At 34.0% G+C, this 72,089-nt stretch overlaps 2 protein-coding genes and 2 pseudogenes across 2 annotated transcripts; 1 reads left to right on the plus strand and 3 right to left on the minus strand.

Annotated features, from left to right (window-relative positions):
* Window positions 1-2,885: 2,885 nt before the first annotated feature.
* LOC141562181 (olfactory receptor 6T1-like) lies at window positions 2,886-3,848 on the minus strand (annotated as a pseudogene).
* Window positions 3,849-27,555: 23,707 nt separating this feature from the next.
* Window positions 27,556-28,536, minus strand: OR10S1 (olfactory receptor family 10 subfamily S member 1). The gene has a single exon (XM_074302191.1). It carries the CDS (start codon window positions 28,534-28,536, stop codon window positions 27,556-27,558), a length of 981 nt encoding a protein of 326 aa, XP_074158292.1.
* Window positions 28,537-36,396: 7,860 nt separating this feature from the next.
* On the minus strand, window positions 36,397-43,756 carry OR10G6 (olfactory receptor family 10 subfamily G member 6). The gene is made up of 2 exons (XM_074297394.1): window positions 43,741-43,756; window positions 36,397-37,352 (listed from the first exon to the last, which is right to left on the minus strand). Exon 2 carries the CDS (start codon window positions 37,330-37,332, stop codon window positions 36,397-36,399), a length of 936 nt encoding a protein of 311 aa, XP_074153495.1. The 5' UTR covers window positions 37,333-37,352; window positions 43,741-43,756.
* A 24,120-nt stretch (window positions 43,757-67,876) lies between these two features.
* On the plus strand, window positions 67,877-68,783 carry LOC141562183 (olfactory receptor 10G9-like; annotated as a pseudogene).
* The last annotated feature ends 3,306 nt before the right edge of the window (window positions 68,784-72,089 follow it).

Genomic DNA, 72,089 nt, shown 5'->3' on the forward strand with positions numbered 1-72,089 from the left:
TGTTTTATTTTGACAGACAACATAAATTAGTCCAAAATGACATGTATTTGGACAGAGCAGTAAGCAGATCTTTTTCTGACATTTGGCTCTCATAGTTGTTATGATTCATGTGTAGATAGCACTTTTTAGTTATCTCATTTGACACTTGCCACCACTGAGTGAAGCAAACATGTAATTATTATCCTTATTTCAAAAATAAAGAGACAAGGTCAGAGATTAAATGAATTTTTCAGGTGTGCTTAGTTAGTAAGGAAAAAGGAGTAGGATTTGAATCCAGGCATTCTGAAGCCCTGACTATAGCTATATGTGGATATAAAATAGTATCCTATATGCATAGTGGCAGAAGGAGGTCTGACAGTAACTGTGAGAATACAACTGTGAAATTGTTTGTGGCAGCCTTTTTTGTAGTGGCTAGAAACTGGAAAATGAATGGATGCCCATCAATTGGAGAATGGTTGGGTAAATTATGGTATATGAATGTTATGGAATATTATTGTTCTGTAAGAAATGGCCAACAAAATAAATACAGAAAGGCTTGCAGAGATTTACATCAACTGATGCTGAATGAAATGAGCAGAACCAGGAGATCATTATACACTTCAACAACGATACTGTATGAGGATGTATTCTGATGAAAGTGGATATCTTCAACAAAGAGAAGATCTAATTCAGTTCCAATTGATCAGTGATGGACAGAATCAGCTACACCCAGAGAAGGAACACTGGGAAATGAGTGCAAATTGCCTGCATTTTTGTCTTTCTTCCCAAATTATTTTTACCTACTGAATCCAATTCTTCCTGATCAACAAGAAATTCGGTTTTACACACATATATTGTATCTAGGATATACTATAACACATTTAACATGTATGGGACTGCCTGCCATCTAGGGGAAGAGGTGGAGGAAAGGAGGGGAAAATTCAGAACAGATGTGAGTGCAAGGGATAATGTAAAAAATTACCCACGCAAATGTACTGTCAAAAAATTATAATTATAAAAATTAATGAAAAAAAAGAGAATACAACTGTGAGTTTAGGATCAAAGCCATATGTATCACTCTGATGTGCTTTAAGAATAACAGAAATCAAAAGAGAGAGTGTAACAGTAGGGTCAAGCACTTCAAAATTGATAGTCAATTTTGTTTCTTCATACTTGCTTCTCTAAGAGTAAATAATTTGAGAGTATTATCAAGAAGAAGAATTTGTGAAATAGTAAAACTTTTTTTTGCCCATTTTTCCTATCAAAATCATGATAATGACTTGTAACTCTAGTGTCTGACAGTATCAAGCTGATTGTCATGTTCTCTATGGATACTAATAATTATTGATTCTGGAGGATACAGTAATTCAGAAAGTCTGCATGAAAAGCAGATCAATTCTCTATGTTACTTGTAATATAAAACCTCTGATTCTACTCTCTATTGGTGAAATTTCAAATTATCATAGATCCCCAAAACTACTTTGATTTAATTCAATTAAATATATATTAATTAATGGTAATAATAAGAATGAACAGCTATTAAATGTCCATTAAATTTCTCTTTGCAGCTATTATATAAGGGACAGTGTTAAACATTAGGTGTATAAAGACAAAGTAGTTCTTTCCTATACCACTCTGGGTAATAAACATAACTAGTATTCATATGGAGCTTTTAGTCTTTTTATACACTATTTTATTTGATCCCCATAATAATCTTGGAAAAGGATAGTGCAGACAATATTATCCACATTTGATGGATGAAAAAACTATGACTCAGAAAGATTAAGTGGCCATGGTCTCACAGGCCATAGTTTTCAAAGGTTCTTCATTCTAAATTCAGCAATATTTCTATCTTATGCTTCCCTGAGTCCAATTTGAAGATGGTCTTGTTCATCAGCAAGCCACTCTTTTCATCTCATAGGGAAGCTAGCTAGCTGAAACACACAAATTGATGGTTATTTCTTGTAGAATATTTAAAGCCTGCCAATTCTATTCTATTCTAGATATATGTACGTTAAAAAAACCACTTTGTATATTCTGAGAGCCATAACTACAGTGGAGCAAATAAAGTTTTGTCACATCATGTCAATTTCCAGCATGTATAATTTCTCTACAAAGAGAAGTTTCATCCCCATCCTTGTGAAAAAAATTTATCTGTATACCATGATATCACAGATCTAGTTTTTAAAGGTACTTCATTACCTTCATCAGTTTGTAACTCTCAGCAACTCAGAACCTCTCCATTAATTTAGAGAATCTCACTTCAAGGGTCCCATAATTGTAACACCATTTTTATGGATAATATTTTTATTACCATGAACTTTTAGGGGGGCACAAGAGGTTTCTCTAGAGGACAGGTTATCCCTTTTCTAAGTCTAATGTCATTTTGACTATATTCCATCCAAGTTCTGATAGCACTCTTCCTGTTATCTCCATGGAATCCCCTTTCATTTCCCCAATTTCTAGTCATGGCTCTATATGTAGTTTTTTTCTTAGAATTATAAAATCAGAATATTAGATCTGAAAGGCATAAGTATGTTTACTCCTTGCTTCTAGCTCATTTTATTAAAAAAACAAAGTAAGTTCACAAAGGAAACTCATCATCTTATGCTACATAGTTAATAACTGATAATTCTTCCATTCTGAGTTTTTTTGGACCTTAGTGCTCTTTGTATTAGACCACAATGCCATTCTTCCCCCTTAAAGTTGACTATGCAGAAATTTTGTTTTCCTTTTTTGTAGCTAAAAATATAAGCAAATCATCAGGATGCCTTTTCATTGTTAAGGAATGATGTCTCTTTTCTAATGTTTAAGAGTTAAGGCCTTCTTTGGTGGCAGAGAAAATGGTAGTCTGTTACTTGGGAAATTTTGTTTCACAAACTACAAAAAGAACCTCACTCCCTTTCTCAGGGTCCACATAACCTCCTGGCACCTATGCTTCTGTGCCACCTCAGAGCATCTCCTAGGGCCTGCTTTACCTTATCATTACGTAGACTAAAGATGAATGGATTCAGAAGTGGAGTGATGATGCATGCCAGGGCTGAGGCCCCTTTCTTAACAAGCATTGACTGGGTCTCTGATGTGCGAATATAGAGGAAGATGGAGCTTCCATAGGCAATGACAACCACAGCAAAATGTGAAGCACAGGTAGAAAATGCTTTCCTCTTTTCTTTGGCTGTTGGAGCTCAGAAGGCAGTAGCAAAGATGCGGACAAGGAGACAGAAGTCAGTACCAGGGAGCCCAGAAGAGCAGCTGTGGAAAGTATAAAGGCCACAAATTCCAGAAGGTGAGTATCACCACAGGAGAGTTTCATAAGTGGCCAACTGTCACAGAAGAAGTGGTCAATGACATTTAGGACCACAGAAAGGTAGGCTAGCCATGAGAATGGTAGGACAGAGCACCCAAAGGAAACCAGCAATCCAGGAAGCCATTACTAGTCGGATACAAAAAGGATGATCCATGAGAGTTTCATAGTGTAATAGCCAGCAGATAGCCAAATAGCGGTCCAGAGACATGACAGCCAAGAGAAAGAAGTCAGTGGTTCCCAGGAGGAAATAGAGGTAGGATTGCAAGATGCAGGCAGCAAAAGAGATAATAGAGTAGTCCTTGGTGATGATGCTGACCATCATCTTGGGGACCACAACAGAGACCCACCTCAGCTCCAGGAGAGAGAGATTTCTCAAGAAGAAATACATCTGGGTTTGCAGGCGATGATCAGTCCAGTTAAGCACAACAATAAGCACATTCCCTAGGATTGTAACAATATATGTCACCATAAGCCCCAAGAATAGTATGATCTGCAAGCTCCAGCTTATAGGGAAACCAATCAGCACATAATCTGTTACCTGAGTCCAGTTTTCTGAATACATTTTCCTTTTCCTGTGGGAGCAGAAGGACATATGAAGTCATTTGAGGTTTAGTGACAGATAGTCAATGAACTATTTGTTGATCACTAATTTATGTAGGACATTGGGATAGATTTTGAAGACTTGAAAACTATAAGACTCTCCAATTTCAAAGGATTTAATTTTTTGGTGGGGATCACCAACTGAAACTAGAAATACCTTTGGATTGGTGGAAGTCAAATAGGAAGCAAGTGCTGAAGGTCTGACTAGTTTAACGCATGACTGAATTTTGGATGGTTGTGTTTAATACTAGTAATAGGAAATCAGGATTATCATTCTTGTAATCAGCTCATTTTGTTGAAAGATAATAAGTCAGAATTAGAGTAGGTAGTGAGGAAACCAAATTATCACTCTTTGCAGATGATATGATGGTGTACTTAGGAGAACCCTAGAGTACCAACTGAAAAACTATTAGAAGCAATCCACCACTTCAACAAAGTTGCAGAATACAAAATAAATCCATATAAATCATCAGCATTCTTATACATCACTAACAAAATCCAACAGCAAGAGATTCAAAGAGAAATTCCATTTAAAATAGCTGTTGATAGTATAAAATATTTGGGAATCTATCTGACAAGGGAAAGTCAGGAACTATATGAGCAAAACTACAAAACACTTTCCCCACAAATAAAGTCAGATCTAAGCAATTGGAAAAACGTTAAGTGCTCATGGATAGGTCGAGTGAATATAATAAAGATAACAATACTCCCTAAACTAATCTATATATTTAGTGCTATACCAAACTCCCAAGAAACAATTTTACTGACCTAGAAAAAATAATAACAAAATTCATCTAGAAGAACAAAATGTCAAGAATTTCAAAGGAATTAATGAAGAGAAAAGCAAATGAAGGTAGCCTAGCTGTACCAGATCTAAAACTATATTATAAAGAAGCAGTCATCAAAACCATTTGGTACTGGCTAAGAAATAAAGAAATTAATCAGTGGAATAGGTTAGGTTCATAGAACAAAATAGTCAATGACTATAGCAATCTTTTATTTGACAAACCCAAAGGCCCCAACTTTTGGGATAAGAATACACTATTTGACAAAAACTGCTGGGAAAATTGGAAACTAATATAACAGAAAGTAGGTATAGATTCACGCTAGCACCATATACCAAGATAAGGTTGAACTGGGTTCATGATCATGATTTAGACATAAAGAATGATATTATAAACAAATTAGAAGAACATAGGATAATTTACCTAACAGATTTGCAGAGAAGGAATGAATTTGTGATCAAAGAAGAACTAGAGATCACAAAGTAGATAATTTTGATTATATTAAGTTAAAAAGTTTTTGTACAAATAAAATTAATGCAGACAAGATTAGAAGGGAAGCAATAGATTGTGAAAACATTTTTACATTCAAAGGATCAGATAAAGGCCTCATTTCTAAAATATATAGAGAATTGACTCAAATTTATAATAGTTCAAGCTATTCTCCAATTAATAAATGGTCAAAGGATATGAACAGACAATTTTCAGATGAATAAATTGTAACTATTTGTAGCCACATGAAAAGGTGCTCCAAATCACTATAGATCAGAGAAATGCAAATTAAGGCAACTCTGAGATATCACTACACACCTTTCAGATTGGCTAAGATGACAGGAAAAGATAATGATGAATTTTGGAGGGGATATGAAAAAACTGGGACACTGACACATTGTTGGTGAAGTTATGAACCGATCTAGCCACTCTGGAGAGCAGTTTGGAACTATGCTCAAAAAGTTATCAAACTGTGCATACCCTTTGACCCAGCAGTGTTACTACTAGGCTTATATCCCAAAGAGATCTTAGGGGAGAGAAAGGGATCCATATGTACAAAAATGTTTGTGGCAGCCCTCTTTGTAGTGGAAATAAACTGGAAACTGAATGGATGCCCAATAATTGAAGAATGGCTGAATAAATTATGTTATATGAATGCTATGCAATATTATCGTTCTGTAAGAAACAACCAGTGGGATGATTTCAGAGAGGCTTGGAGAGACCTACACAAACTGATGCTAAGTGAAATGAGCAGAACTAGGAGATCATTATACACTGCAACAACAAGACTTTACGACAATAAATTCTGATGAACATGGCTCTCTTCAATATTGAGATGATTCAAACCAGTGCCACTTGTGCAGTGATGAAGAGAGCCATCTACACTCAGAGAGAGAATCATGGGAACAGAGTGTGAAATAACTCTGTTATTTGCTTGCATTTTTCTTTCTCATTTTTTCTTTTTCCTTCTTTTTTGATCTGATTTTTGTGTGTGCACAAAATAACTGTATAGATATGTGTGTGTGTGTATATATATATATATATATATATATATATATATATATATATATATATATATATACAGGGAAATTTTTGAAGAGAAGGTTTTGCAAGAGTCAATGTTGGAAAAATTACCTATGCATATGCTTTGTAAATAAAAAGCTTTAATAAAAAAGTTGATTATCTTTATAAAAAAGAAAGATAACGAGTCATACATTAGGCATATAGATTTATAATTGTAGCTATTCATATGTGTTTATCATAACCTTTACTCAACAATCTGACCAATACCAGAGCTTCAGGGTAAATATGCACTTAAACAATCATTAAAAATATAAGTCAGAAAAAATTAAGTTCTAGGGGAGTGGCATATACAATGAATTATATAGGAATTCAGTACACGAAACAATCATTGAGAGTTGGAACAAGCAAGGAAGTCTAACCAAAGAAGCAACTCTTCAACTAGATATTGAAAGAAGGGCAATAAAAGTCTAAATCTAGTAAGATGAAATCTAGTAGAAATAGATGTAAAACCCAACATTTGAGTTCAAAATAGACTTCCCAAATTAGAAAAAGAATGACTAGAAAACAGGTAATATTTAAAAAGCATAAACATGTGTTTCAGTAGATTATGGTCACAGATGAGTCAATACTGTGATGTGGTAGTAAACAAAGTCAAAAGTATCTTAGTTGTTTTAACTAAAGTAATATTCACAGTGGGGTTAATATTTCTAAAATATTGTGCCCTGGTGAGATCCCATCATTTTAAATTCAAAACATAACTCATTATTTCTCTTCCTAAACCACTCCCTCTTCAACCTTTCCTATTTTGGTTATATGTATCATCTTTCTAGTCATCCTGTTTTTCAAATTGAGAGTCCTTCTTGATTGTTTCTCCATGCAGAAGACACATTTTCATCATCCTTCTACTGAAACTGAACTCCTACTCCTCTGGACCTTGGCAAGTTTTCACCCTATCTTATCCTGTCTTAGACCCACTTCGCTATATCAGTCAATCAATCAATAAACATTTATTAAATACCTACTCTGTACCATGTACTATGTTAAGAACTTCTTAACCATGTCCAAACCATTCTGTCTGTACTGTGGTCTCCTCTTTTTGCTCTTCTTTCTCTTTTTTCACCTGAACTTGGACTTCTATTCTTTGGACATAAGCTCTGATTGATGATGATTCACCTAATCTACCTGTGCCCAGAACTATACTTCCTTGACAGTTTCCAAGAAATGGCATACCAGGAATGCATCTGCCAACCTTTCCTACTCTTTTCAATTCTTCTTTCTCTATATGTGTCACCTTCCCATTAGAATGTAAGCTTCTCTAGGGCATGGAGTTTTAATTATATCTTCAGTGCTTAATATAAAGCTTGGCACATAACAAACATTTAATAAATATGTTTCATCCATTTTTTCATGAAATCATTCATTCATTCCTAGTCCTTAGAACCAAGCTTGACTGCAATTCTCTTAATCAACAAATTTTGGTAGCCTTTTGTTGCCTCCAGGATAAATACACAATTCTAAGAATATATTAATTTAGTTACTATATGTCATTCTAGATGTTCTAGATATTATTCTTCAACCCTTAATGCCCCAGACAAATTAATTAAGTTTTCTCTAAATTTTATGTTTCGTCTCTCATATTACTTCTTTGTATTGACTATTTTCCTTCCCTGGAATGTATTCTCTTCTTCCTCCTCTTAGAATTTTTAGTTTTTATCAAAGTTCAGGTAGATACCATCTCTTATCATGTTATTTTATTTGTTACAAGTTACATCTCCCTAGCAGAATTTAAGTTCCTGAAAGGCAAGGAATATTTTGTTTTCATCTTTGCATAACCAGAACGTATTGCAATATAGTAACATAGTAAATGTAGTGTAACACAATATGTCAATGAATATTGAATTTCAATCTCAGTGCTGTTTTAGGATCCATTTTTGGAAGGAAATTAACAAGCTAAAGTGTCCTGACACAAGGATGGTGAAGTAAATGATCAATCAAAAGAATTGTGGAAATAACCTGGAGAAGAGAAGCTGGGGTGGAGGGTAAGTCAAGTTACTACCTTCAAATTTCTAGATTGTCAAGGACATGAAGTTTAAACTTATTCTGTTTGGCCCCACAAGAGGGAACTAGGAACAAGTAGTAGTGGCAAAGAAGTAGATTTTTTGACAATGTAAGGAACTTATGAACTTTTGAATAATTATGAACATTATATTAATAAACTGCTTCTGGAGGGAAGGGTTTCTTCTTTATGGAAGATCTTTAACTCAGAGTCATTAGAGATATTGTCTAGGTCCCAGCTTTTTAAACGATGGGTCATGACCCCATAAGGAGTCTCTTAACTGAATGTGGGGGTTACAAAATTATGATTTATTGTAAGTAAATGTTTGATTTGTATACCTATTTTATATACTTCTATACTCAAGGCCATGTAAAAATTTCTTGGGTGAAAAGGGGTTAAGAGTGAAAAAGTTTAAGAAGCTTAATCTAGGTGATTACTGTTACACTTACAGTAACAAATCTCTGAATGTCTTTACCTCAACTTTGAATTGTAACTGAATTAGGAACAAAGCAAGGAGATGTGGGTTTCATAGTTGGCTCATCCATTCACTCATTGAGGGAGTGACCTTCATTTAGCCCCTTTATTTTTCTGGACCCCCCCATTTCTTCTTTTTAAACTGAGAAACCAGTCTTCAGAAATGCTATTTTCATTTAGATGTCTCCACATTCCAAACATCTAAATGTTTATGAAGTCCATATCAGTAATCAAGACAGCAAGACAAGATGGGTGGTTCCAACTATGAAATTCTGTGATTTCTATATAACATGTTCAATCAGTTGTTGCATTAATGAATTATGAGGGAATATTCATATATCATGTCAGAATAGGACTAGATTACTCCTTAAGCTTCTTCCAACTCTAAAATTCTATGAATTTGAAAAAATATTTACTTTTTCTGCCTCTAATAGGAATCTTCAAAAATGAAATAAAAGGAAATGTCATCATTTGCAGAGAAAAAATGGTAGGACTTAGCAATAGCTCTCTCAGCAGGCTCCATGGTCATATGCATGACACATATATAGCCCACTATGAATCTGATTTGTTTATATATTCATATATACTTATAAACCAGTTATAAGTAGAGTATGAAGTGCTCCTGATTCTTGTAGGCAGAAGATTCTTTAGTGACTTCTGAATTGTGTTGGCATAGTGGAAAGATAATTTTGGTTTTGCTTTATTGTATCTTGATTTCTCATAAAGTCATTAGCTTCTATTTGTTCAATTTTATTTTTTAAGGAATTATTTTCCTCAGTGAGCTTTTGTACCTTCTTTCCCAATTGGCCAATTTTGCTTTTTAGGGTATTCTTCCTTTATTAGTTTTTTGTATTTCTTTTTGCACTTCTCTGAATACTTTCCCTAATTTTTCCTCTATCTCTCTTACTTGATTTTCAAAATCCCTTTTGAGCTCTTTCATTGCCTAAGCCCAATTATCATTTTTCTTGCAAGCTTTGGATGTAGAAACTTTGATTTTGTTATCATCTTCTGAGTGTGTGTTTTGAGCCTCCTTGTCATCATAACTTTCAATGGTCAGAAACTTTTTTTGCTTTCTGCTCATTTTCTTAGCCTACTGCTTTGTTACAGTACAGATCTGTTTTCAGGGTGGAGGCGCATTGTCCCAAGCTTCAAGGTTTTTGTGCAGCTGTTTTTAGAAATCCTTCTAGAAATCTGACCAGAAGCATTCTTTTTGTCCTGGAGCTGTTAAGTGTGTCCCTGCCACACTGTAACTGTAAGATCTACAGTGCTGGCTGGAGTTGGGGCTCTGCTGATCAAGGCTGCACTGGGATTGTATACCAGACTTCCACCATGTTGCCACAGACCCTCTCCACTGTACTTCTGAGTCCTCCTTGGTGTCCCTGAGCTGAGAGGTTTAGAAACCTCCAATACTGCTACTGAATAGAGAGTGTACCTTGATGATGCTGAGATCTGGGCTTGAGCTAGGGTGGGTCTGTGATGGGATTGCAAACTGGAGTCCCATTCTGGTTCCACAGACCTTTTCTGCTGACTTTGGTGTCTTTGGGCTGAGAGATCTGGAAGCTACCAGTACTGCCGCAGATTCAGAAGTCAGACCAGGGCTGGGCTGGGACTGAGTTCAGGGCTGTTCTGGAATGTCCTGCACTGAGATTCCCATCCTTGGGTTACTGACCTTTTCTGCTGAGCTTCCAAGTTGCCTTTGGCTGTAAAATGTTCTACTAGGTCTTTTGGGTGTTCTGATGCTCTAACATTTGTTTAGAATCATTATTTAAAGGAATTTGGAGAAGTTTGGAGGACAAATTGGTCAAGTCCCTGCCTTTACTCTGCCATCTTGGCTCTAGCCCCAGAAAGATAATTTTGAATGAAAATAGTGATTCTCTGATGTATAGGAGAGAAAAAAATTCATTCCTAGCACCAGGTATGGCTAGTATAGAGACAGGGAGATGGAATGGGAGATGCAGTATTGTTTGTATGGTGAAGAGAAGACCAATAGGGGATGGATAGTAATGTACAACACTCATCACTTTCCACACAGGAAACATGAGGTAGTTGAACTAAATTATGGGTAAATTTTCTCTCAGCTCTAAATGCCATAAAGAAATATTAAAATACATTGAAATCAATTCAGGAAAAAGTTATTGAGTACCTAGTGTTGTTTAAGTGAAAAGAATACTAGAATTGAAAATGAAACACTCAGATTTGAGTCCTTACTCTGCTGTTTACTAGCTTGTGCCTATGAACAATTGTTCAATGTAAATAAGACTCAATTTATTTATCTGTCAAATGAGGACCATACTATTTGTATTTCCTATCTGATAGTATTACATTAAGAAAATCCCTTTGTTACTATAAATGCCTTAATAAATTAACTCTAACTACTTTTATTATCTTTTACTTTGTGAGAGCATATGTTTGGATAGCTTTCTATAAGAATGTTTAAAACATTAAACATGGCAGAAAAGAAAAAGCATTAGATTGTAAATAAGGATTCCTGACTTCTAATCCAATTCTGAAAATTACAAGCTAAGTGACCTTGAGAAAGTCATGCCTGAAAAGATGTATAGATGTTATGTGACTAGCAAAGGTACCGGGAAATTGACTCAGTGATAAATAATACCCCTCCAGAGAGAGGGGAATAATAAAAGAGAGAATTAGAGATTATGAAAGGAGCAAAACTGCACTCATATTAAGCTAGATGCACCAGAGAGAGCATCAGGATGTAAGGAAAGATGTAACAAACATCCTGAACCATCTGGAAGCTGTGAGAAAGAACTGAGAAAGCCAAGGACAACTTTCGCAAGCCTATAATACTTCCTCTCCCCACACCTTAAGTGTGGATGATCAGAGAACCAGATAAGTAAATTTCTTAAGTTCCTTAGATCCTTTTACATTTCTATAATATATCATTTTTGCGATTTGAAATATACAGTAGAGGAAGGCTTGGTTGATCAAGTTGGGACTGAGCAAATGATTTGCCTGCCAAATTTGGCAGACATCCAGAGACTCCACTTTCCACTCCAGCATTGTTCCCTTTTATAAGCCAGGAATGAGACCAATTGATCCATTTGTTGGCAAAGTATTATCTCTACACAATCTTCTGGCTACATTCACCATAATCTCAAGTGACTCCAACTTCTTATAAAACTTATGCTGAACATGCAGAATGTTGGGGAGGTATCTTAGATATGATTTAACTTAGTCCTTCATTTTAGAGAAGAGGAAATTAAAACTTCAAATGAAGTCCTTTGGGCCTCACAATGCTGGTTAGTCAGACTCAGGACTGGAAATCAAGTGTTCTGATTCTTGGTGCCATAAGTCACTGCATTCATACTAGACTGTTCCACAAAAAAAGTAGTGAAGTGTTTGATTAATCATCCATATTCTCCATTAAATACACAATCTATCCAACAATAGCAATCACATATAACTTCCAAATAAAAGAAAGCCTACATCAAAAGAGCCATCTTTTTCCAATATGAAATCAATAATCATCTTATTATGCAGAATTCTTGAAGCCCTGGACCAGATGGAGCCTACTAGTGATTAGCATATTTTTTATCTACAGTGGCCTACTAGACTAATCTCCCCAAGCTGCCAAACTGATATTCTTAAAGTACAGATATGACTAGATGAAAAAATTTCTCTGACTCTCTATTGCTTCTAAAATATTTTAATCTACCTGATGTGAAAACTAACAGATATTGGAAGATTCAGAGAGAGCAGACAGTGATATACCCTTTATTTTTCTTTCTTCAATCCCTGTTAATCATTTTTCAGTGAGTGCTAGACTCTTCCTCTAAGCTAGATGCTCATACCATTCCATCCCCATTCTTTTGTAAAGGAATCCAGAACTCATACTCTACTTTGACCCTCTTATCTAATCTCCGTTTCTCAAAAATCACAGGTATGTCTCTGAAAGTATATCTCCTTACCCAAATTGGAGAGAATGACTGCTCATATCACTAGATAGAGCAATGCATTACCAATCACTATTCTTCCAGTAAGGTGATAGACTACTGCTTTCTACCACCTGTTCTATATCAGTACCCTAAGTACCACCAGATCTTTTTACTGTTCTGGAATTTTCCTATATGAGCAATCAATTTATATAGTGGATAGAGTCACCAAGGAGAGACCTTTGTTTAAATTCTCCTTATTAGTTGTAGGGTAAAAGACTCTGGAATTCTGGGTAAATCACTTAAATTCTGTCTGCCTTAGTTTACTAACCTGTAAAATTAAATTAATTAAATCACCTACCTCACAGTGTTGTAGAGTTGAAAAAATAAATGAATATATATATATATATATATATAAAGTACTTTACATATTTTAAAATATTATACAACAACATAAAAAGGTTATCTTTCCCCCCAATTAGAAAACGGTCTCTCTAAAAGCTAGGAATCTCTAGCACTTAGCATAATTTTTGGCAAACAGTAAATATTCAACAAATTCTTATTCCTTCCTTTCACACAACTTTTCCTTTCTAGATAAAATGCAAATTCTTTTGTGTGATATGCAAAACCTTTCACAATTTTGTTTCAATCTATGGGCAAAGGCTGATTTCCTATTTTTTCTAATCCTCCAAGATATTATTTTCTTCTTGTTCCCATCCAAAAATCACATTGTATTTACTTTTATTATTTTATACTTACTTAACTATGTACATTTTCCCCAGGAGAATATAATCTTGTCAAAGAAAGAGACTTATGGATGTATTTTGTATAACCAGTACCTAAAACAATTCCTAGAACATAGAAAGGAAAAAATAGAGATTGGAATAGAGAATGAATATTATATTGCTGACCCCTATTACCTAGAATCTAAATGGAAAACTCAACATATCTTCACAGAATTAATGACTTAGATTTTTGGCATTTTAGAATTGTAGAGTCTCAGCATTGAAAATGTCCATAAGAATAATTTTATCTAACCTCTTCATTGTACAGATGATTACATGGAGTCTCAAAGAGTTGTGTAACTTAATTAATTTACTACATATGATTCCATGGTTCACAGTTTTCTGTCTTCCTGGTCCTTATATCTCAGTGGTCCATATAATTGAACAAAAATTAAAGTCTGAATCAAGATCAAATATAAAGGCTAAGTCTGAAAAGTCAACAGGGCCCACAATGTGAAGTAATCTGATTCACTTACCCATTCTAACACCTTACTCTTCTGGATTTCTTCCCTTGGTCCTTCAAAAATTTCAACTTCAGAGTCAACTGGCTCTAAAGACCAGCTGAATATTCCAGACAGAAGCTTGGATTGTAGCTAAGACTTCTCATTTCTTCTGACTTGAAACATCCTGTTCAGTAGTAGAAGGTGAAGTTCTCCAAACTTTACACAATTAATTCATTCCCAACTCTATTAATTAAAATTTGTTTTAGCTTTTTTGGAGCTATTGTCTCCAAAGAAAACTACCTTGACCCATGTTCATTAAACAAGAATGTTGTAATTAATATCTTGGGGGAAGAGGTTAAATGATGGCTGTAACTTTATTGTTGCTATAACTATTACCTTTTTTGACCTATAAAAAAAGGTTTTATTAGAACTAGCAATTTTGAGAAGTTGGGAAAAGGACATGGAATATATTGAAAATAAGCAGCTTAAAAGGTGCTCTCTAACTAAGCTTTTTAAAAGAAACTCAAACAAAATTGATGAGAACCTGATACACTAGGGCCCATGGTAGAGGAGATCATGAGATGCTAAAACTTCTGAGAAATCTGAAAAGAGACTTGGAGATAAGAGACCATTGTAGGGAAGCTGGGTATAGAGAAGCTCATCTACAGTGATATGGGTACTGAGAAACCACATATTTTTAGTTTTATATTTTGATTATTTTGCTTCTTTATGATTCTATGCCTCTGAAGGAGTTCAAAAATTGTCAACATCTTCCAAATTTCAGTCCTTTGTGACATAGCTCCAAATGCCAATTCTAAACATAGCTTGAGACTCCTAGGATTCTGTAAATACATCCTGGTCTCTGTGAATAGATTCAAACCTTCTCACTTATCACAAATTGATAAGGCAGATTCAGATTTAGGAGAGAATTTGGCTTTTTTTAACAAGTTCAAAAAGGCTTTAGGACTTATATATCCAAGGTCCATATTCAATCAAATTATCACCAAAATAAAGCAGATGAGTGTATCATTCTGCACTTTCTCTCCTTCATGATGCTTTTTTGCAAAACTATTTTTTTTTTGCTTGATCTCAGTTATTTCCTATCCCTCCACTGAAACCTCATTTATTACAAAGGGGGGAAAAAGTAAAGCCAATTGACAAAGAAACCATATCTGAGGATATTTTTTCCCCTCCATCCTGGTACACACTCTCTCAGAAACATATATAGTACCTATAAGAAATATAGTCTCAAATCTAGATTACTTTGTTAGTGAGGCAAACCTGTAACATATATGAGCTCACAACACTAGAATTTCAGGCTCAGGAAGTTTTTTCTCTTGTGTGGTTCTCTTGTAATATAGTTCTCAATTGCCAGGGATAGTTCTTGAATTCATATCATCTTTTCTGTTCTAACACAGATCTTGCTTCTAAAAGCTTCTTCTTCCCTAAAGTTAGTATCTTACTTTATCACCTTTGTTTTTTTAGACAGCTTTTCCTTTTTCTTCTTATCAGAATTATTTCCCCTTATGTCTTCAGAATTTTACTAGTGAGCATTTTTCAACCTTTCTTGCTAATTTCTCTTATAGTATTTTAATCTGTGAGATGGTGCTTTTACTTCCATCAAACCCCTCCTCTTAATACCCTATGAAATACTGCTGGAAAAAAGTCATACAACTTTGCCAATAGGGTTTATTAGAAATTTATGCTATTTAATTTCCATTGGGAATTTATTGTTTTGTATCCCAAGCTTCTATTCTAAACTTCTCTTTTACTCAAACCTTACATACCTACCTCCTTTTTTCTTCCTCTCAGCACAGAACCTTATCTATTATTTAAATGAGAAAATAGGCACTATGCTTCAAGAACTACCTTTTCTCCTCTCTTCATACCCTCAAATGTTCCTGTTAATCATTCTTTTTCATTTTCTCTCTTTCCCTAATATCTGACAAAAATGTGGACTTTCTCCTTGCAATGCTAACCCTTATCCAATGTTCTTTATCCCTTTCCCTTTCTTCAAGAAGTTGCTCCCTCAACATTTCCTCTATTTTGTTTATCTTCAATCTATTTTTCTACTTTTTCTGGTGCTTATAAATATGACTAAATTTTTCTATCCTAGAGACACATTCATTTGCAATTGGAGATTACACTAAAAAAAAGAAAACAAAATATTTATACTTGATCTCAAGATTCTACTACGGGCATATTAACCAAGGAGGTCAAAGATAAAGATAAAAGTGTCATATATACAAAAATATTCATAACAAAATGTGTATTGTGTGTGTTAGTAAAGAACTGAATACAAAGTAAATGACATTTTTAAAAGAATGGCAAAACAAATTGTGATATATGAATGTGACATGTTACTTTGTCATATGAGATATTGAATGTGAAAAATTCAGAAAAGTTTAATCTATAAACATGTGAAGTAAGAAAAAAAGAAAAACATTATGTAACACACTCTCTCTCAAAGAGATATACATGCTAGAAACTGAATGGCAGGATAGGAAATCTTTAGTTTGTGTTCCATCATCTGGTTAAAGAAGCATACGTTAGATGCAGACACATATTACTATCTTTTTTTCTGCCTACAAGTGTCACAAGAAGCATGATGTAAGCAGAAAAGTAATAGACCACCAGTTCCTCTAAATCTTCCTGTAGGGCATCTGAATTCAACTTTTGCCTCCTTGTGTAATGCCCCTGAACATTTTTCCTTTCAAAAAGATTATACTGTCTCTTTAAAAAATAGTCCCATTTTATTTTTTTCCCTTTTTTTAATTAAAGCTTTTTTTTATTTTTCAAAATAAATTATTTTTCATAATTTTTCAACATAGGCCTTTAAAAAATCTTGTATTCCAAATTTTCTCATCCTTTCTCCTACCCCTCCCCTAGATGACAAGTAATACAATATATATTAAACATGTTAAAATATATGTTAAATCTAATATATGTATACATAGTTATACAATAATCTTGTTGCACAAGAAAAATCAGATCAAGAAGAAAAAAATGAAAAAGAAAACAAAATTCAAGCAAACAACAACAGAAAGAGTGAAAATGCTATGTTTTAATCTACATTCAGTTCTCACAGTCCTTTCTCTAGGTATAGATGGCTCTCTTCATCACAAGATCATTGGAACTGGCCTTAATCATTTCATTGTTGGAAAGAGTCATGTCCATCAGAATTGATCATTGTAAAATCTTGTTGTTGCTGTGTATGATGATCTCCTGGTTCTGCTCATTTCATTTAGCATCAGTTCTTTTCTAAAACATCTTGTTGATCGTTTCTTATAGAACAATAATACTGTATAATATTCATACACTATAATTTATTTAAAGTTTCCAGTTTCTTGCCACTACAAAAAGGGCTGCCACAAACATTTTTATACATGTGGGTCCCTTTCCCTCCTTTTGGGATATAAACCCAGTATAAACACTGTTGGATAAAAGAGTATGCACAGTTTTATAGCCCTTTGGGTATAGTTCCAAATTGCTCTCCAGAATGGTTAGATCTGTTCACAATTCCACCAGTAATGTATTAGTGTCCCAGTTTTCCCACATCCTCTCCAATATTCATCATTATCTTTTCCTATCATTTTAGCATATTTGAGAGATATATAGTGATATCTCAGAGTTGTCTTAATTTGCATTTCTCTGATAATTAATGATTTGGAGCACCTTTCCATGTGGTTACAAATAGTTTCAATTTCTTCATCTGAAAATTGTCTATTCATATCCTTTGACTATATATCAATTGAAGAATGGCTTGAACTATTATAAATTTGAGTCAATTCTCTATATATTTTAGAAATAAGACCTTTATCAGAGCCTTTAAATGTAAAAATGTATTGCTTCCCATCTAATCTTGACTGTATTAGTTTTGTTTATACAAAACCTTTTTAACTTAATATAATCAAAATTATTTATTTAGTTTTCAATAATGTTTCAGTTCTTCTTTGATCACAAATTTCTTCCTTCTCCACAGATCTGAGAGATAAACTATCCTATGTTCTTCTAATTTGCTTTTAATATCACTTTATGTCTAAATCATGAATCCATTTCTATCTTATCTTGGTATATGGTATTAAGTGTGGATCAGTGTCTGTTTCTGCTGTACTAGTTTCCAATTTTCCCAGCAGTTTTTGTTAGATAGTGAATTCTTATTCCTAAAGCTGAAGTCTTTGGGATTGTCAAACACTAGAGTGGTCCTCAAACTTTTTAAATAGGGGGTCAGTTCACTGTCCCTCAGATTGTTGGAGGGCTGGACTATAGTAAATACAAAAGCTCACACTCTGTCTCTGCCCTTCAGCCCATTTGACATAACCTGGCTGACCACATAAACATCCTTAGGGGACCACATGTGGCCCATGGCCATAGTTTGAGAACCCCAGCGACTAGTTTGATATGGTTAATGTGAACCTAACTTGTTCCACTGATTGAGTACTCTATTTCTTAGCCAGTACCAAATGGTTTTGATGACCACTTCTTTATAATACAGTTTTAGGTCTGGCACAGCTAGGCCACATTAATTGGTATATATATATTGACCTTTTTTTTCTTCCAAATGAACTTTATTATTACTTTTTCTAGATCTGTAAAATCATTTCTTGGGAGTTTGTTATGGCACTAAATAAATAGATTGATTTAAGAAGTGTTTTATATATATATATATATATATATATGTATATATATATATATATATATATATATATGTATATATATTTATATTTATATTTATAGATTGATTTAAGGAGTGTTATATTTTTTATGGTTTTTGCTCATCCTACCTATGATATTTTTACAATTGATTAGATATGACTTTATTTATGTGGAAAGTGTTTTGTTGTCGTGTTTATATAGTTCCTGACTTTCCCTTGGCAGATAGATTCCCAAATATTTTATTATACTACCAACATTTATTTTGAATGGAATTTCTCTTTGCATTTCTTGTTTCTTGACTTTGTAGGTAATATATAAAAATGTTAATGATTTATATAGATTCATTTTGTATTCTGCAACTTTGCTAAAGTTGTGAATTGTTTCTAGCAGTTTCTAGTAGAATCTAATAGTTGATTCTCTAGGGTTCTCTAAGAATACCATCATATCATCTGCAAAGTGATAATTTGGTTTCCTCATTACTTATTCTAATTCCTTTAATATCTTTTTCTCCTCTCTTTCCCAAAGCTAACATTTCTTATAGAATATTGAATAGTAATGATAATAGTGGGCAACCTTGTTTCACCCCTGATCTTATTGGAAATGGTTCTAGTTTGTCCCCATTACATATAATGCTTGCTTGTGGTTTTAAATAGATATTATTGATCATTTTAAGGAAAAATCCATTTATGCCTATACTCTCTAGTGCTTTTTAATAGCAATGGATATTGGATTTTATCAAATGCTTTTTCTGCATCTATTGAGATAATCATATGATTTTTGTTAATTTAGTTGTTAATATAGTTAATTATGCTAATAGTTTTTCTAATATTGAACCAACCCTACATTCCTGGTATAAATCCTATTTGGTCAGAGTGTATTATCCTGAGCATGGCTTTCTATAATCTCTTTGCTAATATTTTATTCAAGATTTTTGCATCAATATTCATTAGGAAAATTGATCTATAACTTTCTTTCTCTTTTTTCACCCTACCTGGTGTAGGTATCAGCATCATAGCTGTGTCATAAAAGGAATTTGGTAAGACTTCTTCTATACCTATTTTTTCAAATACTTCATATAGTACTGGAATTAATTGTTTTTTAAATGTTTGGTAGAATTCACATGTAAATCCATCTGGCCCTGGAGATTTTTTCTTAAAGAGTTAATTGATAGCTTATTCTATTTCTTTTTCTAAAATAGGACTATTTAAATAATGTATTTCTTCTTCTGTTATCCTGGGAAAGCTATATTTTTGTAGATATTCCTCAATTTCACTTAGATTATCAAATATATTGGAATAGAGTTGAGCAAAATAACTTCTAATTATTTCTTTAATTCATCTTCATTGGTAGAAAGTTCTCCCTTTTCCTTTTTGAGACTAACAATTTGATCTTATTCTTTCAAGTTTCTAATCCAATCTTCAACATAAAGAAGATCCAACTCACTTCCAGCTGATCAATGATGGACAGAAACAACTACACACAGAGAAGGAACATTGGAAATGAATGTAAAATATTAGCACTACTTTCTATCTAACCAGGTTACTTATACCTTCAGAATCCAATACTTAATGTGCAACAAGAAAATGGTATTTACACACATATATTATATCTAGGTTATACTTTAACACATGTAAAATGTATGAGATTGCCTGTCATCTAGGGGAGGAGGGAGTAGAGGGAGGGAGGGGAAAATCTGGAAAAATGAATACAAGGGATAATGTTATAAAAAAATTACTCATGCATATATACTGTCAAAAAATGTATAATTATAAAATTAATTTTAAAAGTTTCTAATCCAATTAACTAAAAGTTTATTTTTTTAAATAAAACCAACTCTTAGTTTTATTTATTAAGTCAATAGTTTTCCTTACTTCCAATTTTATTAATCTCCCATTTTATTTTCAGAATTTTAAATTTGGTATTTAATTGAGGGATTTCCATTTGTTCTTTTTCTAGCTTTTTTAGTTGTAAGCCTAATTCCAATGAATTGATATATTTTCTTTCTCTATTTTATGCAAGTAAGCATTCAGAGATATAACATTTCCCCTATTTACTGCTTTGGCTGCATCCCACAAATTTTGGTATGTTATCTCATTATTGTCATTCTCCTGGGTGAAATTATTGATTGTGTCTGTGATTTGTTGTTTCACCCATTCATTCTTTACGATTAGATTATTTAGTTTCTATATATTCATCCCTATTCTTTCTTTTGAAATTTAAAACATCATTAGCAAATGTTTATTTGATACATAGAACTGGCTATCCCATTTTAGGAAGAACAATTAGAAAATAATTGGAAGAGTCTGGGAGGGAGTCATTGAAGGCACAGATTAGGATGGTGGTTCTATAAGTTTCTTTGTTCTTCCTATCTCTAAAATTTATTCCACCTTCTCTCTTTTCTCTAAAATTTATTCCATCAGCTTGCAAAATGATGTTTATAAGGAATTTGTGTACTGAGTCATCTTATTGTTAGAGGCAATATAAGTATGTACTCTTGAATACACCACTCATTGTCTCTCATTTAAAATTTGTAATTCCATCAAGTTAAAGACATGTCTTCTGAAGTGGTATGCTTTCTGCTTTAACAGAAAGAATCTGCACTAGAATCAGGAGACAATAACCAAGAAACTTTGGAAAAGAGATTATAATTCTTTGCTAGTTCCTTAATCAGTGAAATATGTGGGTTAGAACAAGTTATACTTGGTGGTTCAGACTGTTGAAAAAGTCTTTTCCAAACTAAGAAATTAGATTCTATGAAGATAAATTCATTATCAGTTTTCAAATGAGATGTCCTAGCTTCTACAAAATAGATGCAGACAAAAAAATATGTAAATCTTTTTTTGGGTTTAAATAAAAATTGACCCAATATATTTTAAAGAACAAGTCAAGTAACTAGGGATCCAACTTTTAAAAGGAGTCTTATGACAAAAGAAAATATTACTAAGAAAAGGGAATTATTTAATATTCCTGGAATTCAGATTTTCATTTATATCAAGCTTGATGAAATAAGGCACAACTGTAATTATAACAGCCATGAATGTCAGTAGTGTCACCCATCCATGCTTCCTCTCTGTTTCCTTTGTGATCTGGATATAATTTATATCATCTGGAATCAGACCAATAAGCAATGGGGCCACATGGTTATATATCAAGAACTTAAAGGGACATCAAAGGCCATGCAGTATAAACCCTTCATTCTACAGTTAAGGAAGCTAGAGCCCAGGTTGCTTTAAGTGAGTTATTAAAGAAAATTAGGTTTGATGAAAAATGTTTCATAGAAATTTGGATACCAGATCCAAATAGAAGGTTAAGGCCATATGTCCTAAATGATCTTGCAAGATAACATAGATTGGTTATTATCCTTTGTTCTTGAAGGGGATCAAAATCACATCACTATGTAAAAAGTTGAGTTATAGCATGTCCAACTATAGCTGATCATACCAATATAAGCTCATAATGTTCTGCCACAGGTCAGTCACAGATTGTCCCTATGAACATTTGGGATGGCTTCTCTAGCTTTACCATTTCACAAATCTTCTGAGCTAATTCAATTCTGCTTTGCTCATAGAGCAGAGTACCTTCTTTGATGAGGGCACATAATTCTGGCCAGTCCTGTGCAATGTCTCCTACGTCATATAATCAATTCTAAAGTTCTTAAGAGAGACCTTGAGAGTATCCTTGTATCACTTTTTATAATCGCCTTGTGAGCATTTGTCTTGTGTGAATTCTCCATGAAATAGTCTTTTTGGCAAATGTACATTTGGTATTCAAACAATGTGGTGAGCCCAACAGAGTTGTGTTCCCTGCAGTAGAGTTAGAATGCTTAAGTTTAATGGTAAATTCTTCAACTTGAAAAGGCTACAAGTGAAAACTAAAGTGGAAGGAGTATAGATTTTTTTTGTTTACAGATTTAATATAGAAGATTGGTTGATTGGTTGGTTGGTTGGTTGTTGTCCTTCTGGTATAAAAGAAAAAGCACTGATTTGGTAGTCAAATCCCAACTCTTAAGAACTTGTATGTTTTTGATCATGGACAAGCTAATTAAACTCATTTAAATAAACCTGGGTCCTAGCTTCCTTAATTGTAGAATGAAGGGTTTATACTGCATGGCCTTTGATGTCCCTTTAAGTTCTTGATACCCCATGAGACTGAGATTTCTTATTGTAGACTGAACTTATCTTGTAATTGAAGGAGGGAAAGATAGGATACATACAGAAACACTCCATAGGCTAATGTGAAGCCTCAGGGAGATTCAGTCTTAGTGTGTTGGAGTAACTTTGGATACCCAAGGGAACTGATTAAATCTTTGCTTTCAACTTATAAGTCTTTGATATTAATTGCATTCTTTGCAATACACTTGAAAATACTGTAGTTAATGAGGAGAGTTTTTATTATCTTCCCCTTGTTAATTATTTTGAAAAAAGTAAAAAAGTAAGCCAGAGGGAGAACCCAGAATTCCAGAAAGAGAAAGCTGGGGCTGAGGAAGTAAAAAACCCATGTATCTCAACATATCCTTCACTTCTGCTATCAAACTTCATCTTCTCTCCATCTATAACATATATATATATATATATATATATATATATATATATATATATATATATATATATATATATATATATATATATATATATATATATATATATATATATATATATATATATATAAAATCAGGAGATGTGGATTCAAATTTGGCCTCAGAATAATTAATAGCTGTGTGACCACAGAGAATACACTTAAACTCTCTTTGCCTGTGTTTTTTTCTACTTTTTTCCTTTTCATGTGTTTTTCTACTATTCCACCTGTTCTTACTATGTTCTTTCTTTGCCATCTGTCTTTATTTTTACAACATATTCCTTCCCTTTGGCCAATTCCCTACTTATATTTCCTTCTCTTTTCTTCTTCTCTTTCTCTTTATTTTCCAGCTTTTTCTTAGGGAGACAAAAAAATTATCTGATGTGTTTTATCTGCTAATTATATAAATGAAATAACAGTGTATGATAGGGGTTAAGAAACCTGCTCAAATCACTCAAAAAGCTAGTTCACTACTTTAAGCTCCATTCCTTTCAGTTTTTGTTTTCTGTCTTGTTCCCTTACACCTATAATATGACTCTGCCACCTTTACACAGTCATTGCTTCTTTGTGGTAGTATTTGCTGCCTTTTACTTTTATAAACTGCTTTCAAAGATTCAAGAAAGTCTAACCTATGGTAAAAGTTATTTGAATGGGGAGTGGGAAGAAGCAAAGAAAGAATTACAGTAATATCAAAAATAATTAGGATAATGTTAAAGAAATATAATTTTATTATTTTTCAATACATTGAGTAACACTGTTGACAGAGAAAGGTGAACAAAATCATATATGTTAGATAATATTAGAATTATTGAATATTAAGAATTAAAGACATCTTTAGAGGCTATCTATTAAACATGAACCTGATGCAGGAATCTTCTCTTTATTATCCCCAAAAATCTTCAGTATAAGTGAACTCATTATTTCATTATGTAGCCCATTCCATTTCTATATAGTTATAATAACTAGTTTATACATTGTTCTTAGTTTTGTCTTCTCAGACCAAGAAGATCCATTCTCTTCCTACGTGGCATAATTTGAAGACAACAATTATATCACCCCATCTTTCCACAACCTTTCTCAAGTCTGTTCTTCTCTAAGTTAAACACCCCTAATTCTTTTAATTCATCTTCATATCCTATTAGTTGGAGTTTCTTCAATATCTTTGTCCATTTCCTCTTGATGGATTCCAGCTAGTTAATGTTCTTACTAAAATGGAGTGTCCATAACTGAATATTTATTTTAACATTTTCACTATTTGACTGCAAATATTCTTATTGAAAGCCTTTATTCCTAGACATGATCACACTAACTTGAATAAATTTTCATTGTCTTTTTTATATAATAATCACTTTCCTATCTTATGAATAACCCATATATAGGATTTATCTATAAACAATCTAGTTATTATAGATTCCCTACCTATTCTGTGTAACAATTGCTGCTTTTGGTTCTCTGACAAGCATTTTACACAAGAATGATACTTTATATACTTTGCTTATTATAAATATGATTTGGATAGAAGAGTGTTGAGCTGTTTATAGAATGTTATCTTTATATATTCTCTTTCCTTGATTTTCTGGTATTTCTCTCCCTTTCATGCTATTGAAACTTCTAAACATAAATATATTCAAGACCTTGAAGAAGAAAAGTGATGGTGTCAATATTATTCTCCTCTACTTTCTAGCTGTATGATCCTGGGCAAATCACTTAACCTCAATTGCCTCGGCAATATATATTATCCTCCTCTTTCTGAGTTTAAAGCATATCTTTTGACTTCTAACAGAAAAGAGGTAAGTCTATGGGTTTAGCCTATGTGTAACAAATGGTGAGAATTCATTTATACATGCATTCAACCAATAATTATTTGCTGAACATCAAAAGTGTGTTAATAAATGATTAGATTTCTGAAAAAAAATTATACACACTACACACTCTGAAGCTTAATTTGAATTAATAACATTTTTGCAAAGACTCTCTTAAGAATTAAAAAAAACCCTGATTTGTAATATTTGCTAATTTCAGAAGTATAAATATTTGCACACTGAAAATTTAACAATTTACTCTCATAAACTAGTTGGAGCTGGCTCTAGCACATACCTACTGAGAATTCATTAATTAATCCATTCTGCTACAGGTTCATGCTATAAGATACACCAGAGAAATATATCAAATAGTTTCTGAGATGAATGTACTTATGACTTAGTTAAGGAAACAGGATATACACACATTAAATATTTAAATTATCATTCCAGGCCAATATTTGCTTAAAATGAAAAATTAAATGTTAAAGTCATCATTAAACCTTTATGGAATGTCAAAAAAGCATGAAGTTATGAATGGAAAAGAGGGTAAATAGTGAATTTATCTGCATATATCATATATATATATATATATATATTACATATATATATGGAAAGAACAGAAGCTATGGTTCAAAAGGGTAAAGGATTCCTATTGGGTGGACAGGCTGTATAGACAAATAAAACGAAGAGAAAACCAAATGAGAGCGATAAGAGAAGCAATACATGGTCTTTCTTTCTCTCTTTGTTTTTCATCTGGGTTGATTTGGGAAAAAAATATTTTGTAAATTATAAAGTGCAGTAAGAAAATAAGGGGTAGGAAGGCAAATTCATGCCAAGAGGAAAATTAAAACAATGGAAGGTGGGGATAAGTGGTTTTTTTTCACTTTTAGTTAAATCAGTTTATAGAAAGCTATTTCTCCTATGCATATAATTCACTTATATGTACATATTTTGGGGATGTCTTTTGCCAATCATTTACCCCCTCCTTCCCTTCAGAGAACTTTCAATCATCTTGATGGACTGAGATCTGGAATAAATACAATGACCTTTAAATTTGTCTTTGCTAACACCCTTATTCTATCTTGGTATAACTCTTCCTAAAATTTTTCTTTCTTGCCTTTTCCTTTATGGATTTAATTCTCTTCTTTTGCAACTTTCTTTTTACTCTTTCATCATTGGAAAAAAAAAGGATATTGGGACCTTCCATTTTAAAGAAGACAAGATTCTGTAAAAATATGTTGCTTAACCAACAACTTCAATTTCTTTATTTCATAAGGTGAATTTCCTTCTTGAGAATCAGCATAGTATCATGGAGAGAGCATAAGATATGAATTTAGTAAAGACTTGTGTTTATATTCTAACTCCAACACTTATTTCCATAGGTCTCTCCTTCCCCCTCCCTCCCTCTCCCCTTCATCCTCCTTCCCTCCTTCCCCCTCCCATTCTCCTTCCTCTTTTCCTTTTCTCCCTTTCTCTGTCTCCCACTGTCTCTCTCTCTGGATTTCTGTCTCTCTCTCTGTCTCTCTCACCTCTCCTGGAACTGAATTTCTTCTATGAGGGAAATTCTCAGTGAGAAACTTCAATGCAGACATTCAGCTTAGAGTCTTAGAGATTTGCTTTAAGGTCCCACAGCCAATATATGTGGCAGAAGTGACATTTAGACTTAGATTTCTTACCTCTGAGGCCAATTCCTTAGTCACTTTGTAACACCATCTCTTACCCTTATCAATGAGAATATCTCTGTCACTCCCTAAGGGGTGGTAGACCCATTATTTCAGATTTAAGAGGCATCCTTGGTATAGGGATAGCTGCCTGCTTGAGGTGAAGTCAATGTTAACTTCACTTTTTTCAACATTAGAGAAGAAATATAATGATCTGGAAGAATTGGCTGGCTAAATGTTAATCAGTGTTGTTTTTTGCCTTTCTGCAAAAAGCTGTTGGAGTGGGGTCAGGCTCACATTTTATATATGCTCTATTAGAAAGTATTTTGAATCCAGTTAGAGAAGAATTAGAAACAGGAAAAAATGTTGACTAATATTCTTAATTCCTTATTCAACCTTTGGATGCAACCCTTTCTCTAACAATTGTCTCACCTTTCTCCTGGGCTTGTTTATGATTCCTCATGGTCTCTGAAGCCTATGATATTTTCAAATCAAGGACTGATAGAAGGAACTTGTGAAAATATAGGATTTAGAATAGGAAGGAGTCTTAGAGATCAACTATCTTTTCCAGACTCCTCATTTTAAAGATGACAAAAATTAGGTCCAGAGAGAAGTGATTTTATTAAGGATATAACAGAATATGCTACCATCTCTTCTCTTGAAACTTCATCACCTAGTCCCCATATAAAGGTTATGTAATGCTCAGAACTCCAGAAATCCTGATGCCAAAGAAGGTCTATCCCCGAAGATACACAATTATCATTAAGTTCTCTATCCTTGTAGGGAATGCTGAGAATAAATGAAGAGGGAGAGATCCTAGAGAGCATCTACTCCAAGCATTACATTTTACAGATGATAGAAATCAAACTAGAGACATAAAGGGACTTTTTTCAGGTCACTACTAGTCCTGAAATAGATCTGTTCACTCCCACATCCCTTTGCAAATGCAGTGCTATTTCCATTGGACCTATTACAGTTTGGCCAAGTGCTATATTGTAAGAGTTATGGAAATGGGCGATAGTACATATTAAGGGGGTGGACTAGCAGCAGGTGACTCTCTAGGTCCATGACACAGAAGTCTTCTCAGAGCCCGTTTCACTTCTTTATTTCTCAAGGTATAAATAAAGGGATTGAGCATGGGGGTGACAATTGTGTAGAAGACAGCTGGGGCTCCTACCACTGCCCCACTGGAGTGTGGCTGAATGTAGATACATATAGGGGGCATGTAGTAGAGAAATACCACTGTGAGGTGTGCTGTACAGGTAGAAAAGGCACGGCGGCGGCCATCAGCAGTCCGAATCCTTAGCACAGATGCCACGATGAAGACGTAGGAGATGATGATGAGCAACAGGCAGCCTGCAGCCACGATGCCAATGTTAGCCAGCATGACCAGCTCATTGAGGGCAGTGTCTGTACAAGCTAGTTTCAGGACAGGGGGGATGTCACAGAAGAAGTAGGCAATATGTGAAGGCCCACAGTAGGGCAGGTGGAAGGTAAGGGAGGTATGGATAGCAGAGTGTATGGCACCAGTGGCCCAAGTAGCTCCTGCCAATCCTGCACACACCTGCTGACTCATGACAACTGGGTATCGCAGTGGCTGACTGATAGCCAGATATCTGTCATAGGCCATGACTGTATATAGGAAACATTCAGTACTTGCCAGAAAGTGAAAGGAATAGAGCTGTATAGCACAGCCCCCAAAGGATATTACCTTTCCCTCTGCTGTTAAGAGCCCTGCCAGGACTTTGGGCACAGTCACTGTAGACAGACAAGCATCCAAGAAGGACAAGTGGCCCAAAAAGTGGTACATAGGGGAGCGGAGATGAGGATCCAAGCCCACTGTCAGCAGGATGAAGATGTTCCCCACCATAGTGATGGTGTAGATGAGGAGGAAGAGGAAGAAGAAAAACATGGGGTGCTCTGATGTGTTTGCCAACCCCTCGAGAACAAAGTGAGTCACCAGTGTTTGGTTTGACCACCTGGTCTCCACAACCCCCTGCCTGATCATGACAACTGAGTAACTACATTCCCTTAAAATGCCTTGATGTATTTATTTACCCTTTCCTCAGTGTAAATAACTTTGTTTTAACTGTGAATTTTGATTCTTTCCATAAAATCCTCATAACTCAATTCAAATGTTACTTCTTCCATGAAATGGAAGTCTTTGCTTAACTCTCTCTTTCTCCCATTTTCCCTTGGAAACAATCTTCTCTTTTGGACTTCACATAGAACTTTGTTTTGTCATTTTTTGATGCATCTGGCATGTATTTAATTTCATAATTATTTATGTACATGCCATCCTTTTATTGTTCTATACATTTTGTGATAAGAGTCACAATTTTCCCCCCTCCAGTGTTGGAGTTGCCCCTTTTCACATAATAGATACTGAATATTAGCCAAACATTGACCCACAATTAGACAGTACTTTATCAGTCCTGGATCCAGTTATTCACTGGATACTACAAAAATGATCTTGTTCCATAGTCAAAATGTTCAGAAGGGACAAAAGATAGGTTTACCTGGCTGGTTTCAGTGGTCATGAATAATTTGCTATCCTTTCTTCTCTTAGTGTTGAGAATGGCCTGTTTGAGTCATTTGAATGTCAGTCATGAAAATTTAATTGAGATTCCCACTCAGAAACAGTCATGGTACCCAAGTGGGACTGTAAGTCCAGATGTTTATAACTTTCCAATGGACATGGCTACCTGTTGATCTTCCTTTTCTTTGTTGATTTCTTCTCTAACCTTACAGTTGTGAGTGAGCAGTGTTTTATGCTTAATGTACCACTCAGAGGACAATCATCCTCCTGGGAATCTTTGGGTGGAGCTTGGATGTTGTCTCTCCTGGGTGTTTGCAGTCCAGATTTTATCTCATCACCATGGAGAAGAATTCATGCTAATCAGGCCACACGGAAAGTATCAGGCAACCATACACACTTATATTGATTGTAGCAATGAGAAGGTTGACTGAATAATTTTCATAATAATGACTTTGAGGATTGACTGAATAATTATCACAAGAATAATTGCAGTTTGTCTTCATCCTCTCATATGAATTCCAATAAGCTAACTTTCCATAGCCTTGAGCTATGTCTAGCTGACTTTCTCTTAATCACTAAAACTTGAAATCATCATCTTTGATTTTTTCCTTTTTCTTGTAATCTGTTTAAAAGTAAACAAATGACTCAATTACGCAATTTATTTATTCAAAACAAATATTTATTTAGTGTTTACTGTGTATAAAATATTAACCATAGAATCAAAAGGTTTATAAAGATAAGTAAGATAGGAAGAAACTTATGATTTATTATTGAGTTAGTAATTGAGTTAGTTAAAAGAATTAAGGAATACTCCATTGTGAGGTAGCATTTGAGCTGGGCCTTCAAGGATGATTAGGTTTTTAGCAGGTAGAGATAGGAAAGAGTTCCACGGAATTAAAGTTATTCCTTCCACTTTGCAGGGTTAGAAGTATGATACTGGAAAATCTACATAAACATTTTGACCCTTCCTTAATAACACAGAAATCTGATTTTTGTCTTTTTCTTTAAAGGGGTGTTTAAAGTACTATACATATATTTTATGAATTTCTGAGCTTCTAAACTTTTTCTATGTTATCTGCTAGTCTTTGCATGTTGTCTACAGTTTTCCACAAAACTCCCCAAAATTCCCATTTAATTTCTTATGTTGATCTATAATATATCAAAACCATGATGAGGAAAGTTGTGATGTGGAAGGGATAACTGTTTAAAATATTATGACTAGAAGAGTCCTTAGAAGTTAGCCAGTTCAAGCTCCTAAATTTACAGATGACAAATGTGGTTTGTCAAAAGGAGCTATGACTGGTTGGTATCAGGGTTAGGATTAGAGAACTTACACACATGCTCACTTGTCAGAAAAAAATAAAATAAGGACACTCTGGAGGTCTCTCGTAAGAACTTTAAAATTGATTGTATGATATGGGAGACATTAGCACAGCAGTGCATGCCCCCATCAGAAAAGCTGCTGTGTTCTATGACCTATGTTGCTCAACAGTCTTAAGTTAGGTGAAACAAACTCTGCTGCCTATTCTTGTCCATATCATTAGTACTTCTCATAGGTCAATTCATATAACCCCAAATACAGTCGATTCTTTCTAAGCCAACCATTGTTTTAAGACCACCAAGAAGCAGAAAAACAGAAATGTCATAGATGTTCCTTAATCTTTCTATAACAAAAAGCAATATAAGCTTCTTGGGCTTTTGGCATCTCATTACAATGTCTACCATCTGGGAGTGACATGTTTATATAGCACTGAGTATTAACTTGAGACTTCTGCATAGAAACAGAAAAGAACATATCTGTCAAATGGAAACCTCTAAGATAAACATAGCAATTATGACCTTAGTTTTCTAGGATCTGAGATCCTTTTGGCCACATACATATCCTTCAGTACATTTTGTTAGGATATGTACATTTAGACATGGATTGTATTTTCACTGCTCAGATGGGTTGGCAGATTTACTTCACAACTAACACTACTCAGCTAATGTGTAGGCAGACCTAAAAAATCAGCTTAAACAAATCATCACTTGATGAATATTATTCTTTTAGCTAACTCCTAGTTATAGATGACTACATGTATAAATTGATATTTCTAATAAATTCCACACCATAAGCACTTATGTACTGGGGAAGAAAGTTAATGTGATATTGATTTTACCTATGGTTGGAAAGTGGCACAATGAATTAAGAAGAAATTTGTATATGTATGAAGATAATAATCAGGGGGAGTACTGCAAAAGGCTTCAACAGATAGGAAATAAATTTTTCCTTTTTGAAGAACATTTTTGCTATGTAGTAAGTTTGGGTATACAGGAGGAATGTGTTACTGTTAGGGCTGTTCTGCTACTCTAGATGAGCTACTTTTCCTCACAAGTTCAGATCTGGCCTCAGACATTTAATAGCTGTGCAACCCTAGGCAAGTCATTTAACTCTATTTACCTCAGTTTTCTCATCTATAACATGAGCTGGAGAATGAAATGGCAAACTACTTCAGTATCTTTGGCAAGAAAACCTCAAATGGGGTCACAAAGAGTTGTACACAAGTGAGATGACTGAACAGCAATAAAATAATCTCACTTTACCCCTTTCCCCCATATGCATGTGATAGGAATAATTGTAGATATTAACATTTATCTTTCAAAAACCAATTTCCCAAATACAGGATGAGGAAGATGTAGATACATAGCAGCAGATATGAAAACAGCCTTTGGGTTTTAGTGGACTTGCAGATCAATGTCTTTCAACAGTGTAATGTGACAGACAAAAGGTACTAATTTAATCTGGAATTAATAGAAGAATCATAGCTCTGGTCCTGTGTTAAACTCTCATGAAAGTGCCTCTTGAAGAGGATAAGAATGATAAAGGGGCTCAAATTATGTCACAGGAATATTACTTAAAGGAACTGAGAATTATTCATGTCAAGAAAAGAAGACTTGAGGGTTAACATAGTAATTATATTCAATTACTAATTCTAATTCTAATCATCCAAATTCAGGCTAGATAATTAGATAAATATAACATAGTTGTACAAATTATGTATGTTCATTTAAAATGCTGGGCTTAATTCTTCTGGCTGATTGCTTATAACTATTATTCCTGCAAGTATATTCCTTGAGAATTACAAAGGGATCAACCAAATTGTCTACATTCCTACTACTGTATGATTGTGTTAGGAAATATTGAGTGGTGAAAAAAAAGTGCTTGGAATCATTTCTCTAAATAACCAATGGACTTATTCATATTTTTTCTTTTGTTTCTATGCTTCTATCAATATTCCTTAGGCCAGACTTTAATAGTCCCTAAAAACTTTTTTCTTTTTAAATATTTATTTATTTAAAACTAAATACAAAATGAGAAAAACTATAGTGTCCTGTTGTCTCTCAATTATAATCCTTCTCTGGGAGAAGGTTTCTTTTCTCTGTGAGCAGGTTTCTTGGGAGACTTCTGGAGCCTCCAGCCAGAGTGAAGGTAGAATCTTGAATCCTCTTCTTCCTGAATCCTGGCTCTGAATCTCCTCAAACTTCCCTGAAATTCTCCTGGGAAGTCTTGTTCTTATCCCAATCTAGACTGCTCTTCAGACTCAATGTTGCCTCTTTTTATCCTCCCAGAGAATGGGCTTGTGAGTACTGCAGGGGCTTGTGGGAACTACTTACAACCAATGAATTTGCTTGTTTGAACTAAAGGTGTGAACTCTGAGCTAGAGAATTGTTAAGTACCAACTTAGCACTTAGTAAGAACCTAACATCTCCCCCTTTCTTTTGATTTAGAACATAGGGTGGTCATGATCTTGAAACATAAATCCATCAATATCGGAGGTATTACACATAGTAACATAACACATGCTAGAAGTGATGTAACAAATAACATGATCAAATAATCATAAATTGAGAATTTATACATGTCCATAAGTCTATTGTCCATTAATTAATTCATGTGCCAGAAATCCAATAATTCCTGCAAGTTTTAAAGTCCTACAATAGTCTCATCTTGTGTTAGGGAATCTTTAACAGTTTTCTTATCAGCCATGCTCTTTCAGTGTCAGATGTTTCTTAGATCTTCTCCTTTGTTTTGAGGTTTTTCTCTTTTTCTGTCTCTCTCCAGGTGCTTGTTGCCACTCATCTGTTTCCTTCTCTATCTGTTTCCTTCTGTCTGTTAAAATACAAGCAAACCCTCTCTCCCAGGCAGTTAACCTATCTAATTTCCTTCTAATTTCCACTTTCTAAATCTCTTCTCATCATCTGGCAATTACATTGGAGTTGTTTGCACTAGACACAGCCCTGTTGGTTAAAAATGCCTGTATTCTCCCCAAGTATAATCCATTTCTGCTATCTGATTACCTTTTGGCTCCCCCCAATCTTTCTGTCCAGGGAGGGAACCCCAAGCTTTTATTGCAACCTTAGAAATTTGCTCATACACTGTCATGGGATAATTAATCTGTTCTGAATTCTCTCCATACTGACCTTCACCAGCTAATTGCTCAAAAGTGAATTGTGTGTTAACTTCTGTTTCCATGTTGCATCTGACTTGGATCTTACATAATTCATGAAACTCCAAAAACCACAGCAAGTTTTGTCCAGGTCCAGGTCCAATCATTTGGGTTAGGACTTCATAAGACAAACCATCTAGTAACATTTTAACATAAGCTGATGTAGCCCCATAAAGGGTGCAACCTTTTTTCAAATCTTTAATTTTATTCAAATCCAAAGGTGTATATCTTCTCCTTTTTTTGACCTAAAGAGTCAATCTCTTCAATCGCAGGATATGCATGTATAAAATCACCTACATCCTGTCCCTCTCTCTTAGTCTTAAGCAATGCTTTTTCTAATCCTGTCATAGGCTGCTTCACAGTCCATTCTGTTTATGTTACTGCCTCTTTCCCTCCTCCTTCTTGTTCCATCCCTGAAGGGTTAATTGAGGGAGGAGATGTGAAATGCTCCTGTTGCTCAGAATTGTACTTAACTTCATTGTTAATTGATTCATTCTTTTCACCTAGTTTAGTTGACACCTCCCCATTTTGCTCCTTCTTCTTTTTCCTTATTGTATAACTTATATAATTTCCTAAAGCCAGTTGAATTATATTGTAAATTTGAAGTGTGTCTTTGGAAATTGAGTTAGGTCCATTTTTGTTATAGTATTGACAAAATTCTTCTCCTACTAATTTCCATTCCTTTAGATCCAATTCTTTTTCCAGGAAAAACAAGGACATGTGACCTGCACAGTTTTTAAAAGTTCAGTGATCTCCTCCAAAACTATAATCAATCTTTGGCTTTTCATAACCTTGACAATGCTCTCTAAACATTTTCCTTGAACAGAAACAGAAGGCTGTTTTCTAAAAATTTGCCCCATTTCACTGAAATTCTACTTTAGCTCTTTAACAAAGTTTCCTTGTTACTCACGCTTATTTCTGGGTCAGAGAGGCTTTTCTACTGAGATATGGATCGGAGGCTTTTCCACTAAAATCAGGATCGTGTCTGTCCCTGTTCGGGCACCAAAATGTCAAGGTCTGGGCTAGCTCCTCTGAAGGGCTAAGCAAAAGTCTTTTCCTCACGTTGTGGGTGCCCCAATCCTCTTCTTTCTGAATCCTGGCTCTGAATCTCCTCAAACTTCCCTGAAGTTCTCCTGGGAAGTCTTGTTCTTATCCCAATCTAGACTGCTCTTCAGACTTAATGTTGCCTCTTTTTATCCTCCCAGAGAATGGGCTTGTGAGTACTGCAGGGGCTTGTGGGAACTACTTACAACCAATGAATTTGCTTGTTTGAACTAAAGGTGTGAACTCTGAGCTAGAGAATTGTTAAGTACCAACTTAGCACTTAGTAAGAACCTAACAAAAAACAAACAAACAAAACAAAAAGAAAGACTAAAAAAGGAAGATGAAAAACAAACAAACAAACACAGCAGAACAAAAGCCCAGCAGAACATCAGGGAGGATTCAAAATATGTTACATAAATTTCCATTTCAAGAAAGCATATATAATAATGGAAGACATTATATTCAGGACTATCCATCTTTTCTTTGCTTCACTGAAAATTATTTTTTTGTTTCTGCTATGTACTTTTTATTCTTTTTCCCCTTTTCATTCTCCCTGCCTCCACCAAAGCTTCAAAGACTTGTTTAAAAGCAATTCCCATCTCTTTTGTGAAAGTTTTTATATATATATATATATATATATATATATAAATGAACTGCTCTGATATTTACTGTATATTGGCACTTAAATTTTTTTGCTTTATAAACCTATTTATTTTTTATATCTGTAAGTTGTCTCTTTCAAAAGACTGTAAGTTTATTGAAGACAAGTGCTGTGATACCTTTGTGTGTTTGTACCATTCTGGACAGATGTGAAGTACTTGATAAATCATCCTAAACATTAGCTGAATGTTCTTGCATCTTTTTCATTTTATTTCCTTTTATTCTTCCATCTCTATTGTATTATGCACAAAAAAAAATATGCATTACATTACATTACATTAATTCTCAGAAATATTCCAGACTGTTCTGAACAACTTCTTTCCACCTCCACTAAATTCTTGACATTTGGAACCCATAAAAGATTAGGAAATTGAATTTGGAGATAGAACAGCTTTAAAGAGGCCTGTGCTACTAAGTTTGTATATGAAGCCTTCTGCAAGAGCCTCTTTCTTTTCTTGTCTCCTATGGTCTGGGAGTAGGCATACTGAAATTGGTTAACAAGAGTTTCTTCATAGATTACTGAGCACTTGCCTGTTTTCATGTCCTTTAGAAGTGATTTTCTTTGCTCACTCATTATAAATAACTATCCTAAGAAGTAGAAGGCAAACTTAATGATTCCTAGGAAAGAATGGAGTTGGTGCCCTTGGTTTATTTACCCATGACTTGATAGAATATAGATAGCAGTTACTACTTTTCCAGTATATATAAGTCTCAGTCTTACTAGAAGTCTTAGCCTTTAGCTGGGGTTTACCTTTAATGGATATGACATTTTGGGAGTCCTAGAGGTCCTTGAGTGCAAAACTCCAAAAATCTCTGTTCTCTTCAAACTAAGATGGAATTTCAAGCTAAAAAGGCTCTTTTAGAGAAGTAAGAAACTCTAATTAGATTCATTTTTACTCATCTCTAGTTATCTTAGCAAACTGCCCTGCTTAGTTATCTATTGTGTTCTCACTGGAACTACAATAAAGATGAGAGAGATGGATTTCTGTGCTATTATCCAGAGATCCCTGTCAAGACCTCCATATTCCTCTTTTTATATAACTTTCTCTCCTTCCTCTAGGAAATCCCTTTCATACTGGTGTTCTGCCTTTCTTCGTTCAAAGTTTTGCTTCAATCTGCCTTGATGGCGGGGGGAGGGTTAATGGGGCTGCACTTCCCTGTGCCCCCCCAGCCTCCACAATGCTGATTTCATCTCCTTGTTACGAAGTGTGTAGATGATGGGATTGAGCAGAGGTGTAATGACCGTGTAGAAAACAGCCACCACTCCATCCACTGGTTCTTGGGAGCCTGGCCGCAAGTAGATGAAGGTACAGGGCACGTAGTAGACAACTACCACAGTGAGATGGGCAGCACAGGTCGAGAAGGCATTGCGGCGTCCATCAGCAGAGTGGATGCGAAGAATAGTGGCTACAATGTAGCCATAGGAAGTGAGGATGAGCACAAAGCAGGTGAGGGCTAAGAAACCAATATCCACAAAGGTGACCAGTTCATTGACGACAGTGTTGGCGCAGGCGAGCCGCAGCATAGCAGGAATGTCACAGAAGAAGTAGTCGACCTGGTTGGGACCACAGAAGGGGAGACGTAACATGAAGCAAGTCTGGAAGATTGAATGGAGAGAGCCACCCAACCAAGTGCCCAAGGCGAGGCAATTACAGACATTTCGGGTCATGATAGTAGCATAATGCAGGGGCTTACAGATGGCAAGAAAGCGGTCATAAGCCATTAAGGTGTAGAGAAAGCATTCAGTGCACCCCAAGAAGTGGAAGGAGAAGAGTTGAATCACACAGCCTCCAAAGGAGATAATTTTGCTGTCCAACAGGAAGCCAGCCAGCATCTTGGGGACAATGGCGCAAGAGATGGTCATGTCCAGAAAAGAGAGGTGGCAGAGAAACCAGTACATGGGGCGATGGAGTCGGACATCCACTAGTATAGTGAGGATGATCAGCCCATTACCAGAGATGGTGAGGAGATAGATGGCAAGGAAGACCAGGAAGAGTGGGACCCCAAGCTTGGGGTGATGGTGAAGGCCAACCAGGATGAAATGGGTCACAAAAGTTTGATTGCCACTTTGCATTGCCTTGATGTTAACTCCTGCTGCTGAAGAGACTGCAAGAAGGAGAATTCAGGACGTCTCCTATGGCATCAAGCCTTGCACATTAGAGTTTATATATTTAGCAAGAATGAAGAGAGGAGTACCGGAATTGAAATCAGGAAGATCTGCATTCAAATCTTGCCTTATTTATTCATTAGCTATGTGATCTTAGGCAAATCCTTCTCTTGGGTCTCAATTTCCTTATGTCTACGATGAGGAGGCTGAATTTAAGAATCTCTAAATTATCTTCCAGATTAAGTAATTATATGATTCTACAATAATTCAGTGTTCTCTCACTTTCTTCCCTCACACACACTTCTCAGATCTATTAGCACCTCTTTCAGCCTAGTTTCACACCTCCAACTCTCTGATGGACATCCCAAATTGGCTATCTTAAATTCCACAAATCCCAAAGTGAACTTATTGCCTTCCTCCCCTAACCTTTCTGCCAAACTCCTCCTCTTTAACTTTCCTATTAGTATTGAGGATACCATTGATGTGGGTTATAGTCCCTTTAAGATTCCTTTCTGATTCCCAACACCCATGGCTGAAGAAGCTAGATTCACAAATCCTGGTCAAAAGCACTCTTTTCAATTGCAAAAAGAGATATCCGGGCTCTCCCAGCCCCCATAGGATCTGAGCCAACTTGGGCTGTCCCAGCCCCCATTTTAATGGTCTGCTCAGGTTTCCCAACCCCCATCCCAAGCACAAATAGTTTCCTCCTTATCTAAAAACCCATTGAATTCTGTTCAAATTCTAACCCTGGCTGAAGCTCAAGCCAGAAGCCAACCTGGGACTCCACTCACGAGCCCCTTCAGATTATCAAAAGCCCCCCTATTATAAAAAGGGCTAAACTGGAGTCCACTCTTTGCAGAGGTCCCAAACATGGTATCCTTATGTCGGTCATGTCAAGGGTTTCTTCCCACCAGACCTGTAGTTCTAGTGCCCTCTTATCTTTACCCTCAACTTTACTAACTAAATTTTACTTCCAAACCCCACAATAAACCTCTTTTATCAATCTAGGTTTTCAGGTCCGTAAATTCCTTTACAGAGGACTCTTGCACCGCCACTAGACCTCGTTTAATTCTGTATCCTTGCGCCAAATCAAAAGGGGTTTCAGGGGAGCTCTATTTGATTCCCTGTACCCAGAATCTGCCACTAGGCCTCAATTAAACCTAATTTCATTTGGATACTCCTTATCTAATTCTCCTCACCATCACTCTCCCAGTCACCCAGGTTAGCAAAGTAAGGGTCATCTTTGACTACTCATATTCTCTCACTCTCTCCATATGTAATCACTGCCAAGTCCTATTGGTACAATAAACCACATGTCTCATATACACCACTTTCTCTCCTCTGCCACTGACACCACCTTGATGCAGGCCCTTATTTATTAATGCCTAGACTATTACAATAGCCTTATGGCTGGTCTTACTGTCTCAAATGTCTCCCCACTCCAGTTTGTCCAACACTTAGCCATCAAACAGATCTTAAAGCATAGCTCTAACTATTTCATCCCCCTCACATTCGATAAACTTCAGTGACTCCATATTACCTCCAGAATCAAATATAAAATCCTTTGTTTGGCTTTTTAAACTTTTCATAACCTTTCTCTCCCTCCCCCTTGCCAAACCTGCAAAGTTAAAATAAAGAGGGGCAGAAGAAGGGGGTAAGCCAGAAGCTGCTGACAAATCTGTTAGAGATTTTGCAGCCCTTATTCAGCTCCCCAATGTGTGTTTTTAGATACTACCTTTGTTGTAGCAGCTTTAAAATGTCTCTGAGAGTAGCCTCAAAGTTGATTATTTATTAGTGGTTTCTAAAGGGGAGATTACAGAAAAGAAGCAGAGAGGCTAAGACTATCCTCTGAGTCTTATAAGAGGGGAAGGTATTATTAATCATATTTATCCTAAAACCTTTGTCACACTAAACTACAAAAAAGAAATGATTTAATAGATGTCTTTTGAGTGCACAAGCACTGTCCCCAAATAACATTCATGCTTACTATCCTTTCTTGCTGCTTTCCTTTCGGTTTCCCATTTACTCTTTTCCCAGCAAGAGTTTGGGGCAATGCTTTTATTCACAATTCAAATTATAAGACTGTTATGTTACAAAACCTGTGCTGAGTTACAAAGGAAAACATTAGACATATAAGATTATAAAGATTTATATAAGATTATATATTTCAACAATTATGTTAAAATAAATCTGCAGTTTTATACACAAAAGATCAAACTTTTTAAATCTTTGATAAACCCCCAAGTCAAGAATCTGTACTAACAGATTATAAATAATTATAATTTTTTCTTTGTCTCTCTCTTTCTCTCTCTGTTTTTTACCTGTCCTTGTCTTTCTTTCTCAAAAGATAGGTTTATTTAGGGAAGAGGTTATAGACCAAAAAAAAGGGATATAATAGACACCAGGAATGGTTAAGTATGAAACAGAGTGGGAGAGCATGTGAAAGCATGTTCCTTAGTGGAACACAATTACTCAATAAAAAGTATTGACATTTGAACATGTTCTTAGCTGGCAGGCTAAATCCTGAAAAGGACTTAGAACCCTAGGAGGAGAAATGGGTTTGAGAAACATAGTGAAGTTAGGAGAGATGTCATATGGCATAGGAAAGAGTAAGGAAAAAGGAGGGCAGTAGAAAAATCACAGGCTATCAATAGTTTTATGGGGAAAATTTAGCCTCAGGGACTTGACAGAACTTGGATTTCTGACTGGATTACCTCCTCAAAGGGTGGAACCATGGCACTAAATTTATCTCTGTCAGAGCTTTTCCCCCAGCAGCCCCAGGGAACAATTTAATTTTTATCAGTACTTCAGTTTCTGGACCCATCACACCCACCATTTAGGACTTTTATCAATTCTACATTTTTTTAATTTGTTAAAGAAATCTTTTGAAAAGTGGGTTGGGAGACAATACAGGATAATTTCTAGGGGGAAAAACCTGGACCTTTGATCTCACATTCCTAACTCCTTCTGCTCCTCTCCTCCTACCAGTTTCCTGTACATTGTTTAGTTATTGATGCCATTAGTATTTCACAGTCCAGTCTTTTCAATGACCACAAAAACTATTTTAATTAGTAAGAGAACATAAAGGTACAAACTACGAAGGTTTAACAGTTATGTGAACATAGAAATAAAAGTCCAGCTTTGGCTAACTTGGGAAATATCTTACTGATTTCCTATATTCTGGTTATATCTATTCCTAACTGAATCCAGGATCCTGCTGCCCAATTCCAAATGGTGCTGATTATCTCCCTGCATGAAAGCATTTTACTCTCATCATCAGAAAATGAAGAATCCTTACTATATTAAGAACCCATATTATTTTTTCTTTTCACTTTAAGCTAAATTCACGAACTCTGGGATACTCAAGAAAGATTTTCTTTCCAGTCTTCTTCTAAAACAAATTTCCTTGTGTTTCTTTTGCCTTTCTCTAGTTATCTATGAACATTTGTTAATGTCTTGACAAATTTCTTAATCAAAAGCGTCAGGTATCCCATTGTCTATCTAAAAATAAGTAGGCCTACTTTAGAACTTGAATATTGGAAACTGTAAGGATAAAAGAAATAGTTTAGCTGGACTCCACTGACATTTGAGTCACATAAATCATTACATTTTTCAACAACTACTCTAAAAGAGGATATGTCAATATTGGATTCTTTTCAATTTCTACCCACATCTATTGAATATCTTCTGAGGCAGACAGTGAAGTATCCTTCATTTATTGATAGAAGTATTCTTTATTTATTGATGAAGAGTTAATAACTCCAGTTTTTTTTTTCACATCATCAAGTATTAAAGGCAAAAATTTCAGTATGTTAAAATATCGCATATTCCATCCAAATTTATCTTTTTCTCTTATTCTTAGGTCCTCACCACTTTAATTGGTATTCCTGTTTCAAGTTCATATTTCATACATTTGCCAAAGGGGTTTCCTAAAGATGTGACTATATTATTCCGCTACTCTATAAATTCTAGTAGTAGCTTCTTAACACTAGGATCAAATATAATTTTCTCCTTTTGGGATTTAAAGATATCTGTAGTCTTGCCCCAAACTGTCTAGTTAAACTATTCATAAATGACATTACTTCTGTCTCCATGCTTTTGCATTGTCTATTTCCCTACCTGCAATGAATTCCATCTTCATCTGGATTTCATAGAATCCCTAGTTTCCTACAAGATTCAGATCAGTTGTGTTACCTTTTACATGAAGTTTTTCATGATCCTTCAGTTGCTAGCAAATTTGTGCCCAAATCACTTAATATCTACTTTTTTATGTGCCTGTTTATTTGATATAGTATATAGAATGCTGGACCTGGGGTCAGAAGACTCATGTTCTTGAGTTCCAATCTGACCTCAAGTTTTTACTAGCTGTGTGACCCTGGGCAAGGCACTTAGCTCTGTTTATCTCAGTTTCCTTATCTGTAAAATAAGGGAGAGAAGGAAATGGCAAACCAATCCAGGATTTTTGCCAAGAAAACTCCAAAGGCGGTCAGAAAGAGTCAGATAACGACTGAAAATTGAACAACAGCTGAAATTATTGTGCATTGTGCCTTTCAGATTTCTTGTAAATTCAAGGCTGGAGCTGACTTGTTTTTGCTTTTGTGTAGCAAGCACCTATCAGAGTGTCTGGTACTTAATAGTTACTTAATAAATGCTTGTTGATTTATTGATTTCCTGATTAATAATTCACTAATCCAGTTATGTTGTATCAACAAATATCAAAGGTAGAAATATTGTTACAACAAAACATCACATATTTTTCTATCTATCCCTTTCTCATACTACTTCCTTATGTTGGGGGACAAGACATTTTTATTGGTCTAGGGGAAAATATATGATTATCAAGATTGCTAACATTATTTGGTTGGATTCAATTAGAATGGAGGCAGACTTTGATTCCATCTAAATTAGAAAGAACAAAAGGGAATTTTATAGTGACCATATTTTAGAGGACATTAAATGGAGAGTACTTTTGTTTTAACTAATTTTAAACTTTAAGAAGGATCTCAGGGCAATAATTGTCTGCATTAATGTGATTCACCTATTTCCTTTTAATAAGAATATATCCCATTAGGAATTCTTTCCCACACTTGAATATTATCCCTTTGTATAATCTATTTTCAGGTCATTCCCTGTGTATGTGTACAATGAGAAGTCACCACCTGTGCAAGCTGGTTATCTTCAGTTTCCTTTCGCCCTTTTCTCTTCCCTTTAAGTCTCCTTTTCTGAAGTTGGTAGATTGTTTGCCTCTTCCCAGCCTTCTCCCCTTAATCTGTCACAAGTTGCTTTCAGCATAGTCAAGCCCAGACTCATTTGCCTTTTCCACTTTCCTGAACGTTTTATCTCAGAGATTTAATTCCCTGGAATCTCCTACTTAGGGGACTTCCCCCTGGGGGCACAAGGTTAATGACATCTCACTTACATCACTATTAGCAATTATGTTCCTCTGAAATAAATTGTCAGGAGCTTTATTAACAAGAAAATAAAGGTTTTGGTTACAACAGATAAAAAGATGAGAAAATGCAAAAATTCTGTCACCTCTGACTCCTTTAAATATCTTTGTCTTTTTTTTTTTTTTTTTTTTTGTCTCTGTCATATGTCTTTTTCTCACTTCTCCTGTGGCCACCACCCTAGTTCACATCCTCATCACTTCCTACCTGGACTATTGCAATAATATGATATTCCTATACTTTCCTTAATCCTTTCTTTGTTCCAATATACCTTTTCCACAGCTGCCAAAGTGGGCTAGAGGAGAAAACACAAACATGGAAAACTGGCCAAAGGGAGGAGGCAACTCAAAAATCTTTTTTATTTTAATTGATACATACACAAAATGAAATACAATAAAGTTAACCTAGAAATAAGTGGCAACAGGAAAAAGGGAGATGGAAGTTTGATGAGTGAAGAAAGAATCACTGGCAAAACAAACTTTATTTTTGGAAAGCAGATCATAAAGGCAAGATAAAAAAGTGAAGAAAAAAGCATAAAAATCAGTGATTAGGGAAGGGTCTAGGCAAAGAGAGGAGAGACAGAGAAATGGGCTCAGATCACTTCATTCTTTTTCATTTCTGATTTATTTCTCTTTGTCAAAAGAGGTAAAGGAGTAAAAGGAAAAATTACAGGAAAATATAATGGAGGGGGAAACACAATTAACAATCATAATAGTGAAAGGACTTGGTTTTGCCAAAATATGTGCAGCAACTCTTTTTGTATTGGCAAAGAATTGGAAATTGAGGACATGCTCATCAATTGTGGTATAGAGTTGTCATGGAGGACTATTGTGATATAAAAAATAACAAACAGGATGGTTTCAGAAAAACACCTGGGAAGATTTAAATGAACTGATGTAAAGTGAGCAGAATCAGGAGAACATTTTACAGAGTAATAGCAATATCACAATGATGATTAACTGTGAAAGACTCAGCTATTCTGATCAAGACAATGACTTAAAAGAAAATTCTAAAGAATCCATGTTAAAAAATGGTGTCCACTTTCAGAGAGACAACTGACAAAGTGTGAATCCAGATCAAAGCATACTTTTTAAAAACTCTATTTTTATTGCTTTATTTTATTTGCATTTTCTTTTGGAATGTGACTAATATGGAAATATGTTGTCTTCTCAAGGAGGTGAGAAGGACTAAAGTAAGGGAGAGAATTTGGATCCAAAATTATAGAACTGATTGTCAGAATTTTTTTGCATACCATTGAGAAATATTTAAAGAAATAAAAAAATTATTTTAAATCATCACAATGAATATGCATGGGATGATGTCACTCATAACTTTAATAATACAGGGGGCAGCTAGGTGGCCAGTGAATAGAGCACCAGGCATGAATTCAGGAGGACCCCAGTTCAAATGTGGTCTCAGACACTTAACACTTCCTAGCTGTGTGACCCTGGGCAAGCTACTTAACCCCAGCCTCAGGGAAAAAACAAAACAAAACAAAAACAAAAACAAAAAAAAACTTTAATAATACAAAAATAATTGTATATAAAATTAGAGAAAGAAGATATCCAATTGAATTCCTTCTCTGAGACAAATGCAAACCTGATACCTAAAGTAGGAAGAGATAAATCAAAGAAAAAACCCTATAGACAGATAACTTCTTTTGAATTAAAAAAAAAAAAATGATTAAAGATAAGCATTTTTTTTTTTTAACATATTTCCATGTGAATCATGTTGGGAGAGAAAAATTAAAACAAAAGAGAAAAAAAAAGCACAAGAAAGAAAAAAAAAACAACCAAAAAAGGATGAAAACAGTATGGGCTTTGATCTTCATATGTCTTACGATTTGTCATATGTCTTTTTTTCACTTCTCCTGTGGCCACCACCCTAGGTCACATCCTCCTCACTTCCTATCTGGACTATTGCAATAATCTGATATTCCTTCTATTTTCCTTAATCCTTTCTTTGTTCCAATCTACTTTTTTCACAGCTGCCAAAGTGTGCTATGAATGTGGATACATTTTCCATTCAAAGTTTATTATAATTTCCTTGGATGAGTGAATTGCTGAGAAGAGCTAGGTATCATAGCACACTCTTGCTGTTGCTGTGTACAATTTTTCCCCATTCTGCTCACTTCACTTAGCATCATGTAAGTCTTCCCAGGCTTTTCTGAAATCAGCCTGTTCTTCATTTCTTCTAAGTATTCTATTATTTCAAATGCCATAAATCATTCAGCTATTCCCCAGTTGAAGGGCATTCCACTCATTTTCCATTTCTTTGCCACCATAAAAAGCACTGCTACAAACATATTTACACATTTATGTGCATCTTTTACGATCTCTTGGGATATAGACTCAGTGGAGGCACTTCTGGATGAGAGTCTGAACAATTTTATAGCCCTTTAGGCATAGTTCCAAATAGTTCTTCAGAATGGTTGGATCAGTTCACAACTCAACCAGCAATGCATTAGTTAGATAATTTCTAATGAATATTGATGCAAAAATATTGGGAAAACTATTAACAGAAGCTACAGCAGCATATTTTTTTAAAAATTACCCACTATGAGTAGTTTTAATTTATTAACATTTGGGTAAATATTGATATAATTGGCCGTTTTATAACCATAAGTTGGATAATTATGTAGACAGAGAAAAAAATTGCTGTAAAATATATTTATTCCATTAATTTCAAATTAATTAATTAATATTTATTCATATTAATAACTTTGAAAACATCAGAACAAATGGATTTTCCACTAATTTTGTAATTAGCATCTATTTACAACCAAGAATTAACAAGATTTGTAATGAAAAAATTATAAGAGGTTTTTCTAATAAGAGCAGATAAAGTGAGGACTTCCACTATTGACAGTATTATTTGATAAAGTTTTTGAAATACTAGCTATTATAATATTTCAGATAAAGGACGTTGACAAAATAAACTTAAATAAAAATGAAAAGCATATTTTTTAAGGGAAGATGGAATGCTTTTTAGGAAGAACAGCAAGTTCTTCCAAGTGTCAGGCCAATGCCATTGGGTTATAAAGTCCTTCCATTTATGATCCCTGTTCATCTGAGAAACTTTGTGTGACCCTATTTATTTAGGTATATAAAATAGGTATTAAAAATCAGACATTTACTGATAATAAATCATAATTTCACAATCTCTCATTCAGTTATGAAACCCTATATAGCTATAGATATCATTGCACCTCTGTGCTCACTTATTCACTTAAATTCTCTAAAAATAAAAAAACAAAACAAAACAAGAAAGCAAGACAAAGAAAGAAATAAAAAAAAGAAAGTTCAGGGAAGAAAAGTAAAGGAATATCCATCCAGCAAATAATGGTTAAATTAAAGAATTAATTAATCACTGAACACAAATTTGACAATATGCATTTTTTATCCTTTATCCTCCATAGCCACGGGGCTAGGGGTGAGGGAGGGGGGATCTTTGAGTACTAGATTGATGTTATTAAAAGGAGCATTTCAGTTCCACAGAAAGTAAAAACTTGGCAATTAGAGGTATCCCAAAATGAACTAGTGGAAGCACTTTAAAATTTCTAGGGATTTTAAGGACTCTAAAAGTAATATTTAATTTGATTTTGGAGAGGCAGAATTTCCAATGAAAATGTGCTGGTAACCACTCAGCACTTCACCCTAGTCGAATAAGGGAATTGGCTTCAAGTTTGACATGGCATTTGTTATTGTTGTTTTTACTACTACTTTTATTATTTTAGTAGTTGTTGTTGCAATATGTACTATTACATGGTACATAAACTGTAACTATTAATACTAAACTTAATAAGACACGATTTCATATCATTGTTATTTATGTTTTTTATGAGAATATCCAATATCTATATAGAAATTGTCTTCTTTTGGTGACATTCTACATACATACTTTATTTCTCTCTTTCTTCAATTTTGTTTCAGTTCTAAATTCTTTCCCATCCTTCAAACTTTCCCTACTCATTTAGAATTTTAGAGTTGGGGGGGAAGTGAGGGAAGCAGGGAGGGGAGCATGTGAGTCTTATTTTCATTGGAACTGCCCCAGAGAGGGAATAATACTCATGCACATACACATACACACAGTTGATTGTAGAACTCTACCTTACCATACAGGGAAGTAGGAAGATAGAGGGATAAAAGAAGAAGAGTTGGGGCTGATAGAAAAGAAAGCAGGTTGGGGGAGGTAAAAGCAAAATACTTCTAGAATGGACTGAGTGAAAGGAAAGAGAGAGTAAGATAAACGGAGAAAAGAGGATGAAAGGAAATGCATAGTTGGTAATCACTTCTATGAAAAAAAAATTTTTTGACAGCAAGTTTTTCTGATAAAGACTTCATTTCACAAATATATAGAAAATGGAGTCAAATTTATAGAAATCCTCTGATTAAGAGGATTAAATTAAGAAAAATACAGGAAAAAATGCACTTTAATCTGTAAGTCATCATTCCTTACCTGATAGTCAAAGAATCTGAATAGGTAGTTTTCAGAAAAAGTAATCCAAGCTATCTATAGGCATATGAAAAAAATGTTATAAAGCACTTTTGATTAGAGAAACACATAATAAAACAATTTTGAGCAACTACTATATACCTATCAGATTGGCTAAGTAGACAAAAAAGGAAAATGAAAGATGCTAAGGGGGATGTGGGAAAAATAAAGCACTAATGTTCTATAGGTGAAGTCATATACTGATTCAACCATTCTAGAGAGCAATTTGGAACTATGCTTACAGAACTATAAAACTATGCATATCCTCAGCAATATAGTGTTCCAAGACAATTTTGAAGGATCCATCTCCAGAGAAAGAATTGGTAGAACATGAATATAGATTGAAATCACTTCTTAGTTTACTTACTTATTTTCCTATTTTTGGCTATGTTTTATTTCACAGTATGACTTAAATTTAAGTGTATTTTGTAGGACTGCTCCTCTATGACCTATGTCAAATAGCTTGCTTTGTCAATGGGGTAAGGAGAGGGGGAAAAGGAAAAGAATTTGGAACTCAAAATTTAAAATAAGAAAGTGAAAATTTGTTTTAAAATTTTTTTTGGAAAAAATAAAATATTAAATTAAAAATAAATTATCTTCTTTTGCTGACTTATTCTATAGTCTATTTTTATTTCTATCTTTTTTTTTTAAGTTCTAGATTTTCTTAGTGCTTTCAAATCCCCATACTTTCTGAGAAGGTGACAAAGAAAAGCCTACTACAAAAAATGAAATCATTCAAAATATTTAGAGATGATCTTCCTCCCACCTCCAAATTAAGAAAAATACAGGAAAAAATGCACTTTAATCTGTAAGTCATCAGTTCTGTGTCTGGAGATTACTAGCAATTTACAGCATGAGTCCTTTTGAGTTGTATAGATCATAATACTAACCACAATTACTGAGTCTTTCACAGTTGATTATCTTTATTATTTTGCTGTTACTACATAGCTAATTCTCCTAATTCTGTTCATTTTAGTTTGCATCTGTTTATATATGTTTTTAAAGGATTTTCTATGAATTGATACTTGTAGAATTCATACTAGGAAAGTAAGAATCACATTTTACTTTGAATCAGACTTTTCTAATGCAAGTACTAAAGTACTGAAAACTTGGATGTCTCCAGCTTATCTCTGAGATCCTGTAATAACACCATATTCAATAACAATGTAGCCATAGTAGAAGTGCAAAACCTTCCTCTAGAAGTTCCACAAAGCCCAGATATAACATTAAATCTAAAGTCAGGAATTAGGCTGGAAGAATGAGCAAATCAGAAAAGAATCATACCATAATGAATTATTATGATGACAATGAAATTTAAGACACAAACAGAGATGAGGAGAATGACTCGAAAACATCTACAAATGTCTTGTATAAGTACATATGTATATGAAAGTATAATATGGGCACAAACTCAACTAGAATTTCCAGAAGAAATGACATGAACTAATTTTTTTTAGAAATGTTTTTATAAATAGAATGAATGTTTGAGGAAAGTAACGCAAAAGAAATGAGAACTATGGAAGAAAGAATTGGGAAGTGAATTAACAGCTTAGCATCTTGTCAGAGCAACAAACTTTTTTTTGCATTAGTATTATTTGTCCAGAAACTTTTTAGTTTGATGTAATCAAAATCTTCTATTTTGTGATCAATAATGATCTCTAGTTCTCCTCTGGTCATAAATTCCTTCCTCCTCCACAAGTCTGAGAGGTAGACTATTCTCTATTCCTCTAATCTATTTATGATCTCATTCTTCATGCCTAAATCATGGACCCATTTTGATCTTATCTTGGTATATGGTGTTAAGTGTGGGTCCATATCTAATTTCTGCCATACTAATTTCCAGTTTTCCCAACAGTTTCTTCCGAATAATGAATTTTTGTCCCTAATGTTGGTTGGGTTTGTCAAAGATTAGATTGCTATAGATGTACCTTTTTTTGTCCTTTGTATCTAATCTGTTCCACTGATCTACCGTTCTATTTCTTAGCCAGTACCAAATGGTTTTGGTGACTGCTGCTATATAATATAGCTTTAGATCAGGTACACTTAGACCACCTTCCTCTGACTTTTTTTTCATTAGTTCCCTTGCAATTCTCGACCTTTTATTCTTCCATATGAATTTTGTTGTTATTTTTTCTAGGTCATTGAAATAGTTTCTTGGGAGTCTGATTGGTATAGCACTAAATAAATAGATTAGTTTGGGGAGTATTGTCATCTTTATTATATTCGCTCGGCCTATCCAAGAGCACTGAATGTCTTTCCAATTATTTAAATCTAATTTTATTTTTGTGGCAAGTGTTTTGTAATTTTTCTCATATAATTCCTGACTTTTCTTTGGTAGATGGATTCCCAAATACTTTATACTCTCAACATTTGTTTGGAATGGAATTTCTCTTTGTATCTCTTGCTGTTGCATTTTGTTAGTGATATATAAAAATGCCGAGGATTTATGTGGATTTATTTTGTATCCTGCCACTTTGCTGAAATTTTGAATTATTTCTAGTAGCTTTTTAGCAGAGTCTTTGGGGTTCTCTAAGTATACCATCATGTCATCTGCAAAAAGTGACAGTTTAATTTCCTCATTTCCTACTCTAATTCCTTGAATCTCTTTCTCGGCTCTTATTGCCGAGGCTAGCGTTTCTAGTACTATATTGAATAGTAATGGTGATAGTGGGCAACCTTGTTTCACTCCTGATCTTACTGGGAAAGGTTCCAGTTTATTTCTATTGCATATTATGCTTACTGAAGGTCTTAAATATATGCTCCTGATTATTCTAAGGAATAGTCCATTTATTCCTATACTCTCAAGAGTTTTTAGTAGGAATGGATGTTGGATTTTGTCAAATGCTTTTTCTGCATCTATTGAGATGATCATATGGTTCTTATTAATTTGATTATTAATATGGTCAATTATATTAATAGTTTTCCTAATATTAAACCAGTCCTGCATTCCTGGAATAAATCCTACTTGATCATAGTGTATTATCCTGGAGATGATTTTCTGAAGTCTTTTTGCTAATATCTTATTTAAGATTTTAGCATCAATATTCATTAAGGAGATTGGTCTATAATTTTCTTTCTCAGTTTTCGATCTACCTGGTTTAGGTATCAGTACCATGTCTGTGTCATAAAAGGAGTTTGGTAGGACTCCTTCATCCCCTATTTTTTCAAATAATTTATATAACATTGGGACTAATTGTTCTTTAAATGTTTGGTAGAATTCACATGTGAATCCATCTGGCCCTGGGGATTTTTTCCTGGGGAGTTGATTAATAGCTTGTTCTATTTCTTTTTCTGAAATGGGACTATTTAAGCAATTTATTTCCTCCTCTGTTAATCTAGGGAGCCTATATTTTTGGAGGAAGTCATCCATTTCACTTAAATTATCAAATTTATTGGCATAAAGTTGGGCAAAGTAACTCATTATTTCTCTAATTTCCTCTTCATTGGTGGAAAGATCCCCCTTTTCATTTGTAAGACTAACAATTTGATTTTCATCTTTCTTTTTTCTGATCAGATTTACCAAAGGTTTATCTATTTTATTGGCTTTTTCATAAAACCAACTCTTGGTTTTATTTATTAATTCAATAGTTTTTTTACTTTCAATATTATTGATTTCTCCTTTTAATTTTTGTATTTCAAGTTTAATTTTTGGTTGGGGGTTTATAATTTGGTCTTTTTCTAGCCTTTTAAGTTGTAAGCCCAATTCGTTAATCTTCTCTTTCAGAGCAACAAACTTTTTAAAAATTTAAATGAACCAAACAGAAGCTTGACTTTATGAGGCAACAAGAAATATTAAAGTAAAAAACCTGAAAAAATAGAAGAAAATATAAAACATTTCAGGGCAAAAACAATTGATCTGGAAAAGAGGAGAAAAAAATTGAAAATCAATAGACGATCTGAATACCATGACCCAAAATATAAAAATTTTTAAAAAAAGACACTACAGATCCTATTCCAGGAAATATTAAAAAGCAAAAAATTTTCCATATCTTTTGGGACCAGAAGGCAAGTAAAACTGGACAAAATTTACATCCAGAAAAGAACTTTAAAATTAAACTCTCAGGAGCATGATAGTCAAAATCACAGTTTCCAAGTTTAAAAAAAAAAAATTATATATATATATATATATATATACATATATATATATATATATATATATATATATATATATGTATTACAGTTAGAAAATGCAATGGATAGAGTGTCAGACTTAGAGTCAGAAAGACCTGAGTTCAAATCTGCTCTCAGATAATTACTAGCTATATGAACCTAGACAAATCACATTGCCTCACTTCCTCATCTGTAAAATGAGCTGGAGAAGGAAATGCTGAATCACTTCATTATCTCTGCCAAAAAAAAACTGCATGGGGTCACAAAGAATTGACGATGCCTGAAACAAGTGAACAGTGCAACAGCAGAGATCATAACTGCCCCCTAGCTCTAGGTTCTAGATGGTAAATGGTATAAGATATTTGTTTGGAACATACTAAAAACATTCTAAAAATTATGGAATACAATACACTACTTAGGGGAAATTTGATATCTGTAAATGCTTATATGAATGAAATGTAGAAAGATCAAGCCAATGAACATATACTTTAAAAAGCTAAAGAAAGAATAAATTTTAAAATCTCAAATTAAGCACCAAATTACAAATTTTCAACATCAAAGAAAAGGTTTTTTTGAATTGAATATAAGAAAACTTCAAGTAATAAACACAATTAATAAATGATTTATCAAAAATAGACAAATCTTTGGCTAATTTAATTAAAAAAGAGAAGAAACCCAAGTTACCATTATTTACCAATAGTTAAAAGGAAATTAAGGCAACAATTAGGAGATATCTTGCCCAGTTGTATGCCAGTAAATCTGAACAATCTTAGTAAAATGGATGATTACTTACAAAAAAATATAAATTATCCAGATTAACAGAAGAGAAAATAATTTACTTTAAATAATCCCATTTCAGAAAAAGTAATTATGTAATGATCTTTTTTATCACAGCAGAAAGAATTTTATTCAATGATCTCCAATAATTAATATTAAGTAAATTATAAAAGAAAGCAATGAATATGTCTTCCTTTTTTTTAGACTTTTATTCTTTATTTTTTTCCCACAGTATATATGCATGAGTAAATTTTTATAATATTATCCCTTGTATTAATTTTTCCAAATTATCCCCCCCTCCCTCTACTCCCTCCCCCCATGACAGGTAATCCCATACATTTTACATGGGTTACAATATAACCTAGATACAATATATGTGTGTAAATACCATTTTCTTGTTGCACATTAAGTATTAGATTCTGAAGGTATAAGTAACCTGGGTAGATAGACAGTAGTGCTAACAATTTACATTCACTTCCCAGTGTTCCTTCTCTGGGTGTAGTTATTTCTGTCCATCATTGATCAACTGGAAGTGAGTTGGATCTTCTTTATGTTGAAAATTTCCACTTCCATCAGAATACCTCTTCATACAGCATTGAAGTGTACAGCGATCTTCTGGTTCTGTTCATTTCACTCAGCATCCGTTGATGTAAGTCTCTCCAAGCCTCTCTGTATTCCTCCTGCTGGTCATTTCTTACAGAGCAATAATATTCCATAACCTTCATATACCATAATTATGTAATGATCTTCTAAAGAAAAAACTCCATCAACAGAAGGATGTACAAGTGAATTTTACTGAATATTTTGAAATCAATTACTTCCAATATTATGCAAACTATTTGAAAAAATAAGTGATATAATTTATGACAGAAATATAGTGCTCATACCTAAACAAGGAAGAGTCAAAACTAAAAAATTTAGACCAATTTCTCTAAAGTATATTGATGCAAAATTTTTATTTCCAAAATGTTAACAAAAAGATTACAGCAATTTATCACCAGGATAATACACTATAACCAGGTGACATTTATACCAGAAATGCAGTACTAGTTTATAATAAGAAAACAGCATAATTGATTATGTTGATAACAAAACCAACAAAAAGTCACATTATATCTCAATAGATGCAGAAAAACCTTTTGATAAAATATAGCACCCATTACTATTAAAACATTAGAGAGCACAGGAATAAATGGAGTTTTCCTTAAAATGATAAGTAATAACTGTCTAAAAACCAACACCATTATCTGTAATGGGGATAAGTTAAAAGCTTTCCCAGTAAGATCAGGAGTGAAACAAGGATGCTCATTATCACCAGTATTATTTAATATTGTATAATAAATGCTGGCTTTTTTGAAACAATTAGAATAAGCATTGAGAGAAAAAAAAAGCCTACCATTCTTTAGAAATGGCATGATACCTGGAGAATTCAAAAGAATTAATTTAAAAAGTACTTGAAATAATAACATAATAATTAACAATAAAAATAAGCCCATATGAACCATCAGTCTATATATTACCAACAAAGCCCAACAGCAAGAAATAAAAAAAAGAAATTCCATTTAAATAACTATAGGTAATATAAAATGTTTGGGAGTCTACCTGCCAAGACAAACACAGGAACTATAGGAACACAATTATAAAACATTTTTTACACAAATAAAGAGAGATCTAAATACATAGAAAAATATCAATTGTCAATATAATTTAAATGACAATTCTAACTAAATCAATATTCTTCTTCAATGCCATATCAATCATACTAATGAAAAAACCCTACATATTAGAGACAGAAAAAAAGCAACAAAATTTATCTGGAAGAACTAAAGACACCTTAAGAATGTTAGGGGAATTTATAAAAAAGAAAATGCAAAGGAAGGTGGTCTAACTTTACCAGGTATAAAACTATATTATAAAGTGGCAACCATCAAAGCTATTTGGTACTGGTTAAGAGACCAAGTGGTAAATCATTGGGATATGTTAGGTACAAGACATAGCAGTCCATGACTCTAATAATCTATTATTTGATAAAACAAAGGACTCTAGCTTTTAGAACAAGAATTTACTATTTGACAAAAACTGCTCAGAAACTTGGAATAGAGTATGGCAGAAACTAGGCGGCAACCAACATTTCACAATGTATATTAAGATAAGGTCAAAATGGGAACATGATTTAGACATGAAGGATATCATAAAAAAAAATCAGGAGAGCAAGGAATAGTTTCTCTCAAATCTCTGGAGAAAGGAATAATTTATGACCAAACAAGAAATGGAGAGCATTATTAAATGCAAAATGGATAATTTTGATTACAATAAACTAAAAAGTTTTCACACAGAAAAAACAATTGCAACCAAGAGAAATCTGGGAAACAATCTTTACAACCAGTTTCTGATAAAGGTGTAATTTCTCAAATATGTAAAAAATGGAATCAAATGTATAAGAAAACAGGTCATTTTCCAAATAGAATACTATTGTGCCATAAGAAATTATGAGCAGATATCTTTCAGAAAAACCTGGAAAGACTTACATGAAATGGATACAAAGTTAAATGAACAGACAGTTAACAGCAACATGATCAATTATGATAGACTTAGCTCTTCTTAGCAATACAATGATCCTAGAAAATTCCAACAGTCTCATAATGAAAAATGCTATATACCACTAGAGAAAGAGTTAAGGAGTCAGAGTACAGATGAAAGTATAGTATTTTCACTTTTATATATTTTTTTTCCTCATGGTTTACCCATTTTGTCCTGATTCTTTTTTCACAACATGACTAACATGCAAAAATATTTTTAATATGATTGTACATGTATAACTTATGCTGAATTGCTTACTTTCTTAGGGAGTGGTAAGGAAAAAGGAGAGAAAAATGTTTGGAATTCAAAATTTTATAAAAATGAATGTCGAAAACAATCTTTGCATGCAATTGAAAGAAAAATACAAATTATTTTATCCTCTTTCCCCAAAATAACAATAACTTCTTGATAGCATAAAATACTCAGGAGTACAATTGCCAAAATAAAACCAGGAACTATATAAACAAAATGATAAAAAAAAATTATACCAAGTAAACCAGACAAATAATTAGAGAAAATTAATTGTTCATGAGCTCACTGGGCTAATATAATAAAAATGACAAGTTTGCCTAAATGAATTTACATGTTTAATGCCATCCCAATTATATCACCAAAATATTATTTTACTGGATTTGAAATAATAATGACAAAATTTATATTGAAGAACAAAAAGTCAAGCATATCAAAGGTAGTAATGAAAAAGATGAAAAGAAGGAGGTTTAGCAGTATCAGATCTTATATTATAAAACAGTAATTGTCAAAATTATTTGGCTGGGTAAGAAATAGAAAGGTAGATCAAATGCAAAGTAGCAGTATCAGATCTTATATTATAAAACAGTAATTGTCAAAACTATTTGGCTGGGTAAGAAATAGAAAGGTAGATCAAGTGCAAAGACTTAAGATTTGGAGATGAAAATTCATTATTTGATTAAAATTGTTAGGAAACTGTAAATTAGCAGGGTAGAAACTGGGCAGACTAATATTTTATACAGTTTACCAAGAAAAAGGTCAAAATGGTTATATGACCTTGATTAAAGAGATATGAGAAAATTAGAAAAATATGGAACATGTTTCTCATCAGCCTTATGAATAAGACAAGAATTTATGAATAAATAAGAGTGCAAAACAAGTTATAAAATGGAAAATTCCAATAACATCAAATCAATTTCTTTCTGTACAAATAAAACAAATGTACTTAAAATCAGAAGAAAGGCAGAAAATTGGGGAAATATTTTATTGTTTCTCAGATGAAGGATTCATAGCTCAAATTTATAAAGAATGTCGTCAAAAGTATAAGAAATACAAAACATTCCCCAACTATAAATGGTCAAAGGCTATGAACAGGCAATTTTCCAATAAAGAAATCAAAACAATTTATAATTATATAAAATGCTCTAAATCATTCTTGAGTGGAGAAATATAAATTAAAAGAACCTTGAGATATTAATTTATACCTACCAGATTGACTAAAATGACTTAGGGGAAAGAATCACATGGTGAAGGGGATGTGGAAAAATTGGGATAGTAATTCATTGTTGGTGGAATTTTTACCTAATCCAACCATATTGCAGAACAATATGTAATTATCTCCAAAGAGTTATTAAACTGCCTATAATATTTGACCCAACAATATTACTATTAGATCTATTTCCAAATATGAATCAGGAAAAACAAAACAAAACAAAAAACCAAACCTATGTGTTCTAAAATGTTTACAGTAGTGGTGGCAAAAAAAAAAAAAAAAAAAGGAAATTGCAAATATGCCCATCAATTAGGGAATGGTTGAAAAAGTTATGGTATATGATTGCGATAGAATACTACTGTGCTAAAAGAAAATTCAATGATCTTAGAGAAAACATGGAAAGACTCGTATGAAATTATAAAGAGCTAAATGAGCAGAACCAAGAGAACAATATTTATAGTAGCAGCAATATTTTTAATAACAACTTATTTTGACTATTATAATGACTAAATTAAATATAAAGGAATATGAAAGGCATTTACCTGCATTCAGAAAAAGAACTGATAAATAGAAATATGTATAAAATAATGTTACAATCACATATATGTATATCTACCTATTTGTGTCTAATAATAGATATCTGTAAGACAGGAGAAGGGAAAATTCACATGATAAGTTTATTATATATTTAAAAACAACAATAAGTTATACATAATGCATTTGCAGTTTCATGTACAATCATTTTAGTACACTGTTATGAAAATACTTATTTTCTTCCATGAATAAAAAATAAAATAAATTTAAAAGAAGAAAAGAATTCCTCATTTTTTCATGTGCAGACTGTGCAGAGATAACTAATCAAAAAAACCTGGTTTTTCTTAATGGAATATTCATGCTATAAATAAAATGTATATGTGACATTATCAATAATCCAGTGTAGATCAAATGTGTAAACACTTGAATGTAATTTGTTTTGCCTTTTTTTTTTCCTGAGCTCCAAGGGAGTTTAGGGCAATCCTATCCCTTGTGAGATACTGACAATATAAGCTCATACTCTTTATGAGTGCAGATACTGCTTTCTTTATAATTTTTTTTGGCATTTGTTCTTGGGAGGATTGTTCATTATAAAGGTATCTCTTGATACAAAATTTATATTTGCCAGGTCAATATATAGGACTGGGAAAACTTGAATTTTGTTTATTAGAAAAAGATGTAGATATGGTCATTAATTCCCTGCTTTTCCCTCTTATTCTTCAACAATTTCTGGGAAATGCCCTGTGTTAAGTGCTCTGGAGAATGCAAAATAAATAAAACATGGTTCCTGCTCTCAAAAAGTTTAAAATCATATTTATTTATCATTTAATAAGGATATTTAAAATTTATGAACCACTTTCTGGATAATCAATCACTCTGTGAAATAAACATTAAAATTATTATTCTTATTTTACAAATGGAAAAAAAAATCGAGATACTCAGAATTTCTCAAAAGGGAGGTTGAAATGAAGGAAAGTGGCAATAGATGATGATACAGATTTGGAGTTCATATACATTGAGTTGATGCCATACTAATGCATGAGACTATGAAGGAATAGAACACAGAGAAAAGACAAAACAGAGTTTATTGAGTACACTAGAAAAAGGAAAAGAATGCAAAAGTCAAACTTTGGTTGTTGTCTACATATGGTAAAAACCAGTGAACAAAACAGAGGCAAAATCAGAGAACTAAGGGGAGAACCACTTAATTTGGACAAAATTTATATACAATTAGGATTCCTTTTGTTCTAAGCTTTTCATAACTACATTGGATGCATTATGGTTTAATCTAATGTTGATTTTTTTGAATCTTTTTTATTTGTTTTCTGCTAAATCTTTTTTTTTTTGTTCTTTGTGTTTTTTTTTTTTATTTACATATTTTCTTTTGTTATACATGGGTATACATGCCAAACTATTCTCACATCTTTTTTTTTTTTTCATTTTTCCAAATTATCCCCTCCCTCTACTCCCTCCCCCCATGACAGGTAATCCCATACATTTTACATGTGTTACAATATAACCTAGATACAATATATGTGTGTAAATACCATTTTCTTGTTGCACATTAATTATTAGCTTCCGAAGGTATAAGTAACCTGGGTAGATAGACAGTTGTGCTAACAATTTACATTCGCTTCCCAGTGTTCCTTTTCTGGGTATAGTTATTTCTGTCCATCATTGATCAACTGGAAGTGAGTTGGATCTTCTTTATGTTGAAGATTTCCACTTCCATCAGAATACATCCTCATACAATATTGTTGGTGAAGTGTATTGTGATCTTCTGGTTCTGCTCATTTCACTCAGCAACAGTTGATTTAAGTCTCTCCAAGCCTCTCTGTATTCCTCCTGCTGGTCATTTCTTACAGAGCAATAATATTCCATAACCTTCATATACCACAATTTACTCAACCATTCTCCAATTGATGGATATCCATTCAACTTCCAGTTTCTAGCTGCAACAAAAAGAGCTGCCACAAACATTTTGGCACATAAAGGTCCCTTTCCACTCTTTAGTATTTCTTTGGGATATAATCCCAATAACAGCAATGCTGGGTCAAAGGGTATGCACAGTTTGACAAATTTTTGGGCATAGTTCCAAATTGCTCTCCAGGATGGCCAGATTCTTTCACAACTCCACCAACAATGTATCAGTGTCCCAGTTTTCCCACATCCCCTCCAACATTCATCATTATTTGTTCCTGTCATTTTAGCCAATCTGACAGGTGTGTAGTGGTATCTCAGAGTTGTCTTAATTTGCATTTCTCTGATCAGTAGTGATTTGGAACACTCCTTCATATGAGTGGAAATAGTTTCAATTTCATCATCTGAGAATTGTCTGTTCAAATCCCTTGACCATTTATCAATTGGAGAATGGCTTGGTTTCCTATAAATCAGGGTAAGTTCTCTATATATTTTGGAAATGAGACCTTTGTCAGAACCTTTCCTTTTAAAAATATTTTCCCAATTTGTTACTTCCCTTCTAATCTTGTTTGCATTAGTATTGTTTGTCCAGAAACTTTTTAGTTTGATGTAATCAAACTCTTCTATTTTGTGATCAATAATGATCTCTAATTCTCCTCTGGTCATAAATTCCTTCCTCCTCCACAGGTCTGAGAGGTAGACTATTCTCTATTCCTCTAATCTATTTATGATCTCATTCTTCATGCCTAAATCATGGACCCATTTTGATCTTATCTTGGTATATGGTGTTAAGTGTGGGTCCATATCTAATTTCTGCCATACTAATTTCCAGTTTTCCCAACAGTTTCTTCCGAATAATGAATTTTTGTCCCTAATGTTGGTTGGGTTTGTCAAAGATTAGATTGCTATAGATGTACCCTTTTTTGTCCTTTGTATCTAATCTGTTCCACTGATCTACCGTTCTATTTCTTAGCCAGTACCAAATGGTTTTGGTGACTGCTGCTATATAATATAGCTTTAGATCAGGTACACTTAGACCACCTTCCTCTGACTTTTTTTTCATTAGTTCCCTTGCAATTCTCGACCTTTTATTCTTCCATATGAATTTTGTTGTTATTTTTTCTAGGTCATTAAAATAGTTTCTTGGGAGTCTGATTGGTATAGCACTAAATAAATAGATTAGTTTGGGGAGTATTGTCATCTTTATTATATTCGCTCGGCCTATCCAAGAGCACTGAATGTCTTTCCAATTATTTAAATCTGACTTTATTTTTGTGGCAAGTGTTTTGTAATTTTTCTCATATAATTCCTGACTATTCTTTGGTAGATGGATTCCCAAATACTTTATACTCTCAACATTTGTTTGGAATGGAATTTCTCTTTGTATCTCTTGCTGTTGCATTTTGTTGGTGATATATAAGAATGCTGAGGATTTATGTGGATTTATTTTGTATCCTGCCACTTTGCTAAAATTCTGAATTATTTCTAATAGCTTTTTAGCAGAGTCTTTGGGGTACTCTAAGTATACCATCATGTCATCTGCAAAGAATGATAGTTTGATTTCCTCATTTCCTACCCTAATTCTTTGAATCTCTTTCTCAGCTCTTATTGCCGAGGCTAGCGTTTCTAGTACTATATTGAATAGAAATGGTGATAGTGGGCAACCTTGTTTCACTCCTGATCTTACTGAGAAAGGTTCCAGTTTATTTCTATTGCATATTATGCTCACTGAAGGTCTTAAATATATGCTCCTGATTATTCTAAGGAATAGTCCATTTATTCCTATACTCTCAAGAGTTTTTAGTAGGAATGGATGTTGGATTTTATCAAATGCTTTTTCTGCATCTATTGAGATGATCATATGGTTTTTATTAATTTGATTATTAATATGGTCAATTATACTAATAGTTTTCCTAATATTAAACCAGCCCTGCATTCCTGGTATGAATCCTACTTGATCATAGTGTATTATCCTGGGGATGATTTTCTGAAGTCTTTTTGCTAATATCTTATTTAAGATTTTAGCATCAATATTCATTAAGGAAATTGGTCTATAATTTTCTTTCTCAGTTTTCGATCTACCTGGTTTAGGTATCAGTACCATGTCTGTGTCATAAAAGGAGTTTGGTAGGACTCCTTCATCCCCTATTTTTTAAATAATTTATATAGCATTGGGGCTAATTGTTCTTTAAATGTTTGGTAGAATTCACATGTAAATCCATCTGGTCCAGAGAATTTTTTCCTGGGGAGTTGATTAATAGCTTGTTCTATTTCTTTTTCTGAAATGGGACTATTTAAGCAATTTATTTCCTCCTCTGTTAATCTAGGAAGCGTATATTTTTGGAGGAAGTCATCTATTTCACTTAAGTTATCAAATTTATTGGCATAAAGTTGGGCAAAGTAACTCCTTATTATTTCTCTAATTTCCTCTTCATTGGTGGAAAGATCCCCCTTTTCATTTGTAAGACTAACAATTTGATTTTCATCTTTCTTTTTTCTGATCAGATTTACCAAAGGTTTATCTATTTTATTGGCTTTTTCATAAAACCAACTCTTGGTTTTATTTATTAATTCAATAGTTTTTTTACTTTCAATATTATTGATTTCTCCTTTTAATTTTTGTATTTCAAGTTTAATTTTTGGTTGGGGGTTTTTAATTTGGTCTTTTTCTAGCCTTTTAAGTTGCAAGCCCAATTCGTTAATCTTCTCTTTCTGTATTTTCTTCAAACAAGCCTCTAAAGATATAAAATTTCCCCTTATTACTGCTTTAGCTGCATCCCACAGATTTTGGTATGATGTCTCATCATTGTCATTATCTTGGGTGAAATTATTAATTGTTTCTATAATTTGCTCTTTCACCCAGTCATTCTTTAAGATGAGATTATTCAGTTTCCAATTACTTTTTGGTCTATTTATCCCTAACTTTTTACTCAATGTAGCTTTTATTGCATTGTGGTCTGAGAAGAAGGCATTTATCATTTCTGCCTTCCTACATTTAATTTTGAGATCTTTATGTCCTAATATATGGTCAATTTTTGAATAGGATCCATGAACTGCTGAGAAGAAAGTATATTCCTTTCTATTGCCATTCAGTTTTCTCCAAAGGTCTATCATACCTAGTTTTTCTAATGTTCTATTTACTTTTTTAATGTCTTTCTTGTTTGTTTTGTGGTTTGATTTGTCTAAATCTGAGAGTGCAAGGTTGAGATCTCCCACTATTATAATTTTACTGTCTATTTCTTCTTGCAACTCTCTTAACTTTTCCTTTAGAAAGTTAGATGCTATACCACTTGGTGCATATATGTTTAGTATCGATATGGCTTCATTATTTATGCTACCTTTCAGCAGGATATAGTTTCCTTCCTTATCTCTTTTAATTAGATCAACTTCTGCTTTTGCTTGATCTGAGATAAGGATAGCTACCCCTGATTTTTTGGCTTTACCTGAAGCATAATAGATTCTGCTCCAACCTTTTACCTTTACTCTATATGTATCTCCCTGCTTTAAGTGTGTTTCCTGTAAACAACATATTGTAGGGTTCTGATTTTTGATCCAGTCTGCTATCCGTCTCCATTTGATGGGAGCGTTCATCCCATTCACACTTACAGTTAAAATTACTAATTCTGTATTTCCTGCCATCATATTATCCCCAGATTATGCTTTTTCCCTTGACCCCCCTGAACCCCTTCCCCAATATTCAATTTATAGACACCCCCTTGTGACGCACAGCCCTCCCTTTTTTTTTAGTATCCCTCCCCCCTTCCTCCACGTCCCTTCCCTTATTCTCCTTTTCCTTTTCCCTTTTCCTCTCCCCCCTTTTAATGAGGTGAGAGAGAATTCTCTGAAAAACAAATATGACAATTATTTACTCTTTGAGCCTCTTCTGATGAGAGTAAGATTTACACAATGATTCTCCCCCTCTCTAAATTCCCTCAGATATGGTGTATTTTCTATGCCTCTTCCTGGGATGTAGTTTCTCTCTTTTTATCACACCCTCCCCTTTTTCTGATACTACCCCCTTCCCTTTGCTACACCCCCTCCTTTTTTTTTCTTTTATATCAGTAAAATCAAATTATCCATGCGTACTTTCTATATACCCACAACAGAGATATAGTTCTCAAGGGTTCTGTGTACCTTTTTCTGATTCCCTTCAGTCTTGTGGATGTAGATCAAATTTTTTGTTTAAGTCTGGTTTTTTTCTTAGAAACATATAGAATTCCTCTATTTCATTGAATGACCATCTTCTTCCATGGAAAAAGATGCTGAACTTAGCTGGGTAGTTTATTCTTGGTTGCAATCCTTGATCTTTTGTCTTTCGGAATATCAGGTTCCAGGCCCTTCTATCTTTTAATGTGGAGGCAGCCAGATCTTGTGTGACCCTTATTGTGGCACCTTGGTATTTAAATTGTTTTTTTCTAGCTGCTTGCAGGATTTTCTCCTTTGTGTGGTAATTCTGCAGCTTAGCCACAATATTCCGTGGTGTTCTTTTTTTAGGGTCTATTTCAGAAGGAGTTCGATGAATTCTTTCAACATCTACTTTCCCCTCTGTTTCTATTATCTCTGGACAGTTCTCTTTGATAATTTCCTGTAAAATAGAATCTAGGCTCTTTTTTTGGTCATAGTTTTCGGGAAGTCCAATGATCCGCAGATTATCTCTCCTAGATCTATTTTCCAGGTCTATAGATTTTCCCAGTAAGTATTTGACGTTGTTCTCCAGCTTCTCATTTTTTTTTTTTTTGTTTTGTTTTGTTTGACTGATTCTTGGGTTCTCTGTGAATCATTCATTTCTATTTATTCCACCTGACTTTTAAGGAGTTATTTTCTTCTTTCACAGTTTTTAGTTCTTTTTCTAAATGCCCAATTTCATTTTTAAATGAATTATTTTGCTCTATTCAATTTTTTTCCATTTCCCTAATTTTTTTTTTGAGAATTATTTTCTTTTTCCAATTCAGAAATCATATTTTCTTGGGACTTTTTTATCTTCTCCAATTCAGAAATCCTATTTTCCTGTGATTTTTTTACCTTTTCTAATTCACTAATTTTGTTTCCCTGCATCTCCTGTGAATTCTTTATTTTTCCAACTCCAATTTCAGAACGTTGTTATTCTCTATCATAGCTTCCCTTTCCTTTCCCCATTTTTCTTCAAACTCTCTTAACTTTTTAATAGTCTCTTCATGGAGAGAGTTATGTGATGGGGGGCAGGAATCGTTCCCCTTTAGGTTGTTATCTGCTGACTCTCTGCTGTTAACTTCCTCGGGGTTGGATACCCGCTCTTTCTCTGTGTAGAAGGAATCTATGGTTTTTTTGGGCTTCTTGCTCATACTTTAAAAATCTTTTGGGGTCTGTCCCTGGGGTAGGAAATTATTTATTTATTTCTTTACCAGCTTCCTCCCAGACTGGATGGATGCAGCGGCCCCTGTGCCTGAGCTAAGAGAGAGCTCTGGGAGAGAGTTCCCCACCCCCTCCCTGGAAGTGCCCCAGAGGTGATGAGCACTGCTGTGCCCTGAGGGCACTGTGTTTTAGCGGCTTACCTGAGGTTGAGACTGAACAGTAAAGGCGACTCAAAGCCTAGCCTATGCGTCCCAGTGGGGCGTGGATGTCTGCAGCAGGTGATGTGAAAAGCCCCTGCGCTCAAACTGGGAAGTGTCTGCCAGGAACCACGGTCCCTAGTTCAAAGGTTCCGCTTCTCTGGGACTTCGGTTCCACAGCCTCCAGCCAGTGGAGCCAGGCACTATGAGTTACTGCCCCGCCCACTCTTCAATCTCTTAACTACCCCGAGGGGAAAGCCTGGATTGCCTATGTAGGCCACACCCCCGGTGTCCAGATCTGCTGAGTCACCCCTGGGATCCGGGAAGATCCAATCTAGTTTTAAATTTTAAAGTGGCTTATATTTCTCCTCTGAACTACTGTTTTATAAGCAGAGAAGAGCTAACAGCCTGTGCCAGATTCTTTTATCTCAGTGGAGTCTCTGATCCCAGAGCCCTCCCCAGCGCGACCAGCGCAGTGTGCCACTACCCCACCGTCTGCGCTGGCCTCTCTTCTTCCTCCCCTGGGAGCTGACCTTTCCTGCTGAAACTCCAGATTCTCTTCAGCTGGTAAGTCGTGCTTCCAGTCCTTGTGGATTCTATCAGTCCAATGCTATTTCTGAGGCTGATTAAATATAGTTGGTTGTGAGGGAAGAAAGGAGCTTACACAGTGGCGTGTATCTTCTCCGCCATCTTGGCTCCGCCCCTCTGTTTTCTGCTAAATCTTAAGGAACAAGTACTTAATTTAGAACATAAAACTCAGTACTGTAATTTCATTGAGGGTTGAAACTGATACTTCTTAAACTTTTATTTTCATTCAGATTTCTTAAATCTTTCTTTTTGACCCACAGTTGCCTTCATATCTCTTCATCTGTCATATTCTTTATTATAGACTTCTAGAGTTATGTATTGGCATAATTCTCATTACTTTATAATATGTAGATATGTGGAATGGCATTTTGCCCCAAAAGAATTCTGAATCTTTTATCTTTAACGTGTTTTTTGGGGTTTTAGAAATTTAACTCATCATAGGATTTGGTTCTTGGCATTGTTACAACATTGGCAGCATTTATTCTGGTCTGTCTTTATTTGCTATTCTCAGCTTCATTCTTGCAGAGTGTAAGTATCTATTTTTCTTATAAGATTTTCTCACAAAATTCTTATAATATTCAGCTTAAGGAATATAGAGAATCTCTGGAGAGGACAAAGAATATTTTGGGTTTTTTTCTGGCATAGGGATAAGAAAGATATTATTTAGGAATTAAAATAACAGACTTGTTATATAGATCCATAATCCTTTCCATTTAGGATTCTGTCCCTTTCAATGACATGCAAAAATGTGCTAAGATATCCTCTCTGATATCAAATTAAAGTATTTAATTTTCTGCTGTCTGGAGAAGGAGCCATGGTGTCATGTTAAGATCTTTGCTTGTATTTTGACTACAAGTCAAAATATCTGGATTCTCTAATCCTCTGAGTGTGGTATATTCAAAAGAACAAAGGACTTGGAGTAGCAATTCTCAGAAGATTTGGTTTCAAGACTTGATTCTACTCTTTTATCTTGTATGATCTTGGGGAAGTGATATTAATTTTCTGATTTAAAGTTTCCTCAACTGAAAAGTAAAGGCTTGGACAGGAATCTAGATGTGTGCAGAGAATTATGATTATGATGTTTTTTATTTAGCACATACATTTATAAATTTATTCTGTTCTTTAATTTGGATAAACCATTTTCCTCATAGCAATAGTTTATGTGATAAAAATTATCTTCATTTTTCATATTAGATACCAGAAGTTCAGAGAGGTGTGGTATGAAGGCTCAAAGACATGATGCAATATTTTCTAGATCCTTTTTTAAAGTCATAACTGATATCTCAAAGACCTTTATCCTAATTGAAGAGTTTGGATAATTTACCCCTTAATATTTTCTTAATATTTGCAAACATTTAACTGTCTACTCTCCAAAAATTTTCCAGCATTTTATCTCTGTTCTTAGGATTTTTGTAACCTAAATACTGCAGGGTTGTATACCCAATTGATTATTTATTGCAATTTTCAATTTTTATTAAAAAATGGCATGTAATTTCATTGTCCAAATCTCCATGGTATAGGAAAACATAGTAGGAAGTTACAATTATTAATTGTGAATTGAAAAGCAGGAAGTTACAATTATTAATTGTGAAATAAATGATTGAATTAAAAAAAAAAAGAATAAGGAAAGTAAAACAGACTATATTGGATTATAACAGTCAATTCAATTTATGTGAAATTCAAATTCCTAGTAATTTGCAATTCTCTATCTGAAATCTCCTCTGGGAAAGAAGTCCTCTATTCATATAGAAGGGTGACAGTAATGCTCAATCTCTGTCTTTCTTTGTCTCTCCTTTCCCTTATCTTCTTTTCTTCTCTCTCAATGCATCATTTTTATTCCTCCTGCCTCCTCCTTTTTCTGACTATTTCTCTCATGCCACTTTGTTTTTCTTTCTGTATATTTTTCTTCTGCTTCCAAATCTACTCTTTCCAATGCTTTCCAAGATCTTCAGTAATACCACACATCTTAAGAATCTCTCCATGCAATGTCTCAAAAAATCTTGTAAAGGTTTTTCTGTGTGCTCTCTCTCATCCTATATGAGGAGTAAACCTTCCCAAACATTTCTTTGGCTTAAAATGCCATTGTTGGCTCTTATATGGATCCTTTTTCACCAGTGATTTCCACTATTTCTCAAACTCAACCATAACTAACAGTCTTTTTAATATTTTTCCAACATATGTTCACTCAGAGCCATAGAAATCATCAGTTAATTGGGATAGAAAGAGAAAAATTCAAACATTGATTTTAAGTAATCCTAATTATGCTTTCAATTTCTATTTGGAGAAGTTTCTATTTATCATTACCTTTTCTATCTTACCTTTAAGGCAGTGCTTCTTTCCCAAGAGAAATATTTTAACTTCTCTTTTGATAAAACTTGAAAAGAATTATTGAAAATAAATTTTAAGTGATATTTTGAGAGAATAAAATCATGATCTTGTGTTTCTAGAATTGATGAAAATCAGAAATGTCAGAGATGGTTAGAAATGACTATAACTAAGATTTTTCAGAACTCACACATTGCAAATAATTATGTATGTGTTTAATTATTTGTTGCATTGTTAATAAATTGTCCATAATAAAATGATGCCTATTTAAGACTAAAAGATATGGGAGGTTAGTACTGAAATAAGCAAAAAATAATGGGAAAAGATTTCTGTAGTGCATTTAATAAATTTAATAATCAGGGTTGATGCCTTAGAATTTATCAATTAATAAAGATGTTTCCATTTGAGAGAAAATATCAAAATTCTTATCTTGATTGCCTTAGAACATTTCAAGAAAATGAATGACTAGAAGGTAAAAGGAAGCACAATCATATAGGTTACATATAGAGAACATTGGATGTCATCCCCTGCTGCAACTTTAGATAAGTATGTTATTTCCTGAAAAATAGTATAAAATTCTTGAGTGCAGGAACTATTTTGTTTTTCTGTTAGTATTTCCACTAGTAAAATGGTCAGCACATAGCAAGTGTTTTAAAAATGTTTGTCAATTAATTCAATGATTTTTCCTTTTTTTTAAGGAAAAGACTAGATTATAATCTAGTATCTAAATGGTATCTAGTATCTAAATGGAGAGACAGAAAGAGAGTTTTGTGGCAACATTCATCCTCACGGGGATTCCCCATGGACCTGAACTGGGGACAACACTATTTGGGATCTTCCTAGTGACTTATGCACTCACTTTGATGGGGAATCTTCTCATCTTGCTAGTGATTAAGGTGGACTCTCATCTCTGCATTCCTATGTACCATTTCCTTCATTGACCTGTGGTTCTCTACTACCACTGTGCCCAAGATTCTAATGGGTCTCCTTTCCCCAGATGGTGGCACCATTTCTTTTCATGACTATGTAGCCCAGCTCTATATCTTTTATGGCCTGGAAAGCAGTGAGTGTTTTCTCTACACAGTCATGTCTATGATTGCTACCTGGCCATCACTTATCCCCTGCACTATGCTACCATGATGAGTAAAAAAAAATGTGCCCCTAACTGGAGGCACATGGCTCAGTAGTGCTATCCACTCAGCAACCCAGACTACACTGACCTTCTGCCTGCCTTACTGTGGCCCTAATCAGATTGAACATTATCTTTGTGATGAACCCCCCATTCTCAAATTAGCCTCTTCAGATACTTCAGTCAATGAGATGGTGATCTTTGTTAACATTGGAGTGGTGGCCTCTGGATGTTGCTTCCTGATTTTCCTTTCCTTTCCTATCCTGATCTATACAGATGGTAGACAAAAAGCCTTCCAGATTTGTGCTTCCCACTGCATTGTGGTCCTCTGTTTCTTTGTGCCCATTCTCATTATTTATTTAAGACCAGGCTCAAAACATGTTATGGACAGGATTGTGGCCATTTTCTAGACAATGATCACACCCATGCTCAATCCCTTGGTATACACTCTAAGGAACAGAGGTAAAGATTGGCTTTGCTTAGGTTTAAAGATCGAGGGAATTTTATGTAGTCAAATAATGTAGTCATTATAACTTATGTAGTCAGCAACCTATAAAAATGTCCTCTCAGTTTATTTTAATTATATAAAGTTGACTTTCCATGACTGAACCTTCTTTGTGTCATAAGACAGTAGAAATAGTGCTAATCTCAAAGGCTAAGCCATAAAAATCACTGTTTGATTTTGGATTTTATCTATATGAACTTCATTTTCCTCATCATTAAAACATATATGTAGATTAGGAATAGTCTAACCTTCTTCTTGCTCCAACTTCAAGATTCTATGATAAATTCAGGAATCTTAAAAATTAATGATTTATATAACCTGGGTAGTAAAAGCCAAGGCCTGTCCTGGGCAAACATTACAAAGTAGGTAAAGTTTATATATAATATCTTTTCTCCTTCCATTTTTGTCTCTTGTTTCTCCATGCTTTAATGTTCTTTCTACCATATCCAAGTTTATACTTCTCTGGCTTCAGGCTTAATCAAGTAGATAGTGGTCAAGGTAATAGACTAAATATGGATGTCAAATACTGATAAATGTCATCACCTCAGGTTAAGTAAATATGTTTATAGCTGGCCAAGGCTCAAATAAATATGGGCCTGCACATATTATACAGGTCATAGGGGAAACACAGAAATAATGATAATAAAATACAGAAAAAAATAATTCATACATTCCTGTAAGTTCTTCACCATATCTCTCTCTATTCCACACAGATTGCAAGCTCCTTACAAGGGGGGATGGTCTTTTGATTTTCCTTGTGTCTTCAGCACACAGAGTCATTACTATAGATCAGATGTATTTACAAGTGAATTTAAAAATTAATGAACAAATTCTGCTAAAAAATCAAGAAAGAAAATAATCTATTCATCTCCTTTTTGAAATGAATATAATCTTAAGAACTAAATTAAGAAAGAGTAAAAGAAAGAAAGAGAACCATATTTCAATTTAAATAATCAATGAGCACTTATAAAGTTCTTACTATGTAGTAGGTACTTTTTAAGCTGCTAAGGATTTAAGGAAAATATAAGAAACCATTCCCTCTCTGAAAGAGCTAACAGTTTATCATGAAAGCAAACACGTATACATGATACAACATTTTCAAGTAATTCTAGCAAAAAGATTGGAGCAATCTAGTCAAATCAATATTCATCATAACTAAATTAGATTTGCTCATATAAGGATGGTTTAACATTAGGAAAACACTAAGTATACAAGGAAAGGAAAACAACCAACATTATCAATCATATTAAAAAGAAAAACACTTCAAACAGTATGATTAAATCTATAGATATTGGGGAAAAAATCCTTTAACCAAAACAGCTCACTTATTGATATGAAAAGCTCACAAAAAGTATGGAAAACCCTAAAACCTTTAAAATAAATCTTAAAATGGCACATTTTAGCATTCTACGTATATATATGAATGTTATGGAATATCATTGTTCTGTAAGAAATGACCAACAGGAGAAATACAGAGAGCCTGGAGCGACTTACATCAACTGATGCTGAGTGAAACGAGCAGAACCAGAAGATCATTATACACTTCAACAGTGATACTGTATGAGGATGTATTCTGATGGAAGTGGATATCTTCAACATAGAGAGGAGCTAATCCAATTCCAGTTGATCAATGATGGACAGAATCAGCTACATCCAGAAAAGGAACACTGGGAAATGAGTGTAAACTTTTATTTTTACCTTCTGAATCCAATTCTTCCTGTGCGACAAGAAATTCGAAATTCGGTTCTACACACATATATTGTATCTAGAATATATTGTAATATATTTAACATGTATAAGACTGCCAGCCATCTGAGGGAGGGGGTTGGGGGAGGAAGAGAAAAAAATCTGAACAGAAGTAAGTGCAAGGGATAATGTTGTAAAAAATTACCCATGCATATGTACTGTCAAAAAAAAAGTTATAATTATAAAATTCTAAGAACTCTTAAAAAAAAAAGAAAAGAAAAATAGTTCTCATCTTCTAGAAGCCTACAATGTAATGAAGAAAGAAAATAATAGTAACAATAATGATAACTAATAGTAAAATTTAAGCAGTTTTATTTCTATGTGCTAGGCATTGTGCTAAGTGCTGTGAAATTATCTCATTTGATCTTCAAAATAATCTCATAAGGTACGTGCTAATATCATTCCCATTTTACAAATGACAAAATTGAGGTAAACAGAGGTGAAGTTAATTTGCCCAGAGTCACAATGTCTGAAACTGGATTTGAACTTAAGTCTTCCTGATGCCATTCTCCAATTGATGGACATCCATTCATCGACCAGCTTCTAGCCACTATGAAAAGGGCTGCCACAAACATTTTGGCACATACAGGTCCCTTTCCCTTCTTTAGTATTTCCTTGGGATATAAGCCCATTAGTAGTATGCTGGGTCAAAGGGTATGCACATTTTGATAACTTTTTGGGCATAATTCCAGATTGCTCTCCAGAATGGCTGGATTCTTTCACAACTCCACCAACAATGCATCAGTGTCCCAGTTTTCCCACAGCCCCTCCAACATTCATCGTTATTTGTTCCTGTCATCTTAGCCAATCTGACAGGTGTGTAGTGGTACCTCAGAATTGTCTTAATTTGCATTTCTCTGATCAATAGTGATTTGGAACACTTTTTCATATGAGCGGAAATAGTTTTAATTTCATCATCTGAAAATTGTCTGTTCATATCCTTTGACCATTTATCAATTGGAGAATGGCTTGATTTCTTATAAATTAAAGTCAATTCTCTGTATATTTTGGAGATGAGGCCTTTATCAGAACATTTAACTGTAAAAATGTTTTCCCAATTTGTTACTTCTCTTCTAAATCTTGTTTGCATTAGTTTTGTTTGTGCAGAAACTTTTTAATTTGGTGTAATAAAAATGTTCTATTTTGTGATCAATAATGGTCTCTAGTTCTCCCTTGGACACAAACTCCTTCCTCCTCCACAAGTCTGAGAGGTAAACCATCCCATGTAATTCCAATTTATTTATGATTTCGTTCTTTATGCCTAAATCTTGGACCCATTTTGATCTAATCGTAGTATGTGGTGTTAAATGTGGGTCCATGCCTAGTTTCTGCCATATTAATTTCCAGTTTTCCCAGCAGTTTTTGTCAAATAATGAATTCTTATCCCAAAATTTGGGATCTTTTGGTTTGTCAAACACTAGATTGCTATTTTTGTTCACTATCTTGCCCTGTGAACCTAACCTATGCCACTGATCAACTAGTCTATTTCTTAGCCAATGCCAAATGGTTTGGTGACTGCTGCTTTATAATATAGTTCTAGATCAGGTACAGCTAGACCACCTTCACTTAATTTTTTTTT

This window comes from Sminthopsis crassicaudata, chromosome 3, assembly GCF_048593235.1.
Source record: "Sminthopsis crassicaudata isolate SCR6 chromosome 3, ASM4859323v1, whole genome shotgun sequence".
In the NCBI taxonomy this organism is placed as follows: Eukaryota; Metazoa; Chordata; class Mammalia; order Dasyuromorphia; family Dasyuridae; genus Sminthopsis; species Sminthopsis crassicaudata.

Coding starts and splice junctions, on each gene's coding strand:
- OR10G6 (XM_074297394.1), bottom strand. CDS start 37,332: ATGCAAAGTGGCAATCAAACTTTTGTGACCCATTTCATCCTGGTTGGC.
- OR10S1 (XM_074302191.1), bottom strand. CDS start 28,536: ATGATCAGGCAGGGGGTTGTGGAGACCAGGTGGTCAAACCAAACACTG.